This window comes from Lycium ferocissimum, chromosome 4 (assembly GCF_029784015.1).
Source record: "Lycium ferocissimum isolate CSIRO_LF1 chromosome 4, AGI_CSIRO_Lferr_CH_V1, whole genome shotgun sequence".
Taxonomy (NCBI): domain Eukaryota; kingdom Viridiplantae; phylum Streptophyta; class Magnoliopsida; order Solanales; family Solanaceae; genus Lycium; species Lycium ferocissimum.
This window is the reverse complement of record NC_081345.1, coordinates 8,503,700-8,572,422: the sequence shown is the minus strand read 5'-3', so window position 1 is coordinate 8,572,422 and position 68,723 is coordinate 8,503,700. Positions and strand designations below refer to the sequence as shown.

Below are 68,723 nucleotides of genomic sequence, written 5' to 3'. Positions count from 1 at the left end.
AAAGAAGTAATAGGGGAGGTCGGGTGTCTAACCATTTGGCATAGGTTTTGAATTCGCCTGGGTGTTCCACGAATCCGCTTAGGTTACCGAACTATTTGTATAACTCTCTAAAGGGTATGGTTGAGCCATGTGCCCAATTGGCATGGGAGAGGGAAAATATTTTGAGTATTTGGGGGTAGGTAGGATTTTCTAGGATTAGGACGTGTTTGTCGGGTTTCTTCCTTCTGTTCAAGCCCAATCCTACACTGGTCAAGACATCCCTCCATTCCTCCAAAGTCGGGGCCATTTGTACATTATCCCCAAAGCGAAAACCCACTCTATCTCGGTCCCAAAACCCGGTGATTACCCTTATTAGCTCCTTACAACCCTTCAATGTCATTATAGAGGTTAGGTTTCCCATATGTTAAGAAATACCCTTTCTTTCTTCTTGAGTTATTTGGCCCCACCATATATGTAGCAAGTCCGTTGTGTTAATAACCATATCAAATTGCAAGTCGATAGACATCTACGAAAACAAAGCTAAGGTAAATTCCCCCTCCCCCCAGTAGGCAATGGTTTAGCACATAGGCACATTACATGTTTCCAATTAGCACATAAATGAGATGTAGTGTTTTTTGGGGTCATAGACCGTACTTGACACGGGATAGTCTTCCTAACGGGTTTGGATATGTCTCAAATATCCAAACCCAATGTAGTTCATCTTTGGCTTTAGCTTAGCTCTAACCTAGGCTTATGCAAGAGTGGGTTTTTCAAATTGACCTTGGACCCAAGCGAACTACTCGGGGTGAACCGTTGCCGGCTGTTGGGTGACCGCGCACCAACTCCGCGTTCAACGTGTTCTAAAAAAAGGGTGTTTTGGGTTTTTTAGTGAAGACTAGACTGCTAACCCGCGTGTCCCCTTTGAAACCATGCTTTTTGCTAGGAGTGGCAGAATTTATGATATGGAATGAATGAAAGTTTATAATTGCAAAAAAGTAAACACCTAAGCAAATTATTTATAATTTAAATCACATTATATTGAAACCCTTATGGTTAGAATCTAGAAAATTTATGGTTCACTTTTACACGGGTGCATAAAAGCTACTAAGAGGTTGTTGGTGCTCTAAATGGATTTTGGTATTTTTAGATGTTGCGACCCAACCGGAGGGCCATGACGGGCACCCGGAGCTAACCTACCGAGCACCTCAAGACATACATGCATCACATAATCATACTGAGTGGGCCATAATGATAGCTAATAAATGTCATAAACCTTAAGGAACACTAGCCCAAAAGATATATACATATATACGTCATCAAGCTTATTCCAAATATACAAGCCGACAAGGCTGTCAAAATGATATAACAAAATATGAACCGAGAAGGTCATAGAACATCTAATTGTTCGTGCATAACATAATAAGGATGGGAAAGGACCCCGCCATACCCATATGTACACAAAAGAATCATACCAAGCTGAACTGCAACTCCGGAACAAGTGAAGTGCTCCTGTACAATGGCTGAAAAGGCAGCCTAATGGTCTGAACCGTCTCCCTGTCTACTTATGGGCATGAATGCAGCATCCACAAACAAAAAGACGTCAGTACGAATAGTGTACTGAGTATGTAATTCATGAAGAACCACATGATAAAGATATATAAATAACATGAGATGAGAGAGAAATAACTTGTACATCTGAATGCCTCTTAAGGCGGATATCATGCATGCTTCCCTTTTAAAAAAAAAACATTTTCATACATATATATATATATATATCATAATACCATACCTGGCCATATAGGCTCGGTGTCATCCGTACCCGTCCATAATTGGCTATGTGTTATCCGTACTCGGCCATAATAGGCTCGGTGTTATCTGCACCCAACTACAGTGGTGTGCACAATAGGTGCCATAATCGGCTGACCATAGCGCGGCTCGGTGTCGTAAAATAGCTACATATATATATAAAGCATGCATGAGAGCTCAAAGAAACGTTACAACTCTATCGGAGTGACGTAAGGTCGTAAACCTCCGATTACCATTATGGAACTATCATCGTCAGCATATCTCACCTTAAAGGAGTCAATGACCATAAGACGAGATTAACAATAATAAACAAGATCAATAACCAAAAGACAAGATCAATAATCATGAGCCAAAGATTAATAATATCATAAGACGATCTAAAACATAAACTCCTAACATTTCTAAGAGTGGAATCAATATGGATATCTTTCGTATATGTTCGTATTGATAAGATCATGCCAAAAGAAAGAAAGGGATAGCCTTAACACACCTCTTCATTTACTTAACCACTCAACGTCTATATTCCTGAGCTTGCAAATCTACATTCAAGATGATTCACACTAAGGTTAAGTCTTTGAAATACTTATAAGGTCAAACTAAACTAATAGGTGAGCCAACGAAAATCGGGCAGCATTTTCCCTATATCATCTACTTCCTACAAACTTCAAAACAACTCCCAAACAACAATAACAACATCAACAATACCATAACCAAAAGAAGCCTGCTCGTATGTTCACCCTGTTGATGGAGACCCAAACTGAATTGTTCTAAAGGTTGAGCACCGCAAGAATGATCCAAATGTTTCCCCCAAAGACTGTCAATCCCAGAAATAGATTATATCAGGCAAACTAGACATGTGCTTATGATTCTGGTGGCAATGGACACAGGACCGAGGGTGGCATCAATCTGAAATATAAAATACAAGACATGATTGACAAAAAGGAGATCATTCTCCAAACGGCTGCGCCAAATGAAAACACCAATCATTTGCCTAATCACGGCAACAATACGATTCATATGATAGAAAGAGAAGAGGATTGGGTCGTAGGCAAGCCTGTCATTCGGGATCCTATTCAAGCACTCAAGCACACAGTGGCATCACTCTCCATACATGAACGCCCACAGTTTAAAGTATTGATCCCCGCGCACGTGTCTTTGGAAGTGATAGTGGCACCAAGAAAGGATTTCGTTGTATAAGTAGCCACGGCCTATGGAATGATATGGTCTGGGAGGTGTTACATTCCTGAAGATTTGGCCTAAGGGGCACCCCAAAAGAAGGAAATCAAAAGAGGCCTATCACTAAGGGCGAAGCTGAAGACTTCCGGCGCCAGATGTAGCCAAAGGAATACTCCATTATGGAACATTTAAAGAAAACCCTGGCCCATATATTTGTATTAGCACATTTGCAAAGTTCACAACCACCGTCTGGCTTTGATGAAGGTGTTAGAAGAAGCCTACATCCCTGTCGGGACAAGCAGTGAAAACCTGGCCGAGATGGTTGCCAATGTCATAGAGGAACATCAAATTGCCTTCACCGACAAAGAATTTCCCAAAGAAGGCATGACTCACAACAAGGCACTACACATCACTGTCATATGCCGAAACGAAGTGGTAACACGAGTTCTGGTCGATAATGGGGCTGGTTTCAACATTTACCCCGAAACCACTCTTACCCAGTTGTGCTATAATCTCGGGAAAGTTCGCCAAAGTCGTACAAACATAAGAGCATTCGATGGGACTCAGTGTGACCCCGTCGAGGAGGTTGACTTTCGTATCCAATTGGGACCCGCAGAATTCGTCACCGAATTTCTGGTCATGAAAATACCCGCCAACTATAATTTGCTGCTAGGGAGACCATGGATACACATGGTAGGAGCTGTGCCATCTTCGCTCCATCAATCAGTGAAATTTGTGTGGGATAGCCACGAAGTTGTGATTCACGTAGAATGTAGCATCCATAACTACCCAGATAACTCGATACTGGTCATTAAAGCAATTCCCAAGGGAACAGATTTCCACACGGTTGAACTGGTGGGGGTGGCCCATAGAGAGGATTCCGCAAAAGTTCCCATGCCCGCAGTTTTTGATAGTTGGGAAATTCGAAATATGCTTAAATTAAGTTTAATTGAGTTGAATTACAAGTGACCTGAATTCACATGTAACCTGAGATATGTATGAAACCCAGAAGCCAAGGTTCAACCATATATTTTAAAATCGCATGAAAAAGAGAGTTGTTTTGAAATTGGTTAGTCAAAAATCAGGGTTTGTCAAATTTCAATGATCAGAGGATGGGTCCGCCTTCCCCAGACACCAAACGGGCAGTTCTTGATACCTAATTTTTGACCTCTAATAATTTATTTTAATTACACAGAGTTCTTGAATCTCAAACGGAGTGAAATAGGTTTTTTTTTTTAAGTCAAATTGATTTTGCAAAATTATTCTGATAATGTTTTGCCATTTCGTTTGGCAAAATAATTTCAAATAGATGATATAAGTCATTTCAAAATAACACAATTTTTCTAATTATATAAAAAAACATTCACCAAAATTAAGTCAGAAAATAATTTAAAATAATTATTCAATTAATTGTGGAAAATTGTTGAAGATTTAATTAACAAGTATTTTACTCTATTTAATTCAAGAATTTTGATTAACTAAATAAATAATCATCATCTCTCAAGTTTTAATCCATTTGCATTTTATGCAATTCTTAGATTATTCGTAATTAATTAATTGTTTAAATGTGGTTATGTTTATAAATTCTTTATTATGTGATTAATTGTTGTTACAATTGAAATAATAAATTATTGGTTAAATGTGGCCATAATTGAAATTACCAATTTCATGGTTTAAATCAATTGAGGTCATAATTTCAAGTTTAAGTCTTTTTCAATTAGTCGTGTCCGTTAGATTGATTAACTGGTTAATTAGTTAAATTTTGGTCATAATTGAAATATTTAAATGATAGACATTCCTAATTGTGGCCATTTTTATTAAAATATCATTTTTGCCCCTCCCATATACACGTATATATGTATATGCATATATACTCAGGTCAATTTATATTTTCTTTTTAAATTCAGACCAGGCCATGTCCATTAAGGACCAGACCAAACCAGACCCAAAATAGAGTTAAAGGGATAATCCCTCTTTTCCTTTTCATTATTTCCATTTCAGAACTAAACGACCCCTTATGAGCGAAGGAGAGAAACCCTAGCCACCTCTACCCTCCCTCCTCTCTCTTGCATCATGGTTGCCTGAAATGGCAACATTTTAGCCGAACTTCGCCTTTTTCAGCCTTAGCATAGTCTATTGGGGTAAGATTTTAATGCTAACCCCCTCTCTCCACCAAGTTTTCAACCAAACAAGGTATTATTTTGATTTTTCTTTATCTTTTCTGTAAATTAACGATTTTTTTCTTAATTGTTTTTGTTGTTACTCGAATTTAAATCCTCGATTATCATTGGTTCATGAAGAAACCAATGGATTGACCTAGTTTGAGTCAAATCCGACCCATTATTGTTCATTTGCTCTCAGTCTGAGCCATTGATTATTCTTTGAGGAAGCAATTCTCAGAAATTGCATTTGTCCCACATTGAATTGGTCCTAGGGTTTGAGATTTTTGGGGTTCTATTTAAAGAACCATCAATCCACATTTAATAGATCGAATATCACACATATTCACAAAAAACTTAAATTACCTAGGGTTTTAGCATATTGCTGAGATCTTTAACTATTCAAGTTAAGTTTAAGTTTTTAAATCTTTGTTTTCTTCTTTGTTTTGTGGATGAGTGTGAGATTAAGAAGCAAAAAGGATCTCTAAGTCTGTTCCTTGATCAAAGTTGCACAAAGAAAAGGTAATTTACTTTCCTTTCATTATTTTTCAGTAATTATTCAAGTGTTTGTGTTGTTTATGTGGTCTGTTTGATTAGCCATGTGTTAGTATGTAGTTGCTTAATTATGTTCTATATGCTTAATTCTGATTAGTCATGTGTTAGTTAGTGTGTAGTTGCTTTATTATGGTCTATATGCTTAATTTTGATTAGTCATGTGTTAGTTTAGGTCTGTAGCTGCTTAATTATGTTCCATATGCTTAGTTTAGCTAAAATTACGTTTAGTATATTGCTAGTTGGTTTATGGGTTTATGTATTTAGGCATTGTGACCTGTTGTCCTGATACTGCTTAGTTTTGGTGTGTTTTAAACTAGTATGTGTTTAGTTTAGACTGATTTAACTCCTGAAGCATGCTGATACTTGTTTGGTTTAGTTCGAGTTAGTTTTCAACAGTTTAATGTGATTAGTTAGTCAACCATAGTAACCTATTAAGCATAATGTATTATTTAACCCTGTTCAGTTTGGAAAAAATCCTGTCTGATTGAAGATTTGGCTTAAGATTCTGATTAGTTGATAAATATCATGTGTTGACTGATTGTGGGATTCATGTATTAGTTAGAATAGATTAAGTGATGTCTGATTTATAGTTTAAATTCAGTTTGCCTATTTAGATTAGCTTCATATGTTCAATTATTAGTCTTCATTATGTTTCTGTTGGCTTTGAACATATTTAGACATCATTGCTCCTTTTGGTTTAGTTTTTATGTCCTTAAAATGCCTGCATAGTCTAAACATAAGTCTGGTAGAGGATTGGTATATTCCTATGTTAGTTTAAGTTTGTTTTGACTGTCTTAAAATCATGTATGTCCTAATATTAGTTAAAATGAGACTTAAGTAACCTAAACTTAGTGTGATATCCTCTTAAGTGTCTCTGATATTGTTGTTTGGATTAATAGTTACACGATGGTCAGAAAAGCATGTTCTAATTTAGATTTTGAGTCTGTGTACATGAGAAAATGGGGTGTATGCCCCAAAATGTGCTCAATCTGCTATAATTAGTTAATTACCTATGCTGAATGTGATATAGCTTTACTGAACCTGTAGGATGTTTCTATATGCTAAATGAGTTAGATCATGTGGGAAATGCATGTCAAGATTAATTTGAAGTTCATGTACATATCTGAGAAGCATTTTTGTGTACTTGTCATATTATGCATTCGAAAGCCATGGGAACTTGCTTGCATATGCTTGCCTTATAACTTGTATAGGTTTGATAGTTAATTGAATGGGGCTGAAATCTTGAGTCTGAACAATGTGTGGCATTATATGAGTTGATTTTTTATTCCTGTCTTGATTGAATTATAGTATACAGAGGAAACACTTAAGTATACTAGGTATATGCAGTCTCTGTACACCTCCTTATATATGAACTTGTATATCAGGTATAACTCTAGTATATCACTTGTTCTACACTCAGAATTTTTATCTTGTAAACCCGGGAAAAGGATTTGGGCTTTGTTTTCCTACTTATTTCCTTATTGGGCCTTTTTTCCTCACCTGTTATATACCTGTATGTGTTTGGGCTTATCCCTTATACCGCCTCTTCCTTAATATTGGGCCAGTCTTTGTTTTGTTTATAATCTGCATCTTTATTTGAATGGGCCTCGCTCTGCTGAATTATCTTTTGGCCCTTTTTGGGCCTCGTCTGCATTATTTGCTGTTTGGGCTTCCCTTCTTTCTTTCTCCTTCTGTTATTCATCCTATAGTGCTGAATGTATTTTGGGCCTGCCTGTTCGTATATAGATAAATCATGTGTGTTAATTCTTAAGTCTCTTCTTTGTTCAAAGGTTTAGTTCTAGATATCTTCTAATCGGTATTTTCATTTTCCCCTCTTTGTTTGCATGAGAAAAAAATACCGTGGCCACTTGGGCTAATTTATCATCAAAAACCTGTTGGGCTAGAGGCCTAACTCTCTTCCTTCATCGAGTCTGGGCTAAAGAAATGATTGAAGGCTCATCCATGGGTGAAAATGGCAACTGGTGGGCTTAGGTAGGCTCACCAGCCTAACTCCCTATATCAATTCATCATGTATATTGTTTGTATTTTGTATGTATATGTAAACAACTCTTGTAAATATTGAAACCCATATGCGATTAGAACTTAGGAAATACGCGTAGTCGTTAGATAGTTTCTTAGATGATTTTCAAACTTAGATAATCTCGATACCAACATGAACAATTGGTAATTTTAGACCTTATAAGTTCTTTCAAGTGTGAATTAACGCAAATTTAAAAACTGAACGAATTTTTTAGAACAAAAACTATTTTGGGCCTTACGCCGTAGAATGGACAAACAAAAGAAATGGTTTTGGGCCATCAGACCACTGAAGAACATAAAAAAAAAATGGATCATCTTTAGACCTTAAGTGATTTGGACGGAAAACATTTCAAAGACTTGGATTATTTTTGGTGCAATTTGAAAACAAAACTCAGATTTTTTACGAGTAATGGACCTTTCTAAAAACTGATCTGGACTTAAGGCATTTTCACATTTTTTGGGCCAAAAGCCCAAACCTTAAGGCATAGAAACAAAGAGAAATATACTTGGACCTTAATTTGAGATTAAGTTGGCTTTGGAATAGAACAAAGTTGAATATAGAATAAGATTGAATATATGAGCTTCAATGGACTAAGGAAACAAAAACAACAAACTCCTTTTTTTACTATAACTATTAGTAAAACCATTACTCCATTTATTTTCTATATAAGTAATAAAACTTATGAGGACTATAATCATAACATTTGGACCAAGTTAGTAGAAACTCTACTTGGGAGAAATCCCGTCCGGAAATGAAGTGATTTGAACCCCTTATAAACATTTTAAACCAAATCTTTTCTCAAAAGGACATTTTTGCCAAAAAGTGAAATTGATGATTAGCATGACAAGTTTTGCAAGAAAGAAACATTTTTAAGCAAATAATCACATTAATCACACATTGAAGCTCGTAGGTCAACCGTATTCTACGGATCCTTAATATTAGGGTGCTTAAAACCTTCCCTAGAGGATCACCAGAACCCTTACCTCGAACTCTGGTTTAAAAAGGATTTTTTTCTCTTGTTTGCATAAACCCTTTTAACTTGGTTTTCCTAAATTCCTTTATAAAATTAGGTGGCAACTCTAAAAATAATAAAAATCCAAATAGAGTCCACAACTTCATTGTAGCTTTTATGCACCCGTGTAAAAGTGAACCGTAACACGTACCATTCCACGAGACTCTACTAGACATTGCTCTTTACTTGTGAGACTGAAAAACCTAGAGCTCTGATACAAACTTGTCAGGGCCCAAACCACGGGCCATGATGGAACCTACACTATCCCTCCTGGTAGGCGAACCATCCCCAAATTCATTTGCTTCTTTCAAGACATAAGATGTGAAAATCAGTAAGTGTACATAATCCAACAATTTAAGTAATAACACCAATGTGAAAGAAATACTCTTATTATTAAAATTCCCAAAATTTAGTCTAGACTCGTATAAGAGCTTCTAATAGATATAGAATTTGAAGTAATATACAGACTTAAAACTGGAAACAACTTCTGCCTATGAATAAGAAGTAAACAGAAGTCTAAGAGAGACTTCGAGCTGCAGGATCCTAATAGCACACCCCAACTCCTCTGATGAATGCCTCGAAATAGTCGCGTGACTCCGAACACAACCTGTAAACAATTCTACACTCCACAAGAAATGTAGCAAGAGTAGTATAAACACAACATTAGGCTCGTCGGTATCATAGGCTGACAATGATTGGATAATGCATGTAAATAATTAGAAATTAACATGTAGAGCATATAAGAAGTCAAGTACAGTCACATATCATTTTCTCAGGTAGAAGTCCACGGAAATAACAATCACAAGACATCTCAGCATCCTCCGGTCATAGCCTAGGTGAGAGCTCCTAATCCACAAGTCTGTCAAGTTTTTTAACTAATCCCGCAACAACAACAGACAACTCAAGTAAATCACCCACAAGGAATTCAATGAAATAATGTACTATGCAATGATATGAAATACAAAACCTGTAACGACCCGTTTGTCCGTTACGGTACTTTTGATCCTGTTGACTTTTTCCTGAGCTTTGTTGGCATATATTTGACTTGCAGGGACGGGAGTTACAACTTCCGAGGCCATCGGATGAGTATTAGATAGGTTTTTGTGAAAATAAGCCTTAAAGTGAAAAATATTTGACTCAAAGTTGACTTTTGGGTAAATAGACCTTTTTTGAAAATCCGTCAATTTTGAGAGGTCTGAATGGTCATTTGTAACTTGCGGGTATATTCGCTTCGGTTCCCAATGCGCTCGAGTGCATTTTGGGACTTGGGTTGAAAAGTTGGTTTTAGGCTATTGGGGGTTGACTTGGTCAACGAGACACCCGTTGGGAATTCTGAGGCCACGAGTGCGTTTGTAGCGTGTTTTTATGTACGTCTACATATCTGGTTTTTGTGTGTGGGGCCTCGGGTGATAGTCGAATTTCGGGTTGAGACTTGTGGAAGTTGGGAAATTTCTGGTGTCTGGTGTACCGCTATGGCGGCACCAGAACTGCGGCAGCGGTACCGCTATAGCGGTGGCCCTGCCGCTATAGCGGCTTAGTGTATTTGGGATGACCGCCGTAGCGGTTATGTCATCGCTGCAGCGGTCTCGCGACCGCCGCAGTGGGTGACGAGGCAGTCTAGTATTTAATGAGATGATAAAACCCTTAAGTGCCTCATTCATTTCCATTCGGTTCTAAGCTTCTAGGAGGGCATTTCAAGAGACTTTGGGGTGATTCTTCATTGTGGTAAGTCCATCTATCCTCATTCTTCATTTATGATTCATAATCCACCTTAGAAACTCCCTAATCCATGCTAGAGTCTTCCAATAACATGAGTATTAAAGAGGGTTTTTGGGTTTCTTTCTTGAATGATTTTTTAGTTATCAAATCCTAATTTGTGGATGGATAAAACTTTATTAAGTGGAATTGATAGTTAGTGGCTATATAAACATGAATCTACCATTATTGGTAACCAATTTGTGGAATTGAAAGTTCGGGTTTATACCCAAATTTGGGGGTTTCACCTAGAATCCGAATTGGCCTAATCCGTGAGTAATCTAGCCATTGTTTGATGGGAATTGATCACCTAGAGTATGAATTTCTTATTTAGCCTTTGAATTGACCATTTTACCCTTAAGGGTTCGTTTTCCCAATTCTATGTGTTAAGCATTGGGACTTGAATATAAGTAAGGCTTATGGGTGTTGTCCTTCTTGATTGCAATATCGTATTTGGATATGACTAGACTTCCATTACTTTGAGGCACAAAGGAAGGGCAAGGCTCAAGTTTGACGGTTCAAGACTGCTGTTCGGCTTTCCAGTTAGGTTACGGCTTACCTTATAGTTAGATGTCGGTTAGTAAAGCATATGTAGAGTTAGTGATTGTTAGAGACAACATGTACGCCCTTGGGTGTGGAGTTAGGATGGAATTCTACTAGGTTGGTTGCTGATTGATTATGTCTTGTCGCCTTGTTACGTTCTATTTGTATTGTGGCTTTAAGTGTTTGGGTTTGTGGCCTATTAGAAACTCTAGGAACCATGCTTAATATTTCATATATGATTTGGAGGATTCTATGTATCATGGGAGACTAGTTGGATGGAGACTTGACTTATGACTTACTGTTGATGATGACTTCATACATGGTATGCATCTTCATTTCATATGTTATTGATATTGAACCATAACTTGGTACCGATGATGTTAAAAGAGAATGGAACGTTGAATGACTCGAGACTGGATGCTTAGTGGTTGACCAAATGAGTTGGAGACCGTATTTTATCATATTGTTAATGTTGTTGTTGTGATAAGTGCCCTTGTGTGGTACGACTGAAATGAATATGTTGCCTTCGATATTCTCATTGCATGACATACATTTTCATATCCATGCTATATTGTTGTGATCTTGATATTGGTGCGACGGTGATAAATGAGAAGGGAAGTAATTATGATTCTTATGACATTATTATATCGCGGAGCCATCTCTATGTTGTGTGATACGGAGTGGCTAGCGGGGAGTTCGGTGGAGGAGTCATTCTAGGCTGTGTGATATGGAATGACGGTACATGGACTTAGCGGTCCCCCATGGGTCATGACTATCGGACGGTGGACATCATCCCCCCAGAGCATGTGTGTATCAGGATGGATGAGTCATTCTAGGCTGTGTGATACGGAATGACGGTACATGGACTTAGCGGTTCCCTATAGGTCATGACTGTCATATGGTGCACATCGTCCTCCCTGAGCATTTGTATATCATTGTATAGCATTGCATTCATATTTCATCCACTCATACCCCTGATTTCTGGTTGTGATTATTATTTGTACTATGTGGTGTTCGTGAACATTGATTTCTTGTTTGGTTTCAGATTTGAGATCATCTTGGGCCTGATTAGTATATACTTGAGGAATGATGGATTCGAGGAAAGAGAGACTTTCTCCTAGGATAAGACTTGAGGTTTCAGATAATATTGTAGGTGGTGCTAGTGTTTGATAATCTATATTATATTAAAAGCACGAAGGGCCTTAGCAATGTTGATTGAACTTTTTGCCCTTAATTAAAAGACTCTACAATAGACAAAATAGTCATTTACTATTTTTCTCAAATTAATATACATAAATACTAATAATATATATATATATATATATATCAATTATTTTTCTAATATTTAGGACTTTAAATTCAATTAGAATTCTCTTTGTTAAGTCTTTCTTGATTTTTCTAATATAAGCATGGAATCCATCCTCATGTTTACAATATCATAAAGGCTTCACCTTTTTACTTCTTTTTCATTTCAACGAGGATATATGAGTGATATGCATACAAACAGACAAGACATGCAATAATAATAAGAGACATAAAGTACGGGCATCGGACCCCAATCACAGATCCAACGGGTCGTACTATTCTATCTGCTAGTGCCCAAACCATGGCATTCAGACCAACTATACAATTGAAATTGTGCAAATACCCATAACATGATGACCGGTATCCGATACTGGTGCTTGTCACCTCACGAGTATCGGAACCCCCTTAATTCACCCAATTCCCTCTTATTAGATTCATTTTAGCCAACACACACGTTCAAAAAAGAGTTCAAGGTCTCAACATGCCTGGAATTGCCGAATCTCAAAGCCCGTTGCCATTCCACATAGTCTCCAAACGAACAAATTTGAATCAATATGGATTATACGTTAGAATACGAATCCAACAACACCCATATTGCTACATAATCCAAAATTCCCAAATTAAGCCCTAAAACTAGGATTTCGAACCCAAAGGGCAAAACAGTAAATTGAGCTTAGAATCATGTTTCTCATACTTGATATAACCCATAAACTGAAAATCATCCAATAATAATCACTCATTCATGCTCAATTTCTAAAACCCCCAATTCTTATGTTGGGTTATAAAATCCTTCAGTATTTCTCTTAAAATCAACATTCTAAGCATGGCGTTTTGATTCTAGCCATGAAAATAATCATAAAATGGTGTTAGGAGACTTACCCACTGATTCTTCCTTGAATTTCCTTCAATTTGCCTCCAAAATTGCTCTCAACTTAAGGGTTTTAGAATAAAAGACTTAAGGAAGAAGATACTAAAAGGACCACATTCTGCTCAGCGAATTGCGCACCTGCGAACCCAAGTTCGCACCGATGAACACGCACCGGCGGAATAGACCTTGCCACAACGCACTCCCACAAAATATCCTAAGCTCGCAGCGGCGGAGATCAACTCGCGGCTGCGCACATGCACCTGCGAGAAAATCTTCGCAGGGGCGGACCAAGGCCAACCCAGCTGTCCTTCGCTCGTGCAAGCCTCCTCTCGCCGGAGCTCGTCCACAGAAGAGGGACCCCATTCGCGCCTGCGCGAACACCAGAACTAGAAAAATCTAGTTTTTGACTCTCTCAACCAAAATCCCGACACTCTCCTCAAACCTCCCCGACACAAACCAAATATGCAGACACATGTAAGAATACGCTACGAACTCACTCACGCACTCAAAATTCCCAAAAGAGATCTCGTTGACCAAGTCAACTCCAAACAGGCAAAAATCAACTTCCCAACCAAAGGACCAAAATGCCCCCAAGGCCCTCGGGAACTGAACCAAACACTGAAACGGCCTATATTCGACGTTTCGAAGCTAATAGAACCGACGAAATTCCCAAAATAACACAAACACCCCTGATGATACTTAAAGTCAGCCCAACACATAAAAATTCTTTAACGTAGCAAATTCCAACTTAAGAGACTTCAACTACCTCGGGAATTATGCCAATCACACCCACTACACAACAATCAGAAACAAGCAAAGAGGCGGGTTCACAACATCAAAATAGGCAAAAATTAGATAACAACCAAAATGACCTAACGGGACGTTACATAATCCACCACTTAAACACATGCTTGTCCTCGAACATGAAAGAAAGAAGATATACCTGAAACACTGAAAAACTGGAGATATTTAATCTGCATAACTAATCAAGTATTACTGAATCCCATCTAATCACATGAGAACCATCCGAAAGGTACTTCTTTAGCATCAAAATATGAAATACGGAATGCCCAACAAACCAGGAGGCAAAGCCAACTCACAGGCTAACTCACCAATACGTTGAACGATCCCAAACAGACCAATGAACCTAAGGACCAACTTGCCCTTCCTTCCGAACCTCATCACACCCTTCATGGGTGAAACCTTCAGCAATACTCGCTCACCAATTATGACCTCGAAGTCGCGAACCTTCTGACCTGTACAACTCTTTTGTCTAGTATGAGCTGTAAGAAGCCCCTCTTGAATCAACCTGACCTTGTCGAAAGAATCCCGCAACAAGTCTGTACCCCGAGGTCTCACCTCAATGCATCAAACCAACCAACTGGATAATGACACCTCCTACCATATAAGGCCTCAAGGGTGCCATCTCAAAGCTCGAACAGTAATTGTCGTAGACAAACCCTGCTAAAAGCAAAGAATTGATCCCAATGTCCGCTAAAATCTATTACACAGACCCACAACATAGCCTCATGAACCCGAATAGTGCGCTCAAACTGTCCATCAGTCTGAAGGCGATATGTTGTACTAAGCTCCACTCGAGTACCCAACTCCTTTTGCATAGATCTCCAGAATGAGATTTAAACTAAGTGCCTTGATCCGTAACGGTAGAAATAGGCACCGGAAGCAAACAAACCAACTTTCGAAAGTCAAACCTGTCCAATTTCTCTGATTTGCAAATAGTCTAAATCGATACACGATGAGATCACTTAGTCCATCGATCTATAAAGACCCAGATATGAATCAAATTTCCCCAACTACCAAGGTAATCCTACTATAAGTCCATAGCAATTTGCTTCTCCCCTTGATTCGCCAAACCTTCCTTTAACTTAGCCCAAAAATCTAATCCTCACACACTCGGTCCGACCTTACTTAAAATACATGAATTTGATTATAACCATAACTCTGACGCAATTCAGTGGATTCCACAATTATCATTATAGTTGCCACAATCTTCTAACTGAAACCGTCATCCATAGTCAACTGTACCCGCCAAGTACTCTAACTCCATTTATCTTTCTTCCACACCTTCCAAAATCATCTTTAGTACTATAGATCCGTAAAAATCCCGCTATCACGCACCATGAGTAAAAATCAAGCCTCTATCTATCCAGGAAAGGATTTGTGGCTACCCTGAGCAAATCCCAAGCATTCCTATAACAAACAAACCTTATCCAAGGCCGATTACGCAGATCTGGAATCTAATAGTTCTGTTGAGTTAAAACCATTGAATCAATACTCACTATCTGAATCCTCTTATCCTTCAAGTAACATACTGTACACATAATCCTCGAAATTATCTTGTCGTGCCAATGCTGTAAAAGTCAATTGATCACTCCAAAAACCTCCCCTATCCATTTGTACCTCCTCCACATCACTAAGCATTTTCACAAACCGATAAAATTTGCCCGTAAGCGGCACTTTGCAATCTTTACATGCTCAAAAACCTGCGATACCTCTATTTCATACTGGAAACCATCAAATCGTTAGACACGGATTACTCGAATAGCCATAAATCTCCTGGTAACACATCCATAGGTCCCCTACATTACACGAACAAACTTGGCCCTGTTAAAATGCATAATACCCTGATTGCCACCAATAATCAGCCGAACTGTTACCAAATCTCTATAAGTGAATAGTAAACCTTCCATAAGTCTGTGGTGATCCATTCTAATCCGCTGTTCCTGAATCCTCAACCTCACGCTGTCATTTTTAACCTAAAAATCTAAAATTTGCCCAAGTAGTCAATCAAATACCCACTAGCTATACCTTAAGACTTTACTTCTTCATAACCGACAACTCACACTACTCACCCAAATATGATAAACTTCAAAGAATCTAATTACATCGATCTCTCTTTTCATTGCATTTCCACTAACTTGTTCATCATTTCAAATATTCCACAGTACACAACCTTAAAATCTCTGAGTACCATACTTATTACACTTTTAGCAATTCCAAAAGTATCAATCTTACAATCCATAAGTCTTACCACACGAAATACCCTCAAGTTATTCGTAATTGAAAAACTCAACCATACAACCTATCCATCAACACCTCGACATAGTATACTACCGCTAACATTTTCTGACCTTGAAATCATGACTCCAACTTTCCATCGTAAAGACTGCCCCTTATTAATCAAATCTTAATTGTCCATTCAAGTATGCCATGAAAATACCCCTCTTGGTAATACGCAAGTTACCTTCTCATCAATATTCAATCACAAGGTCCTGCTGGTACCTACTAGTCACTAAATCAAATCATACACGGACTTCCTCAATCAGACTTACTATTTCCCCACCCAACCGAATAGGATAACATAACGCCACCATAACCCGAACATGATTAAGCAGTCATGCTGATACCAATCCAAGTCTTATGAACCCAAATCCTTCGAAGTCGATAGTAAGATGCCCTTTATCCCGAATATCTAGTTTCCATCTTCTATTTAAGATCATGTTTATCATCATCAATCGAAAATTACTCAAACCTACTAAGGGGTGGATCGAAATATCATAAATCTTACAAAATAGCCAAATCAGTCCTGCAGATAGTAGCAAGCCCCGACTTAGAGCGTCTGAGAGTTTCCTTTGCCTCACTCGAACCTTATAACTGAATATTCCTCTAAGTCGAACGCATCACATATACCATTCCTTACCATACCTTCCTACCACAAAATACCTGACCAACCCTGGTTATCCCAACAACTGATCACTGCTGATGCAACATCCCAAACACTATGAGGTGGTCCATAATCTGTCGGTGGTGCTTGACTAATACACATAACTCTCTACCAACGACCTCATAAAGCTCATACTGGTTTCCTTGTCAAAATCCCTTAATAGGCGAATCATTCTTCCATCTTGGTTCATGAGTTTACCAACTCCGCATGAATACCCAAAGTCCTCTGGTGAAATCACTGCCCTTCCCTAGACTGTTTCCACTGATCCTCAATTTAACAGCTGAAATGTACTTCGCGACTTGAATTATTTAATACCCACTACTAATCGTAGAACCTATTGAGCCAAAACCACAATTACAAAAATCCACATTCTCTCTAAGTTAGGAGCAACAATTGATAACTCTCCAAAAAGTCAAATCCCCGCACTCATCCTGTCACAGCCCAACTGGAGGACTATGACGGACACCCGTGCCGACCTCCTAGATGCCACTAAACGTATACGATATCTCGCTCATGCTCATTCTCGGGGCCACCAGGGCAACATGATTTGCCGACCGATAGATGTCATAAAAACTGTAGGGTCACAGCCCTCAAAAGATATATATATATATATATATATATATATATATATATATATATACATGCATCACTAAACTGAACCGGGGTACAAGCCGACAAGGCTACCCGATAAAACTATGTAACCAAACATGTGCTGAGCGGCCCACACTGTTTGACTGCATATAAGCGTCTATGAGCCTCTACTGACATACTGGACATGCTGTGGACGGGAATACCCATAAACATCAAACATATACCAGGTCTAGACGGCAACTCCGGCATGAGAGGAGTGCTCCACTGTCAAGCTGAAGAAGTAGCCTAAGGATGCAATCTGTCTTCGTGGCTATCTGAACCTGCGGGCATGAAACGCAGCCCCCCCCCCCCCCCCCCCCCCGAACAATAGGGGAGTCAGTACGAATAATGTACCGAGTATGTAAGGCAGAAGAGTAACATACACATAGGAGTCATGAAGAAAATCTAAGAGAATCATAAACTAAACTGACTGACGGAATACATCTGTATGTCTGACTATCTGAACATGTCTGTATGAATGCATTTGTATGTCTTACTATCTGAACATATCTGTATTTCTCTGCTTACTAAAAATGCCTCTGTATATCTTTGCCGTATGATATGCAATGCATAGGTCATAGTGCCGAGGAACGTTCGGCTCGATCCCTATCCCATATAGGCCCCGTCGGCATCATAATCATCATATAGGCCCCTTCGGCATCATAATCATCATCACCGTGCACCACCGATCGGTGGTAATGCGTATATAGCGCCTCGCCCTTTTCCCATACCCCATATATATATATATATATATATATAATATATACATATATATATATACGTATATAACGCCTGTGGGTCACGGGTCAATATGCATGTATGCAAATGAATGTAATGCATAAACATAAACTAACCTTATCATGATACAATATATAGGACCCGTGAACAGAAGGAATAATCATAATAGAGGGGTACAAGATCATCAATAACTGAGATGCTCCTAATACTTCTAAGAGTAGAGTAATATGGAGACTCGATTACTCGTTGTTCGCTCGTATCATAGGATCATGCCAAAATGAAAGAAAGGGAAAGCCTTAACATACCTGTTCAGCCTCCAATTATCTACTCTTATTCGTCCGAGCTCGCAAGTCTACATTTAAGAGGATTCACACAATCGTTAGACTCATCGTTATACGCTTGTCTTAGTCCTTCAAATAAATCCATTTATAATCTGCCGAAATTCGGCAAAGACATCTCCCCGTTTATATGCCTAGCCCGAAATCACAATACCAACAAAACAACAACTACAACATCAACAACATCATCATCAATACCAAAATATTCCATAAAACATCCCACGCGATGTTTGTCCAATTTCTCAACCAACAACTTTATTATACAACCATTTCATCACTCTATCTTCGTAACTAACCAAAAGTAATATTAATAAGGAGAGATTCATACCTTATTTTTGTTAAAACAGCGATATCTTCAATATCCACCTTGAATCCACCGCAAAACCATACTAGAATCACATCCATGCGTTTATCCGAGCTTCGATTAATACTCCGTCGCTTGAAAATTGCTTACTTTGTGATTCTCTCTCTCTCTTTAATTTTCTGGAAATTTCTAGCAAAATCTAAAAAAAAAAAAAAAGAAGAAGAAGGGATTATTACCCTTTATATAGGGTCAAATTCGGGTCGGGTTCACTGTAGCATTTTACTGTAGCAGGTCGGTACTGTAGCAGTACTGTAGCACGCGTTTCTGCTCTGTCAGCTGAACTTGTAACGTCCATAATTCTCTACTCCGATGTCCTATCGATGAGCAGTTTGTTGCGTTGGAAACTAGACTCGACGAACTTCATTTTAGGCTTTTGTTTCACTTCAAAACACTTCATATGCTAAGAGATATTTGTCCCTCAAGTTGGACCAAAATTTTCACACGAAACTTTACCCATCCTTTCTCCAAAGTCGTACTACTCCATTTCTTCCACTCATTTCCTTATAAAACCTTCCGGTATACCTTGTATACACCCTTCACTCATTAAATGTACTTGATAATGCTTGCTTATATTTCAAAGTGGTTTTACTTAACCGTAACTCAACGTACTTATGTTTCAAATTTGATAAGTGCTTCTTCGAAGATACGGGGTGTAACATTCTTCCCCCTTAAAAACATTCGTCCTCGAATGTTGCAGTATTGCCAACCCACGACACAATCTTTGATTCGTTAGAACAATTATTTTTCCTTTAGGGTCCGATTACCATTTGCTTAAACTATAACTTGGATCAGTCTCTTCTCATTCTTTCTTAACTCTTTTATTGCCTTCAGTCATCTTCTTTCACTTCTTTGTCCTCATGTACATGATCGAAAATTAACTAGCATCTCGCTCTTGTTCTTTCTCCATTATGGTAGTCTTGACTTGCCGTGCCATAACTATTCATCGTCCTGTAAGTATTCTCTTTTTCTCGCTCCTTGTTTCCCCGTTAGTGGGCAATTACCTTTCTCATATACGGCGCCCTCTTTGCGTTTACTCCTTCGGTGCCATCTCGGGCTATCCTTTTTGTACCCGTTGATCTTAGATATACTCGTATCGATTTTTTTTTTTTTTGTAGTCCATTAGTCGTGCTCTCTAATCCTTACATCCTTGTCGCCATCTCTTTTACCCTTACATTCCAAATGTTTACCCAAAGATAACTTTGTCGCTAGTGAACCTAATGGTTATGTTCCTTCCTAAGGCCATTTATATCATTATCCGAAATACGTATATACGTAATGTTTCTTTGCCATTTATTATCCTTCACAAATCCAGGTTACACTTATGGCAAACTTATAATCCGAGTTCAACTAATTTCATAGCTCGCAACATCTTTGAGCTCCTGCTACAAATTTTTCTTTACTTCCTTCCCTCACATCTATCAATACAATCCCAGAAGCATAGGACTACGGCAATTCTTCTATTATGACTCTCTTGCAACGCAAGTATACTTATCTTCGATTTTCTTGTATCGGCGATCGTCTCGTCAGCCGTTATTCCTTGTTGGCTTTCCGGTGTGGCCTTCTTACAATTGTAGTTGGGCATAGCTTCACGTTGACGGTTCATATAATTCCATATCATATGCTCTCATGTTCAGTATAATTAGTGGTCCATGAACTATTTTCTAATATCCGGTGAACTCTTTTATTTCCATTCATAGGAGCAGCGTTCTTTCTTTCCTTCAAAAATTTCCAAACTACCAATCGTTGTTCCTTTTATTACAATTGTCATTGTCATCCCAAGTGTCCTTTGGGTTCGTCATCCTCTCTAACACCCTTTGTAAATTTAGCTTGGAGACCTTTCTTGCTCTTTTCATTACCCTTTAGGGCATGTCACTGCATACTTAAGTACGGCGCACTTTTTGCCCGATACGAGGGATTCAAATCATGGTCTAAAAATATCGTAGTTCATCTTGGCGTAAAGCGCTCTCTTGAGTTATCTTCCATACTTTCTCCCTATGTCTGCCTCATGGTACACTTATTGTCAATTCGTTTCTACTTCTTTCCGTTACCTTCCCGATATGCCAATACGCCTCGAACTCTGCCCCGAGCTAATAAATCTCCTTTTCCGGAGCTTGAAACGTCATAGTTCCTTTCAAGTCTAGTATGTTCTTCCCCCTTATTAAGGAGGTCCTTATACGCCCATAGCCTTCGAGTAACCGTCGTCTTCGATAATTATCTGCCGCCCTTCACGATCTTCTTAGGGCCGGGGTTCCGTCATCGTATGGTCTGACTTGTCTATCTTCTTGCTAGTTACATTTTGTATCCAATCGGAATACTTATAAGGGTTAGATCCAATTCCGATGCCTTCTTTTCCGTCTTTTCACACCTCTATTTTTTTTATGACTAACGGTTTTCCGGACCCGCAAGTTAATGGGGACATCAAGATTCACCACGTCCTTTATGAAGTCTTCGCTTATACCTTACTCCTCGTTTTTCTTCCCGACTTTGCTTATAACATATCTAAAACTTCTTTCCCTAGTTCTTCTTCCATTTATGTCTATATCATTTTTTTTCAACATTTCCATAGCCTTCCATCCACTACTAGTCCTTTCGCCCGCTTAGCTCACTTGCTCATAATCCTTCTTAACTACGCGTTTGTGTTGCAGCTATGCATCCAAGTTTTTTTTTTTTTTTCGAGTGTTCTGCTACTTTTGCTCTTAGCACAGAATTCTTACAGTTTACACCCTCTCTATCCTCGTTCATCGAACCTTTATCTATCTTTCTGATGCTACGGCCGGGTGGTCTTCCATGCACGTTCCTTATATTTCATTCATTTCCTCTATGATCGAATCTCTCGGTCTTCACATGAATTCTTATTCCATGTCATTAATTTTCTAATCAATTGTGTCGACTCATCATCCTCGTTCTTTCCTCGATGAGTAATCGGTTTCCTACCGCCAACTCGTTAAAGTATCCTTCTTACTCCCATGGTTAAAGATTTCCAGTTACTTTACTCCTAAATGCTCTCCTCTTCCTTCGACCAACCCATTAGTGTACCTTTCCTACTTTCACCCTTAACTTTCCTTGGGTTTCTTCCTCCTCGAGCACCTTTCTTCTCTTGTTATTTGTAGTATCGGCTCAAGTTCGTGAAATATTCCTTTAAACGCGCAAATCCGTTCTATTCTTAAGTCATCTTTTTGGAAAGCTTCTCCATGTCCGAGGCAACCGTGTTAATTTGACCACACACTTATCCCTTTATATACCTTTCGAGGGCCGGAAATCTCTTAACATCGTCGCAAGGCCTAACCATTCTTTCTCTTACTTCATATTCCTCGTCGTGGTCACTATCCTTTTAGCCCCACTTATCGAAGCCTATTCTCTGACCCCACACATTCCTCTTTTGTTCCATACTGCCACACTTTATCCAATTCGCATGCCTACCTTCAATTTTTTTTTACCCAAATAGTCCCGTGATTGCCCGTCGTCCCTCCTGGAGGCTTCACTCACTCATGTTTCTTACTTTTCACTTTTTTCGACATTTTGATCTCCGTACCTTCCATCTACTCACTTTCTTTCCTTTCCAGATGTCATTACATTAAAACTCTCCAAGCCTAACCTGTAGTGAAAATAGCATCAGCTTACCTTGTAACATTTGTACCATATATTTTTTTGTCACTTGAACTTCGTTACCCTGTTCGATTAATGCCTTCCATATACCGCAACGTTGGTTGCCGGGATACACATTCCCGCTGATATAGCCACGTATGGGATATCATATGCATACGTATATATATAATTACTACCATCTCGCTTACAAAATATTTCCAAACGCTATTCAAACTCACCCTAATTCTAGAGCTGTGATGCACCTTCTTTCTCTTCACCGGTCTAGTCCGCCTCGGCCTACGCGACCTCTTAAGGTGTCCAACCACTCCGCATACTCCAATCTCCCTTAGGCTGCTCTAGCTTCTCATTTTCCTCTTATATCTAAATTTATAGGACTTTTTGTACACTTCCCAGGGGGTCACCCATCCTAGTATTTCTCTCACCCCAAAGACGCTTAACCTCGAAACTCTGATGAAATCCGGTGCGTTAATGCTTGTATAATCGTATCCACCTCACCGCATGACCTGCACCACATAATCTAAAGCAAGTTGAAGTCTTGACAGATTCCAAAACGCTTTCGTAACGCATCTCCCTCCGAATTAGAAAGGGTCTCTTACTATTCCGACTGCACAATTACTATTTTGGCCTTTTTAATTCTCAACATTCACATTTCATCTGTATATATGACTACTTTCCGTCCTAGATTTCCAGATTCCCAATGGTAGCGAACATACCTTGGTCGCCGTTACTTATAAATGCTCTGTTATCGGCCTCTTTGGGTTTCCGCTTGCCACCATTAAATAATAATCTACAACAAATGCACATACATAGAAAATTCCAATAAGGACTCATATACCTGTAGCCGATCGGTCTCTAGTCTGATCTGGTGGACTATAAGGTGAAGTGTACTCCTCGTCATCGTCTACCCACCATCCGCTCGTCTGGCCTTCATCATCTCTCTCATCTGAGTCCGAGGGATATAAATAACCGGGCAACTCCTGGTTTACCGACGGCCAGGATAGAGGGCTAGAGTAATCCGTAACACTCACCGGGGAGGCTGGTCTGACGTAGTGCTCTACCATAGGAGCAGCTGGTACGGCCTCGGGAATCTCCTCCTCCGGTGTCCCAGACGAATACTCGGACGGATCTGTGTCATAACTGTCCTCTGGGGGGGGGGGGGGGGGTCCTCCTCCCTGGGAGTCAAGAACTCTGGAGGAATCATCGCTGGGTCCTCCGAGGGGTCGGGCCTCCATGGAATAACTAAGGCTCGTCCCCGCTCGGTCCCGGAGCCCGGGTCCTGGATCAACTCTAGGGGCCTTCTTAGAACTCCCACAAGCTACCTTATAACCATCTTGAAATCCTTAGTCAAAATTATATATATTCTATAATCTAGTCCTTGCCGGGGGCCTCAAATTCACTGATTAACTCACTTTCTCGGTTCTCGCTCCTTACTTTCCGGTCTATGAAGCCTTGATTTACATACACTATTAATACAAATCATCCAATATCCTTTTCTTTGGTCACATACCGCACTCCTTTTCCATAATTATCCGCAATTCTCATCTACTCGTATCTACTACACCTTCTAACATTAGTGCCTTATTCCTTTATTCAACTTCTTTCTGGTTTCTTTTCTCCTAAAGACCAATATACTATAAGCCCAGGGTGCTTCAATCTAATACTGCTAATAAATGTAGGGGATGAAATATCACCTCATCTTTCTTCAATTTCTTAAAATTCTTATGTCCCACCTTATCTGCTTAGTTCTACTACAACTTCTGCATCCATCCTTGAGAAATCTCTCGGAGAGTACATAAACTTATAAGACTTAAAATTTAAAATTCGCACTTCCGAATCCATGTTTGAAATAAGGATGTCCTGACTATAATTATTCGTAAGAACAATCCATTATCAACTTTCTGAGGCCCCGGAGTAACGAATGATCGATGATATCCTGAGATTAGGTCATATACATATAAGCCACAACTGATTCTGATGAAAAAAGCCATATACCCGTAAATGAGATACTAGAGAACTTAGGTCGGATATATCTAGAAATAAAGCCCCTTTGTCCTTATTAAAAGCACTGCTCCTTAATTGACTCTCTTCTTCCTCTATCTCGTACTCCCCACGATCTGTGGGTAACTCCTAGTTAACTAAATCCCAAGATAGAGAACTAGGTACCTTTATGATACTAACATCAGAAGCTGGCCTAACATAATGCTGAAACATAGGAAAAATCTGGATGTGCCCCGCTCCGTACTTTCTCAATTGCGTCTTCGTCCACAGGAGTCTCGCGAACCCTTAAACGGGTCTTTGTCATATGATTTCTCAGTCGAGTCTCCTCCTACTGGAGCCACATCCTCCGATGGGTCCGTCTCGATGGAATAGCTGATGCTCTTTCTTATACCTCTTGACATCCTCGATCCTGAGTCGACGAGTGATATGAGTCTCATGTCCACCTTCGGAGCCTTGCTTACACTCCCATTAATTGAACTTGTCCTCTTCATCAACTCAATCCTGCAATTTAGCGAAAATAGTACCAAGAACGAGCTTTTCTATCATTGGCTCTACTGCACGATCTATGATCAGAAAGAAAGATGAACATCCTAAATATCCTACAGCCTCCTACCCATAAGTGTGGTGCACGACACACCCATAGACAAGACTCTGCTAGATACGGCTCATAGACAACCCTAGGATGAACTTCTCTGATACCACTTTTGTCACAGCCCAACTGGAGGACTATGACGGACACCCGAAGCCGACCTCACTAGATGCCACTAAACGTACATGACATATAATCGCTCATGCTCATTCTGGGCCACCTGAGGGCGCTCACAACATGATTTGCTGACTGATAGATGTCATAAACTAGAGGGTCACCGCCCTCAAAAGATATATATATATATATATATATATATATATATATATATATATATATATATATATATATATATATATATATATATATATATATATATATAACACTATATATATACATGCATTACTATACACGGTACAAGCCGACAAGGCTACCCGATAAAACTATGTAACCAAACATGTATAGCGGGCCACACAACCGAATATAAGCGTCTATGAGCCTCTAAGACATAACAACATGCCTGGATGGGACAAAGACCCCGCCCTACCCATAAACATCAAACATATACCGGAAAAAAGTCTAGACGGCAACTCCGCATGAGAGGAGTGCTCCACCGTCAAGTCGAAGAAGTAGCCTAAGGATGCAATCTGTCTTCGTGGCTATCTGAACCTGCGAGCATGAAACGCAGCCCCCCCCCCCCCCCCCCCCCCACAATAGGGGAGTCATACGGATAATGTACCGAGTATGTAAGGCGTAAGAGTAACATACACATAGGAGTCATGAAGAAAATCTCGAGAATCATAAACTAAACCGACCGACGAATACATCCGTATGTCCGACTATCCGAACATGTCCGTATGAATGCATCCGTATGTCTTACTATCCGAACATATCCGTATATCTCTCGCTTACTAAAAATGCCTCTTAGGGCGTATGATATGCAATGCATGGGTCATAGTGCCGACGAACATTCGGCTCGATCCCTATACCATATAGGCCCCGTCGGGCATCATAATCATCATATAGGCCCCTTCGGCATCATAATCATCATCACTGTGCACCAGCTGATCAAGTGGTAATGCGTCTATAGCGCCTCGCCCTTTTCCCATACCCCATATATACATATATATATATACATATATATATATATAAAATATATGCGTATATAACGCCTGCCGGTCACGGGTCAATATGCATGTATGCAAATGAATGTAATGCATAAACATAAACTAACCTTATCATGATACAATATATAGGACCCGTGAACAGAAGGAATAATCATAATAGAGGGGTACAGGATCATCAATAACTGAGATGCTCCTAATACTTCTAAGAGTAGAGTAATATGGAGACTCGATTACTCGTTGTTCGCTCGTATCATAGGATCATGCCAAAATGAAAGAAAGGGAAAGCCTTAACATACCTGTTCAGCCTCCAATTATCTACTCTTATTCGTCCAAGCTCGCAAGTCTACATTTAAGAGGATTCACACAATCGTTAGACTCATCGTTATACGCTTGTCTTAGTCCTTCAAATAAATCCATTTATAATCAAAAATTCGGCAACAAAGACCTCCCCTGTTTATATGCCTAGCCCGAAATCACAATACCAACAAAACAACAACTACAACAGCACCAACATCAACAACATCATCATCAATACCAAAATATTCCATAAAACATCCCACGCGATGTTTGTCCAATTTCTCAACCAACAACTTTATTATACAACCATTTCATCACTCTATCTTCGTAACTAACCAAAAGTAATATTAATAAGGAGAGATTCATACCTTATTTTTGTTAAAACGGTGATATCTTCAATATCCACCTTGAATCCACCGCAAAACCATACTAGAATCACATCCATGCGTTTATTCGAGCTTCGATTAATACTCCGTCGCTTGAAAATTGCTTACTTTGTGATTCCCTCTCTCTCTCTCTCTTCAATTTTCTGGAAATTTCTAGCAAAATCTGATGAAAAAAAGGGGGTTATTACCCTTTATATAGGGTCAAATTCGGGTCGGGTTCACTGTAGCATTTTACTGTAGTACTGTAGCATTTTACTATAGTACTGTAGCACGCTTTTCTGATTTGTTAGCTGAACTTGTAACGTCCATAATTCTCTACTCCGATGTCCTATCGATGAGCAGTTTGTTGCGTTGGAAACTAGACTCGACGAACTTCATTTTAGGCTTTTGTTTCACTTCAAAACACTTCATATGCTAAGAGATATTTGTCCCTCAAGTTGGACCAAAATTTTCACACGAAACTTTACCCATCCTTTCTCCAAAGTCGTACTACTCCATTTCTTCCACTCATTTCCTTATAAAACCTTCCGTATACCTTGTATACACCCTTCACTCATTAAATGTACTTGATAATGCTTATATTTCTTATATTTCAAAGTGGTTTTACTTAACCGTAACATCCTAAGAAACCTTTAAGTCATGATGAAACCCTTTGATCGTAGTCTTCGAAGCCACAACACTTATCACATGGTTATTCCGCTAACCGTACCATTTTAGAATCGATGATCTCTTCTAATCGCTTGATATACCATAAATGCGCTTTCTCGACTCCCATTTCATAGGGATGTCGCCAAACCCGAGAATCTGATTCATAACCCTACTCTATCGAGTCTTCAAATCATAACTGAAACCTGAGGTTGATCACATATCCCTATCACGGTTGCACGTCTCGAACCATACCAGGCGTCGTCACATCTAGCTGCTCGCATGTCGAGAACGTGTCCTCACCATCAGTGATAGATTAGAACAATGAAGTTTAAACCTTAATCGAATGAAACACGCCCGATGAGGAATGAAAGAATGAAAATTTCCTATATGTCCTATAGCCTCTTAAAGATAGATACGTAGCTCTTCCTACCCATCCGCGAGACTCTATTAGACAATGTCCTTGTATCAGTGAGATCGATTAGCCTAGGGCTCTGATACTAATTTGTCACGACCCAATTTACCAAGTCCCACCGCACTTGTAAGCCAACACCAACCTTTAACAGCCCAAAATAAGCGGAAATAAGCATACAAGTCAATTTCAAGTCTTAACAATCTTAAAATAAAAATACTTAAATAGTTATTACAATCCTTCCCAAAATCTGAAGACATTAAAAGGACCACATTCTGCTCAGCGAATTGCGCACCTGCACACCCAAGTTCGCACCAGCGGAATAGACCTCGCCACGGCACACTCCCACAAAATATCCCAAGCTCGTAGCGGCGGAGATCAGCTCGCGGCTGCGCACACGCACCTGCGGGAAAATTTTCGCAGGGGCGGACTAAGGCCAACCCAGCTATCCTTCGCTCCTGCGGGCCTCCTCTCGCTGGAGCAAGTATGCAGGGGCGGGACCTCCTTCAAACCTGCGCGAACACCAGAACCAAAAAAATTTGGTTTTTGACTCTCTCAACCGAAATCCCGAGACTCTCCCGGAACCTCCCCGACACAAACCAAATATGCTGACACATGTAAGAACGCGCTAAGAACTCACTCTCGCACTCGGAATTCCCAAAAGAGGTCTCGTTGACCAAGTCAAACCCGAACGGGCAAAAACCAACTTCCCAACCAAATGACCAAAATGCCCCTAAGGACTTTGGGAACTGAACCAAACACTAAAACAGCCTATATTCGACGTTTCGAAGCTGATGGAACTAACGAAATTTCCAAAATGACACAAAAAACCCCGATGATGCTTAAAGTCAGCCCAACGCCTAAGAATTCTTTTAACTTAGAAAATTTCTAACTTAAGAGATTTCAACTACCTCGGGAATTGTGCCAACCACACCCACTACACAACAATCTAAAACAAGCAAAGGGGCGGGTTCAAAAGGTCAAAATAGGCAAAAATGAGAGAACAACCAAAACAACCTAACAGGTCGTTACACTAACATGGTAAACCGTAACCTACCTCAAAGCCGAACAGGAGCCACGAAAAACCAATCCCAGCCTCTTCCTTCCGGGGTGCTTCCAAGTACCAAGATGAAGGTCTACCAAATATGAACACTATATTAACAACGAATCCATGAATACCCAAAGAACCACACTTCAAAGCAGAACCTGAAAAACTACCCCAAAAGTGACATCGGGCCCTCAAGGAAAAAATCAGAACTTTAAGTTAAATACATCCTACCCATATTCTACAAGGTTGAAATCTTACTTAATCACACCTTTTAATCATAGAAGAGTCTTGGAAATCATTATTTTCCCCAAATCCCAAAAGTCAAAATTTCAAATCAACTCATTTAGACATCAAGTTTGGAAGTTGAATATTTAGTTAGAAATGGTTTACACAAACTAATAACTATGAGAGTCCTTCAAAACCACCCAAGATTTAGTTAAGAAAAAATTATTTACCCACCTAGGGTTTTACAAGTCATAAAAGTCTCCCCAATGCCCAAAACTCAAACATGAATTAAGCTAATGGAAAGATAAAAGATTAAAAGGAAATAATGAAATGGGGTTTAGATCTTACCCTCTCCAAGAACCCATGGAGTCCTCTGAGATTTTCTCCAAAATCAGCTCTAGGAAGTTTGGTGGGTGAAAATGGGAGGCAAATCCTAAAATGAGAAGTCTAATACTAGGTCTGCCCAGCGATTTGCGAAGACGCGAAATCTTGCTCGCGTACGCGACGCCGCACCTGTGAAAAATATTCTGCAGATGCGAGCTCACTTAACTAGCCAGAATTTCGTAGCGCAGAAGAAAAGCTGCAGATGCGGCCCATCTATAGCAGGAAGTAAAATTTCTCACCAACTCTCAAAAGTCTCCTAGAGGTCAAACCTTACCTGCATAAATGACTTAAAAGACCCCAAAATCCTCGAGGACCACGTCACCCATCCCACAAACCAATTTACACGTAAAAATGAATCTCGAGAAGGATATTTTTTGGAGAAAATGAGGAAAACTGCTATAACGATCAAATGGGTCGTTACAAAAAAAACAATTACTGCTATTACCACTACAAAAAATGCGGGATTTAGCCACGCGCAAAACCGTGGCTGAAGAGCACCTAAACCGTGGCTAAACCTACTTAGACACGGTATGTTAGCCACGGTTACAAGCGTGTCCATACGGGGCGTCGCTCCCGCATTAGCCACGGTTTTAGCGTCCGTGGTAACCTTTATTTAGCCACGGTTTGATTTACATCTAGCCACGGTCAAGCCATGGGTAAATTTGGCTACATAAAATAAGAATTATATTTGAAATTTTTAATTACCCACACAAGAACCGTGGCTAATATAAACCATATGGCAATTAACTTACAAAATCATTTTAGCCACGGTTCAACCGTGGCAAATGTGCATAATTTTTTTTTAAAAATAAAATTATAATTATTTCCCTGCATTTTCCTGGTATCAATACATAATGATAGGCATTCACAAATACACTGGACATAATACACAAAGCATTGCTATAAAGATTAGAGCTTCAATGTTCTACTTGTCATATATAACAAAACATAAGTTTCAAGCCTTGATTATACAAAAAAGATACCACAATTTCTAGTGTAAGGGAAATACAAAAAATAGTTGGTGGTTCAAAAATAACCACAAAAGGCTAAGAAGAATCTAAGGTGAAACTAGGCAACTCACTACCAAATTTAGCTTGTAAAAACCTATGAAGAGTTGCCAAGTGATTCTCATTTTGCGCAAGCCGTTCCTTGGTCTCCACAAGTTGTTCCTTGGTCTCTTCATATCCAGTCAACTTCTCTTCCAAGGTTTCGACATGCTTCTCTAGGTCTTCAACACGTTGATGAGATGTATTACTAGAACCACCAAGATTCGCATAGCTAACTGAATGTTTAGGCATTCCAAAAGCAGTCGAGGGGCAAACATTACCACCTAAACCACGCACACGACCAGAATGTTCAGCTCCATATACTTTTCCAATGGCGTCATTAGGATGAGCCAATATCTTCAATGGAACACCTAAAGTGGCAGCATGTTCTTGATCTTGAGATAGATGCTCCGATATTTTATCCTACAAGTAACATAAAGAAATGAGACATTCTCATACCAACGCTGCTAACATCCCAAGCGAAAAGAAAGCATTATCACTAAATTATAATTACATTCAAAAGTATAAAATGATACAGAGACACAAGCAGCAATTTCATTGTGCAATCCAGGTGACCATTACTGTACTTATTGGGAGAAGCTTAAGCATAGAAATAACTGCTTTTCATAATAATAAACACAGCCATACTGCTTATGATTATGAAAAGCAGTAATGTCAATATGACTCTTGTAGATTCTTCACTTATAAGCTTCCTTACCATTCCATACCATTATTAAAAGCTTCAAATATATATCTGCAACCATACTGCAGGTACAACATTACATGATCAAAAGCAAGTCTTTAACTAACAAGCCAAGACTAAAAACAGGGTCCCTGTTTTGGGACATACCTGAATTTCCAACCAAAAAAAAAAAAAAAATACAACAAATTGAGAATTCATGTAAGCTTCATAAGTTTCAATAGACACTAAATCTTAATAGGGAAAAGATAAAAGAATAAAATGAAGAATTACACTGCAAGCAAGAGCCAATTCTTACACAAATATTCCAATGTCATCGTCCCTTTGCTACAGCATCTTCAACTCAATTGCATAAATATAACCTTAATAAACATCAAAAATTAAATCTTTTTTGCATTCCATTGAAGATCCACAGCATTCACTTCCATCTATTTACAACGACGATAATAAACAACTTCTCCTTACCATCTTCTAACTCCATTATTACCTTCAAAACCCCACCCTCTACGCCTTCTGCATAAAAACACGAACGACATCGAATTACTACTACTTCTACTCCCATTATTTATTATCCTTGAGATGTAGTACTCGACACACCACCAACAACACCACCCCCCAAAACAAGAAAACAAGTTCCCAAAAAACCTCCTAACATTTTTGAAGCGATACATCACCTCTAGAACCCCATAAAATCCTCCTTTGAACCCCATTATTACTATTACCATTACCATTACCAAAACCACCATCCATTATATGGTAACGCCCTTTCACCACTACCTCTTCTACCTAACCTACCAACATCCACCACCGGTAATCTCCATATCGTTAATCCAACCACTTCTTCTTCCTCATTATTCGCTACATTGCAATCTACATTCGGGCTTTGAGTGGGCAATTTGCCTAAAACAGACACGGGTTACGCAACCAAAGCCACGGGGTTATACAATCCGAATGATAAAGATGCTTCGCGTGCTTCATTACCTAAACAAAACTCTTCTCTACAAAGCGCACAACAAGTATCACTTACAATATGTGAATTAACAATCTCAATTGTAGGTAAATTCTCAACAAAGACTTTTAGAAGGATTAACATTATTATTATTATTTTCCAATCTTGAACCAATCATACCATTAGCTTCAATTTGTGATAACTGTTCCAACAACCTATCAAAACCCAACCCGAGTAGAAAATCCGACATACTATTAAAAGATACAAGAAGGTAATGTTGTATTGTAATTTCATAGCTCATGTACAATGCACATGCCAAGAACACAAGAATTATCATTTCTTTACTTATCTTAGGACCAAACTGATCATCTTTTTTAAAATACATTAAGAATCATTTCTACCAATAGAACCGAAATCCATACATCAAAGACCATTTTAATCATTTTCTCAGTTTAACAAACTACGAAAAGTAGAATTATGAAAGTAGACAAGCATAATCATTTACATCAAAACATTCACTCACAATACTGAGAAAATTACACTAGAAAATCGACATTGTAACTGAAATATTAAAGTAGACAAGTGTTTGGAACTTACAGCTATAATCTTCCCTTCTTCATTCACATAATTTCCATTCTTCTTCAGTAAAGTTGACAAAACAACCTCACTTCGGCACACAGGCCTTCCATATTTTTTCTCCTGTCATTAATCGAGTATAGATTAAAAAATAAATAACATGCAACACATTTTATTTGGTACAATAAAGTGATTTCCAAAATGAAATCCAAGGTCAAGAAACTTACCATTTGACGACCTCTCCTTGCATTGCTTTGCTACCACCGGCATGGGGGACTTTAAGTTTACTTCGATTTCTTGCATTTTGTTCACTTTGTGTCTGCAATTCTCAAACATCAATTTAATTATATATATATATATATAGACACACACACTGGACATGAATTAAGTGATAATTTCTCTTTGTAGAGGAACAATTACCTTCATCTTCTCTTCTTTATAGTGATGCACAAAAGCAGTCCAATCAACAGAATCCACGTTTGGAGGAGGATTAGCAAGTATTTGTTCCTTACTTTTGCTAGGGTAGAAGGTTTGATTTCTTAACGTATATTTATAGGACCTCCATCTATCGCGTAAAGTACGCATCACCCATTTGATTCCAATAGCATAGTCAAACTCGAAATTCTCCTTCAAATGTATTTATATTCATAAATCAATAACTAATGACAAAAGATAAACTAATTGAACCTGAAAGAATTTAGATAGTTACCTCGACTAAGCCATTGTAGGCGATTTTTCGCCTCGGGCATCCTATCCCATCTCTCAACGATATGGGACAAATTATAGACTTTTGAGAAAGTTTGCCAAGAAATCTCACAAGCAAGTTTGAACCATTATCACTTCCTTGTCCATCCCGTTGAGTTCCACCACAATTTTTTTTTTTTTTCCAAGTTCCAAACTCGATGCTTGCATCTTTTGAGTTGTAACTTCTCCGATCAAAGTATCTATCATTTTAACAAGCAATCACCATTAATCAGAAGCAAAAATAACAAAACATGATAAAGAATAAAAAGTAATAGTCAACTCTAATATGAAATTACTTCAAACCTCTAATCTCAACAAGTAAGGGCTCCTCTTTTTGTTGTGAGTTAGCTTCATTAGAGCTCGAGGAAGAATTTAAGTTGTCATTTCCGAATGTAGGAGTTGTTATGTTCTCATTCTCAAGTTGGTCATCCGGTTGATCCCCACTAAGTTGTTCTTTGCAAATCTTGGGAAGTTGTACCATAGTTGTCGGTTGATGTCCTCGTAGGCTTTCTAACATTGCTTGTCTTGAATTCTTGCGTTTCGCTTCATATTCTCCTAGAATACGATAGTTATCCTGTAGGAATTGCTTTAAGAGAATATAATACTTATAAATTACTTAAGGACACGGGAAAAAGGGAGAATGAAGCACTATAACTACAACTAAATAAAAACAAATATAGTATAACAAACTAAAGTTACAAAAATAAATAAAAACAAATATAGTATAAAAGTTCTCTGAATGTCGTGACTTTATTTGCTAAGTTTTGATAGGTACAGACCTATGAGACATTTATTTGAAAAATTGTGATACATGGATTTATTTACAGGTATGCATCCAAAACAGGGTAGGCGTTTAATAATTTTAGTGTATCTTCAAGAATGTGCAGCAATTACCAACACTCGTGTCACACTGTTTGGCACGGGTTCAAGGTAAATATCGAACCCATGTAACATAAGAACACAAAACGATATATAATGAGCAGTGATAGAAATGCATCGCCTGAAATTACACACAATTTCCACTGGTTTTTACTTTTGTAGGTCTCCTATCCAAGTTACATTTACATTTGGCGCACGAGAACTAACTCAGTTAAACAACGAAAACAATATAACACTGCACGCCTTAGCTGCTGCTGCAGTTGATATGAATAAAATTAGTATTTCTTGAAACCAATAACAACCATAAGGATATTATTTATACAATACAACAAAAGTTAGTATTTCTTAAACCAATAACAACCATAACTACTGCTCTTGTATCCATTTGCTCCATTTGTCCTATCCATTTACTCTACTAAGGTTACCACACTATGTAAAATTATTTGCTCAAATGTGAGTTTTTATATCCTTGTTTGAATGATGAACGAACTCAACTACTAAATGCAACGACAACATTAGAAAAATGTCTAAGTCACAGCTAATTTGCAGAAAAGCACCTCAAACCACAAGAAAAAATGTACACATTGTTAAAACATTCGAGCCTATGATATGTAGTTGTAGTTCTTCCAATGAACCAGCAAACACTTGTGAACCGACTATACAATCAAACCGAGCATATCTAATCATAAAAGCTTAAAATTAACAATCAGTCAGAATATCGCAAAATACCCAGAAATTCTAAACAATAAAACAACAAAAGTGACAGAAATTTCAGAGATTTCAAAGCATATACAAGCATGTAGTGACATATGTATGATTATTACTTACTAGTATGTAGTAAAAACTAGAAAGCATCCCCATAAACATTATACGAAGTTTGAACTCTAATATTTTACTTCATACCCTCCACAGGTTTAAAAGGAAGTACAGTGCAAGAGAAATAATTTAAAGAGCCACAACAAGCAGTCAACTAGCAAGAACTCTAACTTGCATTATGATTTCATGAAACAAGTTTAGCACTAAACAGGTAATACAAATATACAACCTGGAATGATATGACAATTTCCAAAGACACAACTGAAAGAACAGACAAAATACACAAACCACTAAACAGGTAATCAGATAAGGGTACATTGAAACAATAAGGCAGAAATCATTGTTCAACATTAATAATGGTTACCATTATATTGAGAAGAACTTAAAATGGAACGACATGAACATGAAAGTTCGTAAGTCTAATCTCGACTTGTTTGAAATAGAGACATAATTACGTGTAAGAGATATGCGAGCAAGAAATCATAAGAACATGTTCAATATTTAGAAATCATAAGAACATGTTCAATATTTACATACAACTCTTTTTTCTTTTTGTCTACTTACATTCTACAACTTATTTATCTAACAATGAGTAATGCAGTTAAAAGGGGAAAAATTGAAGATGTCAACAAGAACATGAAAAAGGTACAACTAATTCTACTCGCCTTCGACTCGGGCTGCCTCCAAAATATTTACAGCATATTCTATGGTCCTACTCCCGCTCTATCGCAACTTCCTTCAAGCTTGCAGTTTTATTTAGGCATAAGTTATCCTTATAGAGGAAACATAGTAATACCTCAACTCTCAAAACTGGCAAGAAGTCCCAAGCCTTTGTATCTACTTCTGGGAAGGAAGTACAGAACAAATTTAAACCCCAATTAAACTTGGTGAGCTAGACACATATCACGATTCAAATTCAAACACCAATTAAACATGGCTGTAGGATGCAGAGCAATGCTAGTTTTCATAAACAAAAACCCTAAAAGGAACCCATTAAAGATTGAACAAAAAATTGACTTGAAAACCCGAAGTAGCAGAGAATTGTTACTTGGAGCATGACATATCAACAAGCATTCATGGGAAGAATCATATTACTGAAAAGAAAATACCTAAATCACATAAAGAAAGTGTTACCTAAACCTTTCTCCTTCACAATCCTCAACCTTAGAGCACGTTCAAGAAGAAAAAAGGAGAATTCAACGATTTACAAACAAAGCAGCCCTTTAGAGTGGCGAATTTTGGGAGCAATTGAATTTGGGAACAGTCCAATTTGGGAGGGAGTATTGTTAATTGTTAAAAGAGAAAATCTAAAAAGCAAACAAAGAAAATAAATGGTGGGAAAATGAAAACAAAAGCGAGGAGTGAAATTATACCCGCCTCATTTTCCCACGAATGGTTAGCCGGTTTCCTAATTGTAGATAACTTTATAATTGTTAGTCTGCTTTGCCACGGTTTTTGAAACCGTGGCTAAATAACCGTGGCTAAAAGGCGCTTTTTTGGTAGTGTACCCAACAATAAATAAAATTAATCTTTGATAAACAATTCATGTGATGAAAAGAAGATATATTACCCGTAGATGCATGTTTTTTGTGTCTAATGCGGTGCACAAATTCGAATGATTCTAAAACATCAATTGGAAGATTGATTGGTACTGAAAGTGTACAAAATTTATATAACTATGTTAAATTAATATGCATAACTGTACATTTTACATTCAATGTTAGACATGGAAGGTAAAAAAAAAAAAAAAAAAAAAAAAAAAAAAAAAAAAAAAAGACAGTTGTCAACTGATATAGGAGTAAAATCTATATACAATTGATAATACTAAAAAAAACTAAATAATAATATAAACTGACCTACACCATCAAAAACGGAGAGTGAATAGATAATGCTAAAAAACTAAACAAGAGTATATACTGACCTAGGCCATCAAGAGCGGAGATAGACAATATAACAGGACTTAATGCTTGACTCACCTTCAGCACATCCAAAAACGAAAATAATAAACTATTGATTCTACTTACCTTTGTCTCCATGTTATGTGGCTGCAAAGTAAAACAAACATAATCAGAATAGAAGAAAAACAATATTAATTTATTAACATAAAATAAACACCAAACAAAATCCATTTGCAGTGGAAGATGTCAAGAAGCAGTACGTGAGAAAAGAAGAAGAAGACCTCTCTCGACTGCTAACATGCGAGGTATTTGAATTGTGCTATTTAATGCAAGTAAGAAAAGGATTTGTACAAAAAATAATTCTAATTGATTGAAATCCTAAATTTTAGGCGGCGAAAGAAGCCTGAAAAAAGAAAAAAGAAGCAAAATTAGGACTCCTAAACCAAAATTTTATAACAAAAGTAATAGGCGTAACACAATAGTACTCCTTAAAAATATACGATACTGATAGAGTTGTCAAAACGGGCCAATCCAACCCAAGCCTCGCGGGCCAAGGAATTCATTTTTTTGCGCGGAGTGCCCTTCTTTTAGGCGGTCTTTAAATTTTTTTTATTTGAAATCTTTAAAATTTGTCCTTCGGCCCCAACACCATAGGTTCCGGGTTCGAACCACGCGCGGTCAAAATTTAAAAAAAAATTCGCAAGGCGAGTTTAAATTTCGCTATGCCGGACCCGGCATACTTTTGTTAAGGAATTACCAAGTTATGCGGACCGGCATACTTATGCCTTGTGGGCGGACTTGGCATAAGTATGCGGGTCCGCCATATCTTTGATAATTCCTTCGCAAAGTATGCCGGGTCCGCATAAAGTTTGCCCCATTAAAAGTATGCCCCCACCGGCATAACTTTGTGAAGGAATTATCAAAGTTATCTTAGGACCGGCATACTTATGCCAAAATGCCCATAAGGCATAAGTATTCGAAAAGGTCGATTCTTCACATAATTTTTAACTACATGCCCATCCTAATTAAAATAAACGAATCCAAACTTAACAATATTAACACATACGCACGATTGACAACCTCATCATGAATTGCATTTGCACCGGCATACTGTGCCATTTCCACCCGGCACAAGAGCATGTTTATTCATCAAGTAAATCTTAGATAAAGCTGACCAATAATTACGGTGTAAGTAAGCTAGCTATAGATGGTCGATCAAGCACACGAATGCTATCCACAATGTCGAAACTTTAGGTCCTCCACGTGATACACCTAGCAAGCTTCCACAAGAATGATGAATATTTTGAACCACTTTCTGGGATAACTGGTAACAAAACATGCTATGACTTATCACTCAAATATTTATTTCTGTTAGGACCCGGCATAACTTTGATAATTCCTTCACAAAGTTATGCCGGTGGGGGCATACTTTTAATGGGCAAACTTTTATGCCGGATCCGGCATAACTTTGTGAAGGAATTATCAAAGTTATGCCGGACCGGCATAATTATGCCAGATGCGCACAAGGCATAAGTATGCGGGTCCGGCATAACTTTGGTAATTCCTTCACAAGTGTATGTCGTTGGCGGCATAGCGAAATTTAAAGCGCCTTATGCCCAATTTTTTTTAAAATTTTGATGGCGTGGGTTCAAACACGGAACCTATGGGTGTTAACCGAAGTGCAAAATTTAAACATTTCAAATATGAGGGGCAAAATTTAAAGACCACCCCAAAGAAGGGCAGTGCAAGGTGCCCCAAAGGGCAGTAGGGCGAAGGCCAGCCCTTCATTTGAATGGGCCTTAAAATGGCTAGCCCAACCTAGCCTTACAAGGGTTGTGGGCTGGGGCGGGCCAGCCCTTTTTGTTTTTCAATATTTTTTATAAGAATATATTTTTTTTCAATTAAGTATACCAATTTGTTAATTCTACGACAACTTATAGCATATTCAACACCTATATTGTCAAGCACATTTGAATCCATTTGTGATAAAATTATCTTAATTAACATCTTCATCTTCGTCTACAGCCATATGCAAAATTAATTAGTTAAACATTATCAAATAACTACATTTAAGAAACTAATCAGTATTATTTAAATTCGCTTAATAATATTACCACCTTGAATTTGGTAAAGCTCAGCAACTAATTCGAGTAACAAATTTTGACAATTTCATGATGGATTCAATTTTTATATGTGGTGATTAGATATTTTAGTATTATGGTACACTTGGTGATTAGGAATTTAGTATTAGGGATTTAACGCTAACTGAGAAAAGTATTGTAAGATACTAAGACTAATTCGGTAATCACTATTCCTACTTTTTACTTCTTTTTTTGATTTTCTTTTAAATTTCAAGTTAAAATTAAATTTGCAATCACGAATACAACTTCTGTACTTGGTGATTTAGATTTAAAGCCAGTGAATAAGATACTAAAACTTCGTATCTTACACAATCTTCTTTTTAAAATTTTAATTTAAATAGACTTTTGGCCCGGGGTAGCGCAAGCCTCGACCTGACCTCGATCGAAGCTTCAAGGGCCGGCGGTGACTTAATTTGGGCTTATAAGCCTCAGTTTAAATGGGCTTAAATAATCTTAGCTCAACCCTACCTTAATAGCGGGCTGGGCTGGCCTCAAGGGTCAAGCCCATTTTGACGGCTTTAGATACTGACATTGAGTCGTGTAAATTATTTATAGGTATTGCCATATTGAGAGTAATACTACATACATTTATCTAGAGGTAAAAGAGTTCTAGTCTTCTAGATACGTTACAAGATTTTAATGATGTAACTGGGTTAATCAAAGGTATTACCATATTAGAACTTAGAAGTAATATTACATGCGTTAAGAGTGTGAAATGATAAATGTTTTTTTTTACTTTTCCAAAAAAATATTTGCCAAAGGATTCCAAAAATAACGTAGAGTTTTTACTTTTTTCAAAAAAATAAAATAGATGAAATATTATAGTAAATGACAATTTTGTCTATTGTAGAGTCTTTTAATGAAGGGAAAAAATTTCAATCAATATTTCTAAGGTCCTTCGTGCTTTTAATATAGTACTAGTTTCTCGGCACGTGCTTTGCACGTGATGTCGAGGTATGTAATAAACGATTTTGTATTACATTATTAAAATAAAGATTTTAGTAAATAGTTATACATGAAAAGAATAACATATAAGTTGTGATTGATAAAGGGATCATCTTATGATGGCATGTAGGTCGAGGTTAAGTGGATTGGATATTGTCTGAACCTACGAAGATGAAGAATCAAAATGTAATAAATTATACTATATGATTTATTTTATTTATTTAATTTTTGACAAACATGTAATGAAGTATATTTCACCCAAGGCAAAGTCTGCCGCATAAAGCAGACATTAGTTATGCCTTAAGGCAAACTTTGCCGCATAAGGCAGACTTTTTGCAAAGCTTTGCCTTGCAAAATTAGTCATTTTTTAACTGAGCGGGGGTTCGAACCCAGAACCTCGGGGTATTTTCGGTCACCTTTTTAAGCGAAGGACAAAAATTAAAGACCAGCAATTTGAGGGGCAAAAATTGAAGACCAGTGCCTTTGAAGGGCAATCCGCGCAAAAAATTGATATACTACCCTGGTATGTTGCAACGGTGTGATACAAAGCCCTACAATTAGTGGCAAAGTCATAATTCAATAAAGGGGATAGAATTGAACCCTCTTTCACCCTTGTGCCTCTGCCCCTGGCTACAACAGGTGTTTCATGGATCATTTTTTGTAGAATTCCATAATTTTTTTTTTTCTAATTCGCCCGTAAAGTTATACGATCGTACCTGAATTTTACAATTAGATATTATACTAACTAAATTAAACACCTTTAATTCCAACTAATTATTATTTATGATAATTAACGAATAAGTCAACTAAGTCCAACTTACCTTTCGTCCATAGGTACTTTCTGTTTTCTTTTCCTTTCCCCTTCTCCAATGGAGGTCTTAACTTTCACTAAAATTCCAAGTATGTCTACAAAGACTACTTAAAGAACATAGATTTAGGTTTGTAAGAATTATCAAGTAAATAGGAGTAAAATATTGTTTATGCATTTGATGGAAGAATTATCAATGAAGTCTAAAGAAATTACCCGAGAATATTCCTTTGGTGCATTTGTACTACATCTTAGAAGGAAATCATGTACTTTTTTATTGACCAATTACATAAAATAAATAAATTATATGTACTTACTAACTGCCATCTTCTCCAACTATCGATCACTAATCTCTACTATCAAAACCTAGAAACTTTAATCACGTTTACTAATTAACTTTAAAACCAATTCTATACTTAGTTTATACATGTCTTTAGCCTTACAAGTTTCAGGTAAATTGCTAGATGATGTTAGTAATTTCCACTCTTCAATAGTATCAAACTATTGTTAATACATTCTTATTTGAAAAAGAAAATCCCAACCACAACTATAAAACTTCATAATCCTGAGCACAAAAAACGAAAGAAGCATAAAAACCAAAATCACTTGGCGACTCTGCATCATCCCAGAATTCTTGAATGAGAAGGGGTCCTTGGTAGCGTGGTGGAACTCCAAATGTGAATAATTGAAGTCACCAGCAAAAGGACGCCAAATTTGACTATTAACGGTTATGACTGTTTGTAGGCGTCTCTTTTTTTGAAAAAAAAAAAATGGAGGAAAAAAAGACGTGTAACAAAACTTGCCCTGCTCCCTTCACTTTTGTGTATATCAATGGATACAATCGAATCTCTCTATAAACATGAGTCGGAAATGCTGGATATAATATATTTGGTAATACTTTTCAAAAAATATATAATGAGAATCTGAGCATCAATCTTCAGTTAATTAGGTTTATGAGAACGTGCTAACTTCCACAGATCACATGATATTAGAGAACTTTCCAGTTAATAGTTGATGAAGTACTTGTTTACTGCAAATTGTAAGAGAAGGGCAACTTGCAAAACACCTCGTGCAAAAATAGAACTAACGATTCCCTCTAAAAGGGGTTATACAATTAAATAGTTGTGGATTGTGACTATTAAGAAGATGAGTCGAAAGAACGCATCCCTTCAGTTAAGGGTTGATGCAAAGTTTTTTTTTGTTTGTGTAATAAATAGGACAACTAAATTTTTAAGAAGGGTATATTAGGTAATTTAATTGTTAAGTTTAGGAGTTCATGCTTTTAATATAATTAGTTTCTATGTACGTTTCCTCGGTCAATTTTTTGTTAAGAAAGAACAAAAAATAAATCTTAAAAATCATAATCTCTTCGGTCCACAATAACTGATTATTAAAGTTCTGGCGCACCAATTAAGAAAACCACTTAAAATATTACTCCCTCTGTCTAAAATTATTTGTCTCTTTTTTATTTTACATGCACCTTAAGAAATATTAATTAGAAGGGGTATTTGACTACTTTATCCTTATTTATGTCTAAGTTATAATCTCTATCCATTAAATGTTTACTCTATTTACGTGTCATCTCCATTAATGACAAAATTCTACGAAGGGTAAAATGTTGAAAAAATAATTAATTGTGTCTTAAACTTCTAAAACGACAAATAATTTGAGACAACCATTTTTAATAACTGCGACAAATAATTTGAGTCGGAGGCAGTAAACAAGAGGATTATTTGAGTTAATTACCTTTATTTCTCTCAACCTTTTCATAGAAAAATATAAAGAAGTATTAAAAGACTTTCTAGAAATTTGTTCAGATCATTTATTGAATAAGGATAATTAAGAAAGATGTTGTCTGAGATTTATTGCTTTTGACATAGCGTCTAAGGAGATTGTTTTTGCCCTCCGCAGCCAGCTCCAATTTCAACAGCACCAATCTCTAACCCCATGTATTTTGATGTCAGTTCCATGACCGTAGGAGAAAACGTAGATATATCGACTTTTATGACATTTGAAGAAAAAACATGCATAAGTCTTTTGATGCTTCTGGGAGGGGTGAATCTCTACCTTAGGTTACATAGTATCTGATGAAATTTCTGGTTTTGAGGTACCTCTAATCGAATTAAGATTTCTACCTTTGACATCATGGCCTTGCCAATTGACTGAAGTGCTAATTTGATTTTCATCAACATTAGATCAGTCCCTAATGTTTAGGCACCAAAATTCAAGGGCAGGATTTAAGTAAGACTTCATACATCGGCAACCTCTTAAATTTGTTAGTAAATATTATTTAGACATTCAAATTATAGGTGTTCTAATTGAACACCTATACACATGATAAAATATTCATATTAAACACTTTTGGTTCAAGTTTTGAAAAAAGTTTTATCCGTATTCTCAAGTGTGTAGATAAGCTAACTACTTAAAATATGTTACATTATTTAATTATACGCATTATATGTGCAAAGGAGATGTCATATTTTATGGGGTTAACTCAACTACCTAATAGACGCTTGAGAACACGCACAATTTTTTTTCCAAAATTTGAACCGAAAGTGCCTAATAGAAACACTTTATCATGTGTTCAGGAGTTCAGTTGAAACAAATTAGTTAACACTTTAGAGGTATTTTCGTCATTCAATATCTCGGTTAAAAATCATGAACATTGAAAAGTAATTATTTTCTATCAATATCTTATTTTGTAGATCTTTGTTGCTTACCAATTACAAGAAAAACATATTAGTTGTCTCCTATGATACCATCCACGAATATGAATAGGAGGAGAAAGACGCAGTATCCCAAAAATTGAATCAGAAAATGCTATGTTTGAACATAAGGTTTGGGCTGCAAATCAAACCCTAATTCTAACCCCACTTATATGTAGAGTATATGTGCGTTCTCCCTATGGCACAAACACCCAGTAGCCAATTTGCACTACTTATGCAAAGTTCTAAATTTTAGTGTATTTCAAACTTTTGTTTTTTCCTATTACTCCACTACCAATAGCTATCGGGCATAGACCACAGCAAGAGAAGTAATCCAATACTTTGTACCGTTATCTATAAACAATTAGTGAAAGCAAATTAAATCAACGACACATACCTGTGCTATAAGTCTTCAACGGAATGTGAAATAGACTTACCCACATGGTTACGACGTGATAATATATCCATGATAATCTCTTTAATACCAAGCAGCATCAAAGGATCTCAGCTCCTAATATTAAGACCAAGATTGTAAATAGGTGGGTCACTTTTTTGTTTTTGGATTTAGACTGAGTTGGACTTTGTAATGGCTTTGAATCGGAATTGTAAGTCTATACTAATACGAACTTAACAGGTCCGACTATGTGGTTATTTCAAAACTTCAACTATTAGGCAAAATCACAATTTTATCCAACATGGAATTGCTTCTTTAATTAAAAAAATTAATTCTCAAAGGATATAAAAGTCGATTAACATTTCAGAGATATTTTTTCGATCAATATATAATGTTGGTCACAAACTATGGAATTAGAAGGAAAAAAGCATATAAAAGAAAACAGAGAGCTATAAAACTTCACAAGCCCTTGTCAAAATTAAAATATTTTCATGGTCTTGGTTTGTAATAAGGCACGGGCCAAGACAAAGCTTCAAGCCACACGCCACAAACATGAATTACTTGTTTAGTGCTTATCCTTAAAAAGCAAAGATATTAAAAAACAATAGAATATCATAATTCTAAAAATATCAACTCTTGGTATCTCATACTCATAACGTCAATAGAAAAATAGGGGAAGTTATCTTACATGTAATGAAGAGATATGTGAACTTACAAATAACTTGGCCCTGGCCGTTGTCTCTTTCATGTTTATTACCTCCAACTCCTTGAAAGAATATGTAGTAAAGAAGAAAGACAATTTGTGAAAAGGAAGATCTTGATTGTACCTGATAAAACATAAGAGTCTAACATTAGATTATTCATCTTAATCTTCTCCCAAAGAACACCACAATAAGGATTTCAAAGAAACATAAAACCAGACGGAAAATGTAAACAAAGAAACATCAAACAATAATGTTGAGCACAAAGAATTAACAACTGATCTTACTTAGGCACTAAAATCCAGAGGTAGTATTTAATTAGAACTCTGTTTCCATTCCTTCTAACAAAATAATTTATGTTATACGATACAAAAGAAAAAGAAGGATCACTAAGATTTAATATAGTTATAACGTGGGGGGTACTGTTTAGTATATTAGGTTTAGGATTCTAATTTGAGAGTTGTACTCAAATAAAAAGTTTATACTGAATACAAAGTCATAATAAGTTAATAACTTGATTAACGTTATTGTATGGTTTTAAAGTTTTCTACTACTTGTTGGTTTCAAATACCTATATTTTAGGAACTAACTTGATCCACGTTATTTTATGTTTCTAAGATTTTCTACTTTTGTTTCAAACTCCTAGATTTTAGGCACTAAATATTACAATTTTATCCCATATTCTATTTTCTTTTTTAAAGAGAAAATTAATCTTTAAAGGGTATAAAAGACGATCAATATCTCAGGGATATTTTCGTCGTTCGACATTTAGCGAAAATTATTCGTTCTTTTAATATATGTAGATAGATAGATAGATAATATATGTAGATAGATAGATAGATAGGTAGATAGATAGATAGATTCACTCAGATGTACATGTGGCAAGCTCCTTTTAGTTCAAATTCTGGTTTTTGTTATTATATTTTGTTTCTTGATGATTGCTCCAAGTACTCTTGAATTTAGTTAATGCGAAACGAGTCAGAGGAATTTGATAAATTCAAAGAATTTTATAAAATGATCTCAAACATTTTTAATTCCTCGATCGCTTATTTTTCGATGGTGGCAAATAGTATAACAGTTCTCATTTTCGTTCTTTCTTAGCAAGCATGAAATTATCATCGTTTCTCTTCTCCATAACCTCTGCTCAAAATGATCATGTAGAAAGAAAGCATCAGCGTGTTAATAATATGATACAATGTCTTTTTTCAAGCCTCAATGCCTTATTCGTTTTGGGCAGACGCTTCTATGATTGAGTTTCATCTTATTAATATTATTCCTCTTCCTATTCTTAATTTTATCTCACCTTATGAAAAATTGTATGGTCAATCACCTGATTACAATCTGATTAAGGTCTTTGGTTGTTTTTGTTATCCTTATGTTGCACATTCTTTTGCTTACAAGTTTCTGCCTCGATCTAAACCCAGCTTATTTCTTGGTATATCTCCTCAACACAAAAAGTTTAAATGTTTGGATTCATCCACTAATCGGATAATTGTTTCACGTCATTTACATTTTATAGAATTCTCATTTCCATATACTTCTATGTTTCCAGCGAACACTAGTGAAATTCTACTTTTGCAGTTCCTTCTTCACAAACTACTTCTATATTTTCTCCAATTAATTTGCCTGCTAACTTTGATTTTATCTCCACGTCGAATGTAACTTCTCCTTGTATATCTTTATCTCCTAAAAATTTGTCTACAACTTCTCCTAGGACTCTAACTTCCTTACGTTCAAATAATCAGTTTTCTCAACTAGCTACACATGTATTTTATTCCACATGCCTTCTCCTATGCCTAATTCACCTATTCAAACTACTACCCCATCTCTTCCCTTATCCCCACAAAATGAGCAACCTATTTCTCATGATATTAATTATACTACACATCCTGTAATGCGTAATTCTAGCTTAATGCAACCATCTTGCCCAGATGTATCTGCATCCGTTCCCTCTGAAGATGCACAATCCTTATCTCATTCTAATTTAAATTCTTCTCAAGATCAGAATGAGTGGATCCTAGGTCAAATTCCTGATCTATTCATTTCAGCCTTAGAGGATTGAGCTTTTGAGAGCGCCGCACTGCGATTGAATGGCGAATTTCATTTCCTCTAAATAATCAGATAACTATGCCCATGTCATGGTTACTCGTTCGATGATTGGGTCACTAAAACCACACATTGTCCCCTCTCTTAATGACATCCTTTTGAGCCAACATGCTTCACACAAGCATCAAAAGTATCTAGGTGGCTCGATGTAACGAGTGAAGAGTTTAATGCTCTCCTGAAAAATCATACATGGACATTAGTTCCTCCACCTCCTGATGTGAATATTTTAGGAAATAAATGGGTATGTCGAATTAAGTATGGTCCTAATGACTCTATCGACCGTTTCAAAGCTCGTTTGGTTGTGCAAGGGTCTCTCAACAACTCGTTTTAGGTTATACAGAGACTTTTGCTCCTGTGATCAAGTTAAGCACTGTTCATCAAGTATTATGTTTGACTCTTCTTAATAATTGATGTATGAATCAACTAGATGTTTCTAATGCCTTTTTACATGGAGAGCTAAATGAAGTTGTTTATATGTGGCAACCCAGAGGTTTTGAACACCCAGATTATTCACAACATGTGTGTAAGCTAAGACGTGCTATTTATGGGTTGAAACAATCGCCTAGGGTGTAGTTTACTCGACTTGCGACTTATCTTTTGGACCTTGGTTTTAAGCAATCTACCTCAGATCACATCATGTTTATTTTTCAGCAAGGCAATGCTATTTTGATCCTTCTTATTTATGTTGACAACATTGCTATTTTTGGGTCCTCAAAGATGCTTGTTTTTGAGTTTATCGCATCCCTAAAGTCTGAATTTGCAATGAGAGATCTTGATTCCCTTAATTATTTTTTAGGCGTGGAGATAGTTCACACTGATTGGGTTCTTCTGCTGCAACAGGAATATATATCGGACATCGATTTGATTTAGCTGAAGTTAAGCTTGTCCAAACCCCTCTTTACAGTAAGCTTGATTGGAATTCTTTGGCTACACCACTCCTTGATGATCCTTCTCTGTATCGTCAAATGGTTGGAAGTCTTCAATATTTATCCTTTACACGACCGGACACACAATATGCTGTGAATATGGCATCACATTTTCTGTACAGACCTCGATTTATTCATCTTCGAGCTGTTAAGCAAATCTTCCTCTATCTTAAAGGAACTCATGCTCATGGATTGCAGCTCTACAGAAATTCCTCCATCTCGTTAACAATATTCTCAAACTCGGACTGGGCGGGCTGTGCAACAACTTGTCATTCTACCTCTGGATTTTTTTCATTTTCCTTGGGAATAATTTGATCTCTTGGTCTACAAAGAAACAACCAACTGTTTCGCGCTCAAGCACAGAGGCTGAATATCGTGCTCTCGCTGTAGCAACTGTTGATGCTATATGGATTCAATTTCTCCTACGAGACTTGGATGTTTGTCTTCACACCCCTATCCTTGCAAAATATGATAATATTGGTGCCATCCATCTCGCACATAATCTAGTCTTTCACTCTAGATCAAAACATGTCGCTTTGGACTATCATTTTATTCGTGAGAAAATTAGCTAGGGTGACCTTATTGTTTCTCATGTTCCCACCTCACAACAGCTTGCAGATGTTTTTCACTAAAGTTGTCTCTGTTACAAAATTCAAAGAGTTTCTTGCCAATCTTCATGTTCGTTCCTCCACTTCACATTGAGGGAGGGTGACCAGGATATTATTGTCAATATAATTTATAGAGTCATGTTGTAGTTATTTTTATCCTTTAAGTCAATTTCATACTTGTACTTGACATATAAGTAGGACACAATCTGGCCTTTGCTATTCACGCCGGCCTTTTCATTCTTGCGTTAGTTTTATGTCTTCTAAACATCAACTAAAGTGAAACGACAATATAATGTCATTAGGAAGAATGGAGAACCTTCACTTTATTCATGGACATTTGAAATTTCCCATTCCTCTCATCCTCTGCCGATTTTGTACGAGACTCGTGAAAAGTGACATATAATTGGTATCGATATCGTTATACTCTCATCAAGGGAAAAAAAACAGAATGATTATCCAATTTGATATATAACACCAATTATTCATTGACCAACTGACATGTATTTATCCCTCTCTCGGGAAAATTCCAAGTTCAAACTATGATTTCACCATCCAATATACCCTAATACAGTGAAAGGTTAATTTTCTTGGTCCCACCAAAAAATCATTTGTCCTGGAGCCTTATATATATGGAGTGAAAATTTTCATAAATTCTTTGGAAAGTCGATGCTGAAATGCTTCAATTAAAAGTTTCCAACTGAGTGAGCTTGCTCTATAGGAACTGTAGTTATTAAAGGGGTCATATACAAATTACAAACATATAAAAGGAAGAGTCATATACGTATTACGAACATGTACAAAAAAGGATCGATTTCGTCCACTGATGATAGATAATATTTGATTGTTTGTATACTAATTAAGAAAATTCAGCGTCAAAATGGTGATGTGCACAGTAGTATCAAAATTCTTGTTTTACTTTATATGCACATTACTCATTAGCATTTTTATGTAGCGTATACATTCCATCATGATACAAGATTAAGAACGAAAAACAACAAGAAAATGCAAGAAATAAAAGAGATAGATAATTTGACACAACTTAGACTCAATTTAGCAACCAAAGTTATAGAAAACTAAGACCTCTAAATTTAAGAACAAGAAAACCAAATTCTTAGGATGACCAAGAGGGATTAGAATCCCTAATAACCTATCCTCTCAATAAACACCCAATCCAAGGCTAAGCAATCACTCAACTCTCAAGAGTTACAATATCCAAATATCAAGTAATAATAATCAAAATAGTCTAAGTCTTCTAAATGAAAGAAACTACTATTTATACTAAAGCTCAAAAGAAGACAACTACATTATTATACTTTTACCCTTAATGAAGTAAGGGCCTTGTTTGGGTGTCTTCTTTTGGGAAAAGAACTTGAAATTGCAAATCTTCAAGTAATAGCCACATTGCAAGCATGACCATCTTCAACCCTCTTCTCCAAACCATCCTCCCATGCTATCATGAACACTTGAAATCGCCGGAAGGTTCTAGAATGTATTCAAGTACGTCCCTCCTCATGAACAATGCTTGCATAGCTTTAAGTTCCCTCGCTTGGCTCCTTGTAAAAGGTCTTGATGCCACTCGAATTGTATCATTCTCCCCTTCTTGAAGAGAATTTGTCCTCAAATTTAAGGGATCATCATCTTGCACCAACATAGGAGAGAGATCACACACATTGAAGGTGTTATGAACTTGGTATTCGGGTGGAAGATCAATTTTGTATGCATTATCATTGAGTCGTTCAAGTACTTCAAATGGACCATCTCCTCTAGGCATCAACTTGGTCTTTCTTTTGTTGGGAAACCTCTCTTTCCGGAAATGTACCCAAACCCAATCACCCGGTTCAAGCACAACTCGTTTGCGGCCTTTGTTTGCTCTCTTGGCCGTTTCTTGATTCTTTTTCTCAAGGTGAAGCCTCACCTTCTCATGCAACTTCTTCATGGCCTCGGCTCGTTTGTTGCTATCAAAACTCAACACAACATCTTAAGACAAAGGGGTTAGATCTAAAGGGGTTAGGGGGTTAAAACCATAAACCACTTCAAAAGGTAACATGCCAATAGTGCTATGAATGACTCTATTGTAAGCAAATTCAACCAAAGGCAATTGATCTTCCTAAGATACTAGTTTCCCTTTACCCATGGCCCTAAGCATAGAACCCAAGGTCCTATTGACAACTTCGGTTTGGCCATCGGTTTGTGGGTGACAAGAGGTAGAAAACAACAATTTAGTACCAAGTCATCCCCACAATTCTTTCCAAAAGTGGCTAAGGAATTTGGGATCCCTATCGCTCACAATGGTTTTGGGAATACCATGCAACTTTACCACATGTTCAATAAACAAAGATGCAACATGAGGAGCATCATCAACTTTATGACAAGCAATGAAATGAGCCATTTTAGAAAATTGATGAACCACAACAAAGATGCTATCTTTACCCGTTTTGGTTCTAGGCAAACCTAACACAAAATCCATCAAATATCAACCCAAGGTTGTTGAGGGGTGGGGAAGAGGGTATACAAACCATGGGGAAGGTGTCTAGACTTGGCGCCACGACACTCAATGCATTGGCCACAAATCTTAGCTACATCCCTCCGCATATGAGGCCAATAAAATTGCTCCTCAAGAATCCCCAAAGTCTTATCAATCCCAAAATGTCCCATCAATCCCCCATTGTGTGCCTCCCTCACAAATAATTCCCTCTAAGAGCTCATGGGCACACACAAACGCTTGTTTTTGAACAAGAAACCATCAAACTTAGAATAGGGAGTAGAAGACCTATCCCTAATCCACCTCTCCCTTTCCCACTCTTCGCAATCTAGAAAGATTTTGGCAAAGACGGGTCCTCGGGATACAATGTCTTCAAGCTTTCAAAACCTATCAATTTGGAAGACAAGGTATTAATCAAAACATGTTTCCTTGATAGGGCATCCGCCACTACATTCTCCTTTCCCTTTTTGTGTTGGATTACATAAGGGAAGGTTTCAAGGAATTCAACCCATTTAGTATGCCTTTTTTTCAACTTTCCTTGGGCCTTAAGATGTTTTAAGGACTTATGGTCGGTCCTAATCACAAACTCTTTAGGCCACAAGTAGTGTTGCCAATTACCTAAAGCTCTAATCAAAGCATACAATTCAAGATCATAGGTGGGGTAGTTCAACGTCACACCCTTAAGCTTTTCACTAAAATAGGCAATGGGTTTTTGGTCTTGCATCAAAACGGCACCAATACCTACTTTACTAGCATCACATTCAATTTCAAAGATTTTGTCAAAATCGGGTAATTGCAACAACGGTGCGGAGCTAAGAATTTGTTTTAGAGTTTCAAATGCCTTTGCTTGCTCCACACCCCAAGAAAAAGGTTTATCCTTTCGGATTACCTCGGTCAAAGGAGCGACTATGGTACTAAACCCCTTAACAAACCGCCTATAAAAACTAGCCAATCCATGAAAACTTCTAATATCACCAATGGATTTAGGAGTTGGCCAATTCTTAATAGCGTCTATTTTGGATTCATCAACCTCAACGCCCCTTGAACTCACAACAAAACCCAAGAAAACAACTTCATCAACACAAAAAGAGCATTTAGCAACATTAGCATAAAGTTGTTCTTGTCTAAGCACTTCAAACACACATTTCAAGTGAATAACATGCTCATCCATGGTTTTACTATACACCAAAATATCATCAAAGTAAACAACCACGAATTTGCCAATAAAAGGTTTCATGACATGATTCATCAAACGCATGAAAGTACTAGGAGCGTTAGTGAGACCAAAAGGCATCACCAACCATTCATATAGACCAAACTTGGTCTTGAATGCGGTTTTCCACTCATCTCCGGGTTTCATCCGGATTTGATGATACCCACTCCTAAGATCTACCTTAGAGAATATGCATGAACCATTCAACTCATCAAGCATGTCGTCAAGACGAGGTATGGGATGGCGATACTTTACCGTTATCTTGTTGATGGCTCGGCAATCAACACACATGCGCCATGATCCATCTTTCTTTGGCACCAAGATCACGGGCACGGCACAAGGACTCATACTTTCTCGCACAACTCCCTTTTCAAGGAGCTCATCCACTTGCCTTTGAAGCTCCTTAGTGTCATCCGGGTTGGCTCTATAAGCCGGTTTGTTTGGCAATTGAGATCCCGGGACAAAGTCAATTTGGTGTTCAATTCCCCTCAAGGGCGGTAACCCTTTTGGGAGTTCCGTTGGGAACACATCATCAAATTCCTGCAAAAGAGAAGAAATAGAACTAGGAAAAGAAGGGGTTAGTTCATTAGTGTGCAATGCATAGTCCCTATGCATGAGGAGAATCACCGGTTGACACTCCCCCAATTCCTCCCTAATTTCCCCACAATTTGTCAAAAGAGACACCTTGGTTTTTCCTCTAAGCTCTCCTTTCTTTCCACTCACCCCTTGAGAACTACTCTCCTCTACTCCCTCTTCCCCCACATTCTTCTTTTGTAATGCACTATGACCCTTCTCCTTCAACTCTCTCATTTTGTTATAGATCTCACCCACTTGGGAGGGGGTCATGGGATTCAAGACATGTTTGACACCATTGTGGACAAGGGTGTATTGGTTAGTTCTCCCATTATGGTTGACGGACCTATCATATTGCCATGGTCGGCCAAGTAGAAGATGACACGCTTGCATGGGAACAACATCACATAACACCTCATCGTGATACTTCCCAATCGTGAATTTGATGATAGCTTGCCGAGTCACCTTCAATTCACCACATTCATTGAGCCATTGAAGTTTGTAAGGGTTTTCATGGCGGGTGGTGGGAAGTTTCAAGAAATCAACAAGGGTGGTACTAGCAACATTGGCACAACTCCCACTATCAATGATCATGATGCTAGTGTTTTGGTTAATGATGCACTTGGAATGGAAGAGATTTTCCCGTTGACTTGGGTCATCCATTGCTTTGCTTATCATGGTCCTTCGCACCACATAGAGAGGTACAATAGGCTCATCATCACCCTCAACACCATCCCCTTCACTATCATGTTGTTCATTCTCATGATCGCCCTCGTCATCTCCTTCTTCACATTCTTCCTCATTCTCACTACAAGTGTCTCTCAAAATAAACGCTCTACGATTAGGGCATTCACTTGCTCTATGACCGAAGCCATGACATTTAAAGCATTGAATAGGAGTTTTCGTACCTCCTTCTTTTGGAGCAAACTTCGGAGGTTGTTTGTCAACTTGCTTCTCAACTTGAGTATTCTTCACAAATGGTTTCTTGGCTTCTTGCATGGGGCCCTTATTCTTTTGCCAATTGGAGGAGGAAGCTCCTCGTTCTTTGTTATTGTTCCATGAACTCACATAGCCCCTTGACTTATTGATTTTGTCTTCCTTGAGACCCTCCTCTATTTCAATAGCCGCTTGAAGGGTCTCTTCAATGCTCCCATAGTTGTGGAGTCTCATTTGGAGACAATGTCACCATTTAACCCGGCTCGAAACCGAGTCATAGCATTTAACTCATCCTCGTCAAAGTCGATTCTCATCTTGACAATTTGGAACTCATCATAGTTTTCTTCCACACCTTCTTGAGTTGTTCTTGTTTGTAGCGTTCGGTGACATACTTACGCCGCATGGCATCCTTCAATTCATCCCAAGTAGGTGTGGGAGGAAGCCCAATAATTCTTCTTGCCTTCACTTGAGTTTCCCACCATGTGGAGGCATACCCTTCGAATTGAGCAATGGCGTAAGACACCTTTTTCACCTCGGACATGTCATTCGTCAAGAAGATTCTATCACAATGCATCACCCAATCACGGAATGTATCGGGATCACTACCTCCTTTGAAGGTTGGGAGAGTAACCTTGATGGAATTGAGACTCGTGTCTCGCCCTCCTCCATAACCGTGATTCCCATTGAAATCTCCATCGTCATCATAACCTCGATGGTCACGACCTTGGTACCCTTCACGAGCTTGGTACCCTCTTTGCCTACCCATGTGAGGGTTAGGACCATGCCTTCCACCCCTCCCTCGATAACCTCCTTGTGCTTGCCCTCGTTGCCTCCAACCTTGGTCACCATATCGTTCGTGCTCAAGTATAGCTTCTTCTATCTCATCGTCATTTGGTTGTTGGATGTTTGGACGGTTTTGGGGTGGCATTGGTGCATTTAGGTGTGGATCATTTGGGGGTGGATCATTTGGATGTGGGTCATTTGGAGTTTGATCTTGTGGGGGTGGATTGTTCCGTTGGCCTATGGGAATGTTGTTTGGTGGGGTGAGAGTTGTGTTTTGAGGAGTGTTTTGGGGGTGTTTTGGGGAGTGGGGTTATATAGATGATGGAAGGTGCCGGGTGACAATGTAAGTGAAGTGCTTCGAGTAGCTCCACTTGTGCCTCCTTGGTATTGCACTCGGGGCGAATACGAGACCTCCCTACTACCTCCTTCAATTGCTTCCACCTTACTTCCCAAGTTTTCCATTCGACCATCCATGTTTTCCATTCGACTACCCATACTACCAACCTTATCGTTCAAGGCTTGCAAGGCCCTTATTACATCAACCAGTATGAGTTCCCCCGTGGGAACTTGTGTTTCATCCTCCGTAGCAATGGTACCTATTAGGACACTCAAAAAACAAGCAAACACGTTAGATTAGTAAAATCAACTCACAATCGCTCAAGTATGGGCACCTTTAATTGCCTCACAAATTGCTTCCGCCAAAGATTGTGTGCTTGTTAATGTCGACTAGTCACAAGGGTTCAAATTCTACTCTTGGTCGGAATAGATTCTTGTTAGACTAAGAAAGACGGACGACTCAATTCAATCTAACGGACTTGAACCAAGAAATTAACAACGAAGCAAAAACGAAGAAAAGCACGAAAGAAATTGGCACGAAAGAAATGCGGACACAAGAACTAGCAAACACAAGTAGGAACAACTACTAAATGGCTACTAGTTGAGAGACACAAGAAAATGGAATGCTAAAATCGGGAAATAAATCGAATTTCGGGCCCGGGTAGGTGATAACTTGAAAACGCGGTCTTGAATCCCCAATTGATCCAAGGTATCAATTTGAAGTAATAAAAATTTTTTTCTAATTTCTATTTTTTTTTTTTTTTTTTTGTTCCCTACCAAAGGAATAGGGACACAAAATCAACAACTAGAGATCAAGAAATTTTTGAGAAATGAAACTTGGATCAATGTAAATTACCTGGAGAAATACGACCTTACTTATACGGTCCGAGAATAGAACGGTCCGTGGAAGTGCTCGTATAAGATGATGTCACAAAACGGTAAAGTGCTCTTTGTTGGGCCTTTACGACCCACAAGATACGGCCAACTTATATTTTACGATACCGTATTTAATGATGTCTTTCCTAGGCAATAAATTGATGGTCCTTTTTACCTTAGCCTTATACGACTTACTTATATGGTCCGTATAAAAAGATACGGTCCGTGAAGTCCGTATAAGATGATGTCCGTATTTAACGATGTTGCCAAGTTCCATCCAATTTCAAGATCCAAGTTTACGACCCACGACCAACTTATACGGTCCGTAAAAAATGCAATGTACCTTTTTCTTTCTACGTGATTTTCGTGTTGAAATCGACCTTCTCGAAATTTGGACGAAATTTCTTGGATCTGGTGACGTTTCTGGGCCCACTCAACCTAGTATTTACCCTTTTGGGGTAGAAAAACACTTTTCCCAAATCTTGACTTGAAAACTTTGGATTAAATGCCCCTTTGGAGAGTCTTCTTGCCTATGAAGATTTGAAGATCTTCAAGAACACCAACAATTTTCAAATTTCCAACTACCTTCAAATCAACTTGTTTTTCCTTCAAATTTCAGATTTAGACTCCCCAAGACTTGTAGAACAAAGCCCAATAAGTTTCAAGTCCCAATTTCACCCAAATCAACAAGACCCACTTCAAGTTTTTCAAAAGCTTCAACTCAAAAATGGTGGATTCTTCAATATTGACTCGATTGACATGAAATTTAAAGATTTGAAACCCTAACGTACTAAGGAATAAGAATCTAATAACAAAATAACAAAACAAACAAAAAAAATTTTTGGGGTTTTTCTAGGATTTTTTTTTTTGATTTTTTTTAATAGTAACAAACCCTAGGCTAGATTTGATAGAACAAATTTAATCCAAGCTTTGATACAAGATTAAGAACTAAAACAACAAGAAAATGCAAGAAATAAAAGAGATAGATAATTTGACACAACTTAGACTCAATTTAGCAACCAAAGTTATAGAAAACTAAGACCTCTAAATTTAAGAACAAGAAGCACCAAATTCTTAGGATGACCAAGAGGGATTAGAATCCCTAATAACCTATCCTCTCAATAAACACCCAATCCAAGGCTAACAATCACTCACACTCTCAAGAGTTTACAATATCCAAATATCAAGTAATAATAATCAAAATAGTCTAAGTCTTCCAAATGAAAGAAACTACTATTTATACTAAAGCTCAAAAGAAGACAACTACATTATTACACTTTTACCCTTAATGAAGTAAGGGCCTTGTTTGGGTGTCTTCTTTAGGGAAAAGAACTTGAAATTGCAAATCTTCAAGTAATAGCCACATTGCAAGCATGACCATCTTCAACCTTCTTCTCCAAACCATCCTCCCATGCTATCATGAACACTTGAAATCCCCGGGAAGGTTCTAGAATGTATTCAAGTACGTCCCTCCTCATGAACAATGCTTGCATAGCTTGAAGTTCCCTCGCTTGGCTCCTTGTAAAAGGTCTTGATGCCACTCGAATTGTATCACATCATTAATTCAATTATGATCTTAATTAAACGATGAGACAATACACATAACACAATAATTATTAAAATAGTGTATTTTAATGTATATATAGATATACAATAATATTGTGTTTCAAGCAAAAGGTAGAAGAAGTACAGTAGAAAATTGTCTTTGATACTTAATTTGTCAAGGCGGAAAAGGGGCAATTTCAATTATTTAGTAAACTTGATGATGACACGTTGATCAGCCCTCCTTTCTATTTTTCACGGGGAGGGCTGTGGGAATTTGGTGGTTAGAGTTGGATCAATCTGGAATACCTTGATTTTTCTTGATCAATCTATTCATCGTTGTAGGACTATTTTCTACATGTTTGTGAAACAATACGACCAACTCATAATAAAGAGATATATGGGGGTGGGAAAATGATCACATCTGTTTTATTTGGCAGCAAGTGACGGTAGGTCACTATCAGAATTGGTAAAACCATTCATGATAGGAACAAAAAAAAAATGATAATTAATATTTAGGTTCATTATCTATTTATTAGAAAAAGAAAAGGTCAAATTTTCCCGTTAGGGAAAAAAAAATCATTTTCTCTCCTGATCTTTTAGCAGCTCCAAATTACGAAAACATAAAATTGAGCGATTTCATTTTCTTATACCTTTATGTTACTTCTGATTAAGAGTAGAAGAAAGTTTATCAATTCTTCACACCTCTAGTACGTAGTTTAATTTATGTTAGAGACAAGACGTTTTAGGTAAGCCTGTCAAGTGGGCCAGGCTGGGCCATATAAATGCGGGTTACATGGGGGCCGGGCCGGGCCATAATTAGTGGGTTCTTATATTCCGGGGGCCATTGGGGACCGAGTCGGAGGAAAGTAGCTAGATGTTCCGCTACCTCTCCCCTATTGTATATATATATTTGGGGTACATAGTGGGCTAAGTGGGCCGGGCCGGGTTTTAGTTAGTATGCCGGGCCGGATTTTAATTATTTTAAAAAAAAATTCTAATACTAAAATTTATTAAATTTGATACTTTAAAATCTATTTGTTGTCAACTTTATTTTAACTATCAAGTTCCTTAAAGTATACTTTGGCCCTATTTTCAATTTATAAATACCATTCATTCTTCTCCATATTATCTCACAATTCCCTACTCTCCTCTTTCCCTAAATTTCCTACTAATCTAAATCTCTCTCTCATCCAACTTCCAAGTTCAACTTTCAAAATTTAAATTTAATGGATAATGATAATCCTCCACCTCCTCCTCCAGTCCGAAGATCAATTTCAAGTCCGGTGTGGTTGCATTTTGAGCGAGTAGACGAGGAACATGTTAAATGTCAACATTGTGGTTAAATATATCTCCATAAGACCGAACCGTTTTTTCAGGGTACCGGTCCGTTACGTAGGCACTTGGACAAAAGGAACAAAATTGAACTTTGAAGTTTATCTCTTCTTTAAATCTCTCCATCGGTGCTAGCGTTTTGAACTTTTCATTTGTAATAAGTTAACCGTTCAAGTTTGTATGTTTTGAATTTGCAATGTTATCAATTTACGTTTGAAGTTTTATTTTAAATTACTTATGTAGTCTTGTATCACATTCTCAACTTTTTATAATTTTTAGCACTTAAATAGCCGTTGGGAGTCTTCATTCCAACAACATATTCAAGCTATACACAAATATACTATTAACATATACAAGATATAAACAAAGATACCATTTATTTTTATTTTTTTAAAATTAATTTGAAGAGGGTCTTACGTGTTGGTTCGGGCCGTGGCTAGAACCCGGTTGTTGGTGGGGGGCTACCGGGGTTAAATGGCATGGCCAACCTGCAAATTAATTTTTTCCATTAGCCCAGCCCACCACCCTCTTACTGGGTTGGGGGGCCGGACCGGTTATGGGCCGGGTTAAGTGGGACAATCCCGTGTCGACCCGGCCCAATTGACAGGCTTAGCTTTAGGTCCAAATCAAAAGAGTTTCAAGAAATGTCTTAGTCAAATCATGCATGAGAGATTAGAGAGTTTCTATAAATTATTGATGAAAGGAACGTGATAAGCTAAATGATGTCAAACTTGGGCGCTCTAGTTCGACCTACAAAGGACACAGCGGTGTTTAATTTTACATAATTCAGTCCATCAATATTTCACAGCAGGTACCAACATGATATGGTTGTGTCAAACTCACAAGAAAGGACTTAGTGAAAAAGTTTGTGAATAGAAATGATGAGCATTAAAAATCTTGATTTCACCATGACAAGCAACTTTGAAGAAGTACAAATTAAGACATTTAGTATTCTTTAATCAAGTTCGGGCATTAAAAAGTTATTCTAAGATGAATGATTGTCTGATTGATAGTCTAATGATTGATTTATATTCTACGTGTTACTTCTTAATTTTCCATGCTAATCCCTTTCTTACAAATAAGCAAGTGACACTAACACGTGTCTCTGATTTGGGGTAGGGAAATTAAAGTAAATAAGGGGAAAAAAATGGAAGAATAGAAAGCATACATGAAAACGACGTAGCTAAATTCGACTCTGATTATTGTATATTTACTACCATCCAATTGGCATAGTAAAATAAGTTGTTCTATAGTAAGCCTGATAAAACAAAAGGGTCATCTGATGCCCACTGCTAGGAAGCATGGCCACTATGAAGCTCAATCTTAAATACTTTCTTTGTTTCAATTTATGTAAACCTATTTTTTTTTAGTCTATGTCAAAATGAATGTTCTCTTTCCTAATTTGAAAACAAATTCACTTTATGAAATGATTTACAACCACACAAATATTCAAGACTTATTTTGAATCACAAGTTTGAAAAGTCTTCACTCTTTCTTAAATGTCGTGCCCAGTCAAATGAGTTCACATAAATTGAAACGGAGGGAGTAATAAAGTTGTGCTTTATTTGTATTTTTGGTTGTTTAGCATTATACATACTCCCTCTGTCCCAATTTATGTGATACAGTTGTCTTCCTTTATTCTTTAAACTCCATACCCAATCAAATTATATCACATAAATTGAGATAGAAATAGTATATATTTAGATGTACTTGCCATATAGGTACAAGTTATAGATAGGCATCATGTAGCTTCCGGAGTAGTTAAATATGAACAATTTTCTCCGGCCAGTTATTTTTTTTTAAGATTAAGATGGTCTTTAAATAAGCTTATAAATTGATCAAAGTATCTGATAAATAGTTTTTAATTTATACATACGTTTGGTAAACACTTACGGTACTCATAAGCTAATTGCTTATATTATAAGTTATAATCAGAGAAAATTTATAAGTTGGTCACTCCCAATTTATAATTTCTTGGCTTATTAGCATGTTTAGTTTGACTAGGTATTTTACAAATTTTATCTGTAACTACTTTTTCTAATTCTTAAAATATTTGCTCTAAAATAAGACTCCTAACTCCCTTTTATTTCGATAGATAATTTTGTTACATAATTTTTTTTTAAAAAAAAGTTCATGATTTTAAAGTAGTACAAATAGACAAAAGTTTATACTGTAAGGGTGAAGTAGACATTTTAAAAAGTCAATTGACATAAAGAGGGGAGAATGACTATTGTTCAAAGTTGAGGAGGGAGTTTGATTTTTAGGATAAAGTTGAGGGTGCTTTCCCTGTCAATCACTACTACACATATATGATTCGCTAATCGAAGTCTAGACATATGTAACCGTAACCTACCTCGAAGTCGAACGGGTGCCACGAACTAGTCCGCTAGAGCCTTTCCCTTTCGAAAAGCTTCCGAACGATCAAAGTCTAACAAATTATTATTCTACATTAGATTACGAGGCTAATGATACCTATAAAGCCATAAAACCAATCGAAATAAAAAAACGTCCCTTAAAAAGGGGGCGCTAGGCCAACAAGGGTAAAATAGAAAATTCATAGGAAAATTAAGCTACCCGAAATCTAGGGAGTCCAAATACGATTTCCATCACAAACTAGTCCCAAATTAGCATCAATTTCCTTATTCCATCAAAACCCCCAATTTATAGGAAAAACCCTTATTTTCCATAATCATCATCTTAAGTAAAAGAGAATTCAAGCTTATCAACTAGTTACCCCAATGATTAAATGGTTAGAATCAGAGGAATTTCCCAACAAAACATGATTTAGAATGAAAGATGATTCAAAATCAACCTAGGGTTCATCATCCCAAAACCCCCAACTTAACCAGGGTTCTCTAACATGATTTCCCCGCTTTAAAAGTAACATAAACAAAATAAGAAGGTAAAAAACTTACCCAATGGAAGAATCTTCAAAAAGATTCCCAAAAATCGGCCCTCAAGAACCGTCTAAGTCTCCAATTTAGTGAATGAAAAGAAATGGTTCAAATTTAGGGATTTAATGATTCTGATCCCAGCAATCTCGCATCTGCGGATCCCTCTCCCGTAGATGCGGCCTCCCATCTGTGGAGAAATGTCTGCAGATGCGGACTCACTTAACAACTCACCATCTCGCATCTGCGGACCAAGTTTCGCATAGGCGGGCCCGTAGATGCGACCCAAGTCCGCATAGGCAGCACACTACTAAAAAAATAGGATTTTTCAGCCAAGAAATTTTGACCAGACTTTTTGGTCGAAAAGAATCGACCACACGAGGTCGAAAGTTTCAAAATTTAATTTTTTTTGGATTTCGACCTCACGAGGTCGAAACTTATTTTTGTACAAACAATAAATGAAAGAAAATCATTTTATCAAAAATTAAATTATATAAATAAAAAAACTATTAATTAAAAAAATTTAAAAAAACATATTTCGACCGCTATTAAGTAAAAAATTTAATTATACTCCCCCAAAATCAGATCGTGCTTTTGCTCTTCTAAAACCTAATATACCAAAATTAGCTCCCATCCCAACCACACTCTCAAAGGCAGCTGACTCCCCATCCCCACCACACCCCTCCCCAGCCACCGACGCCCCATCCCCACCACTGTCTGTCCTCCGTCGCCGCCTCTGCCATCCGCCACTACTAAAGGTAAGTAATTTCTTTGCCATTTTTTTCAATATCATTTCTACTATTATTAGTTACATTACTTTGCAATTGTAGTTTAATTAGTGGATTACTTATATTTATTGTTAAAGATTGCATTTGTGTTTAAAGATTGCATTTGAAATTGAATGTTGTTGAAATTAAAGCTTTAGGTTCTTGATTTTGGTTCCACTTTGCTTAGCCTGCTCAATTCCTTTTTCGATTAGTTGAATCTTATGATTTGGTGTTGTTCCGTAAACATTGAGGTCAAGATTTGCTGAACACTTGCCATGACGGACTAGGATTATACGTTTGGGCAAATGGTTGTTGGTGTTGTGAGTGCCATTGGTTAAAATTTTGTTAAGAGACATTTTGAGCAGATATACTAAGGGAATAAGTAGTAAAAAGTGCTGTAATGAAGAGACTATTGTTGTTTGTGTTGTGTTATTTGAGTGATATTTTCATTTAGGAAGTTCAGGTTGTATTTATATTGATTTTTTGGTATAGTTTAAAAGTGATGGTGCGTACTCCAACTTTGACTGAGCATCCAAGTCTTCGAAGACTTATAATATATGTAGAGTTTATTTTTTTATTCAATGCACCACAACCATATAAAAATTTATTTAAACTTAGTAAAATTGAATGTTGTTGAAATTGAAAGATTGCATTTGTGTTTTAACCCCTAGCTTTGTGAAATTGCTTCTGTTGGTCAAGATAAAGGATGATAGTCAATGTGTACTTGAACTTGTGAACACTATCATAACCAAAATGCTATATATGTTCAAAAATGCTAGAAATCATTTGATGTCCTTTTGAGAATTATGGTAATTATAGTTGGTGAGTCTTTTACTAATAACATATGAACTAAGTATGGTTTAACAAGTTCAAACTTTGTGCTATTTGTGTAGATGGAATCTCGTAGTTGGATGTACAATAGAGCTTATGAAGATCCATTAGGGATGAGGGATGAATTTACAGCCGGTGTCTATGCTTTTGTTGAATACGCAAAGACACTAGAGGATTTTACATGACATGGTGTGGTTAGGCGTCCTTGTGTTAAATGTCAATGTATGAATTACGAGACACTAGAGATTGTTAGGCTCCATCGGTACAAAAAAGGCTTTAAACATAATTATGCAGTGTCGATTAGTCATGGAGAAACGCACAACAATTTTAGTAGATCTCATAACTTTGAAGTCGGTGAAAGTAGTAGGGGGTAGAACGTAATGTCCGAAATTCTAGAATGCACGACATGGTTCAGGATGCATATGGCATGCATTCAGATTTTGATATCTAGTGGCCATGTTGAAGAGCCTCTCAATGAAGAGGCCAAATATTTTTATGAAAAGTTGAATCAAGCTAGCCGACCCTTACATGATGGGAGTCCCCACTCTTAATTGTCTATCGCTGTTAGATTATTGAACATCAAAGTAGATTATAATGTTTCCGAAGGGGTAATAGATTCTATAATTGACCTCATGCATGAATTAGTTGACCTGACTCAACAGATACCCGATAATTACTTTAAGGTAAAGACATTGCTTTCCAAGTTGAGACTCTCGTTGGTCAGAATTGGTTGTTGTGAAAATGGCTGCATGTTATACTATAAGGACGACGTCGGTCTAGAATCTTATAAGTTTTGTGGTAATGATCGGTTTAAGTAGACTCAAGAAAATGGGGAAGAGAGTTGCTATTAAGGCGATGCATTATCTACCTCTTATACCAAGGTTAAAGAGGTTGTATGCATCTAATAGCTCCGGTTCTCATATGGGATGGCATAGTGAAAATATAAGGCCACTGGGTGTTATGTGTCATCCATCTGATGGTGAGGCTTAGCAACATTTTGATATAACCTATCCAGACTTTCCAATTGAACCACATAACGTTAGGTTGGGTTTATGTTCAGACAGTGTAGCATCCCCTGTGGGAGGATGCCACTTACGAAACAAAAGCTAATTTCACACTTACAACGTTTAGAAGAAATTTATGCCAAAAGATATTCACAAAAATATTTAATAGCGAAAATAGGCCCATGCGAAAAAGGGTTGAAAGTGCGACATTTTTTTTTCCATTGTACCCTCCAAAAAATTTTCTTAGACGAAATAAAATATCAGAGTATCAATTTAAAATGGTAGTGCCCTTCTCAAATAGTCAACACATTTAAGAAACTTCGTTTTGAAATTTATATTTTCAAATCAACACCACTGCGGGTCCATAGATACTCGAAACTCAAACTTGGGATTATCACAGAAACTAGTATCTTTCTTTGTACATAATTACAAGGCAAAATGTAAACCTAGTACATGACATGACTTGGGTTGGAAGCACACCCTAAAATAGCAAGACAAGTCACCAAGTTCACGTTACAAGCATATGGTCTGGTGTCCAACAAACCTCCAAAATTTCATACATAAGTGTTACATATGGATCATGTACAAGTACCCAAAATTTTACAAGACCTAGATGCATATGCAAATGTGATCTTCACTACGGCTCCCAAAAAGTCTACTCCAAATGGCCATCTTCAAATCTCTTCCCGTACATTACCTATGATAGAAAACAACTATCGCTAAGCATAAGGCTTAGTGGTGTATAAACTTTGGGCTTGGAGCCATTAGATTCTCCAATTCCCTTATCCGTCGTAGGTAGCTCAATAAGATAACAATAAATCAAGTAAAAAAGTATATCAAAGTATTAAATATCAAAACCTTGAGGTGTTTCCAAATGTCGAAATCAATATTCGAAGGTTCAAGTATCAAAAAAGCTTATACTTCAATTCAAGAGAGTTTGTCCATTAACCAATTTCGCCCAATATGTACGTCATGCCATCACACAAAGCACAATCAATATCAATATGGACTGAAGCCCCAAATCAAGAAGGGTCGTCACCCAATAGTCAAGAGAAACAAGAGCCATGTTGAAAGTGGCTTTCCACTCATACTCGAAAATGGACGAAAATCCATCATCAAGACGAAATGTATATCCAAAGTCAAGATGCGCAAGATCCGAATAAAGAGGCATGCCGATATCGATGACAAAGTCACCCCAACAAGAAGGAAAAAGTCCCAACAAGAATGCAAAATGATCAAGAAATTCGTACAAGTGGGCGATTTAGCGAAAGTTTTCAGAATACTCGAGATAATAACCATACAATGATATAAGATGAAGAATAAGGAAACAACCCATCAAGATACTTCAAAAATTCCAGAAAATAAAGATATTCCAAGTTCAAGTTTATACACAAGCCTTGGCATTTTACCACACAACAAGTTCTACCACGACTCGAAGAGTTCAAATCGTCTATGCCATAGACCAACCAAAGTCCACTTCGTCAAACAATTCCTCTTAGCTTGTACAAGAGAATATATACCTTAAATACAAAATCAAATATCTACTTATGTTCAATAGTTTCAGCACGTCGAAACTAACTATGAGATTAGTGAAAATTAGCCTAAACTATCAAAACAGAATTCCGGATACGCACTCACTGTCTTTCATCACGCTCAATTTCCTTCAAAAGGGTAAACGGCAAAAGACTTTGTAGCCTTAATAAAAAAGTTGTAGATATATGTCTGGGGTTACAGAAATTATAATCACCGCTATAGCAGTTTTGTAAAAAAGATATGCTCAAAATACCAACAGCACAGCAAGACATGTAGGGTTTGCAAATAAAAATCAAAGACCTCGCTCGTACTTCATCACCCCTTTTCGAGTAAATGCAAGCAAAACTGGGTTTTGGAGCCTGAGCGAAAGTTGTAGGGCTATGAAATAGCTTTCTATAACATCTTGAATCACTTAAAACAAAGATTTATACAAGGAATTATGCTGAATACACTAACAACAGTCCAGTCCAAAAACGGGTTTGTAACTTACCTCAATCGTGTGGAGTTGCTTGGGGCTTCACCAAAGAAAGTCTTGATGATTGATTTAGAGGATAAATATTATGAGAGGAGAGAGGTTTTGGTGTCTTGTTTCCTTGGAGAAAAACGAAATTGGAGGGGTGGTGGAGAGGATAAGAGCTGTAAAGGTATATATCTTACTTAGTAAGATAAAGATGAAAAATAATAAAGTAAAATAAAAAGGGGCTGCCCACTTTTGTAAATATCTAATCCATTTAATAAATTTACCAAGATAATCATAGTAGGAGTAGTTTATATAACTACACCATAACACTTCAAACAAGTTTCAAATATCGTCAAGTTCACATTCAGGAAGTGCGAAGTAAAATATACCCTTACTATCAAGATATGATAAATCGAAAATTCAAGTATTCGCTAAAAAAACCTTTTGGGGTGTTACAACTCTCTCCCCCTTAAGAAATTTCGTCCCAAAATTTACCTTATGCTAGTCTCGAAACAAATGGGGCTATTGAATTCACATATCCTCTTCTCGCTCCCAGGTAGCTCTTTGCCAGAATGATTTCTCCAAAGGACTTTTACTAATGGGATTTTCTTGTTTCTAAGCTCTTTTGTCTCATGCGCCAAGATTGAGATAGTTCTCTTTCATGTCAAGTCGTGGCTGACCTTAAATGGATTCAACACGAAGAACATAAGATGGATCGAGCGATATCTTCTAAGCATAGAAACATGGAAGACATCAGTGATCTTATCTAACTCCGGGAAGAGCTAGTTTATATGCAATCGGACCAACTCTCTCAAGTACTTCATATGGTCCAACAAATCGAGGACTAAGTTTTCTTTTCGGCCAAATCTCATAATCTTCTTCCATGGAGAAACCTTTAAAATACCTATCTCCCACTTGATGTTCAATTTCACGCCTTAAGATCAAAGATAAGACTTTGTCTACCCGAGGCAATTTTTAGAACGATCCTTGATGATTTTTACCTTATCTTCAATTTGTTGCACAATCTCGTGACTAACCAATTTTCTTTACCAACTTCACTCCAACAAAGAGCAGTTCTACACTTTGTCCCATATAAGGCTTTGTAGGAGGCATGCCAATACTTGATTGGTAGCTATTATTGTGCCGAACTCTATCAAGGCTAGGTGTCCGTCCAACTACCCTCAAATTCCATAATGCAAGTTCGAAGCATATCTTCCAAGATTTGAATCACCCTCCTGACTGGCCGTCTATCCGAGGATGGAAAGCATTAAAGTTCAACCTGGGGCCCCAAAGCTTAAGCTAGTCCGCATCCGGATGTAAACCTTGGGTCTCGCCGTATACAATAGAAATAGAACCTACGTAGCCTCACAATCTCATTAACGTACAATTCTCGCTAAACGTTTAAGTGGGTAGTCCATTTTGATGGCCAAGAAATGAGCACTCTTGGTTAGCCTATCAACTATAACCCAAATTGCATCATGATTTCTTTGAGCGCGGAAGCTCGTAAACAAAGTCCATAGTTATTCTTTCCTATTTCCACTCGGTGTATCGATAAGTGGTTGTAACAAACCAAATGGGACTTGATGCTCGCTTTTATTTGTTGACAAACTAAGCATTTAGAAATAAATTCCGCAATGTCCTTCTTCATACCATTCCACCGTAGTGTTCTTTCGATGGTTTGGTACATTTTAGTACCTCCAGATTTATCGTATATGGTGAAGTATTGCTTCATTCAAAATTTCTTTCCTCAAGTTTTCATCTTTAGGAACATATAATCTATTTCCATAAAATAACACCATCCTCCCTTAATTTAAAATCAAGCTTTCCGCTTTGAACTTCTTGATCAATTTCACAAGCTTCTCATCTAACTTTTGTGCTTCTTTCACTGCTTCGTTCATAGGAACCGGCTTCGACTTGCAAACTAGCAACAAAAGAGCCATCGAATTAAAAATGCAAAGAGAAGCATTCATTGCTCTCAATTTAAGAAACAAAGGCAAATGACTTAGAGATAAACTAGCAAAGGCTTTTTCATACTTCAGAGTATCCGCTACCACATTGGCTTTACCCGGATGATAATCAATCGTGTAGTCATAATCTTTAATGAGTTCAAGACATCTATGTTGTCTCAAATTCAACTCTTTTTGTGTACCCAAGTAATTCAAACTCTTGTGATCAATAAATATGTGACACTTTTCGCCATATAAGTAATGCCTCCAAATATTCAAAGCAAACACTATGGCAGTGAGCTCAAGGTCATGAGTAGGATAGTTCAATTCATGTGGTTTTAATTTTCGAGAGGCATACACAACCACTATCCCTTTTTGCATCAGGACACAACCTGTCACGAGCCGAGCTACGGGCCGCGACGGGTATCCGGGGATAACCACCGAACACCACTCACTTACCTCGCTTATCTCGCTATTATTCATACTATATGTTTTTAAAACATGTAAAAACCGGGAAATTTTTTTCGAAATACATTTGCTTTTAT

At 37.5% G+C, this 68,723-nt stretch overlaps 1 protein-coding gene, 2 long non-coding RNA genes and 1 pseudogene across 4 annotated transcripts; all 4 read right to left on the bottom strand.

Moving 5' to 3' along the window:
• Positions 1–27,637: 27,637 nt before the first annotated feature.
• Positions 27,638–37,779, bottom strand: LOC132051501 (uncharacterized). The gene is made up of 3 exons (XR_009413740.1): positions 37,597–37,779; positions 37,463–37,483; positions 27,638–29,207 (listed from the first exon to the last, which is right to left on the bottom strand). It is a non-coding gene; the product is annotated as an uncharacterized LOC132051501 (long non-coding RNA).
• On the bottom strand, positions 30,605–33,647 carry LOC132054350 (uncharacterized). Of its 2 annotated transcripts, XM_059446384.1 has the most exons (4): positions 33,420–33,647; positions 33,227–33,318; positions 33,021–33,122; positions 30,605–31,197 (listed from the first exon to the last, which is right to left on the bottom strand). In XM_059446384.1, exons 2-4 carry the CDS (start codon positions 33,227–33,229, stop codon positions 30,775–30,777), a joined length of 528 nt encoding a protein of 175 aa, XP_059302367.1. In that variant the 5' UTR covers positions 33,230–33,318; positions 33,420–33,647; the 3' UTR covers positions 30,605–30,774. The 2 variants fall into 2 exon arrangements, with proteins under 2 accessions (XP_059302367.1, XP_059302368.1); XM_059446385.1 differs by lacking the exon at positions 33,021–33,122.
• Positions 31,677–32,990, bottom strand: LOC132054349 (E3 ubiquitin-protein ligase RDUF2-like; annotated as a pseudogene).
• A 6,554-nt stretch (positions 37,780–44,333) lies between the features above and the next one.
• LOC132054348 (uncharacterized) lies at positions 44,334–45,389 on the bottom strand. The gene is made up of 3 exons (XR_009414255.1): positions 45,318–45,389; positions 45,045–45,156; positions 44,334–44,446 (listed from the first exon to the last, which is right to left on the bottom strand). It is a non-coding gene; the product is annotated as an uncharacterized LOC132054348 (long non-coding RNA).
• Between the last annotated feature and the right edge of the window lie 23,334 nt (positions 45,390–68,723).

Bases quoted from the DNA above. Each gene is read 5' to 3' on its own strand.
- LOC132054350 (XM_059446384.1), bottom strand. The intron at 31,198-33,020 runs GTAAGTTCCAAA...TGTTACTTGTAG, and splicing joins AAGAAGGGAAGATTATAGCT to GATAAAATATCGGAGCATCT.